The following is a 72,089-nucleotide window of genomic DNA, read 5'->3' as shown; positions in this document are numbered from 1 at the left end:
CAAGATTTGTGGATGATAGGCCACTTACTCTTTTATTAATTAAGCTTTATGATTTGTAAAAACTAGCAAAATAGATTGAAAAATATGTGTTGAATTTGGTCACTTACTTTTCCCCCTAATTAAGCTATGTGAGAATTTGCAAATAAAAATAAAAATAAAGATAATCTAATTTATAATACAAAAATTATAAAATCTTAGTGTGTGATGTGTAATTGTATGCAAGCCATCAAGTGAGTAGGAAAAGTGTGATAAGATGTGGATATTCGATGATCTGTTACAATAAATTCGTAATTACACAATATTTAAATTGTTCCTTGCATGAAAAAGAAATTATGTGTGGATAATGGGCTGCTTACTCTTTCTCCTACTACATTGTGTGACTAAAGGGAGGTGGAAAACACAAGTTTGCTAAGAATACTTTCATATGCTAGCCCAGGTTCCCCTACAAGATGCAAGGGAAGCAGAGATTACTTGCTTTCTGTAGTGACACTTGGCCCTAGTCCCAAATCTAATGAAATGAATAAATGTTTTGGTTAGTAACAATATTTGTGGATGATAGGCGACTTATTCTTTTACTAACTAAGCTATGTTATTTGTAAAAACTAGCAAAATATGTTGAAAAATATGTGTTGAATTTTGGCACTTACTTTTCCCCCTAATTAAGCTAGGTGAGAATTTGCAAATAAAAAAAAAAATAAAGATAATCTAATTTCTAATAAAAAAAATTATAAAATCTTAGTGTGTAACACCCTCGAGGGTAAATTTTCATATAAACAACATAATAGGAAGAGAAATATAGTAAACATATCAGCCATCAAAATCCATATATACATCAGTACATTTGCACATGAAAATTAAGGGAATGAATTTTTCATTAATAAATGCAATGAACCAACTGGTGATGGGACTACCATGTTCCACCTGAGCATAGATTGGATGAGCCAAGTCTCTCTTTAGCCAATCACCCCCGTGCCATATTCCAAGCATGAATGTGGGAATCATAGAACACATCAAAAACACCAATCAATGTGGATCCAGAGTTCTCCACCTACACCGTGAGGAATTTGAGTGCCACCTAGTCTCTCAGGCTTTACCGTGCATCCGCAGTCTGATCCATGGATCACTAGGCCCTACGCCGAGACATACTCTCCAGGCTTTATTGTGAATTCAATCCTCGAATCACTAGGCCCAACGAAGAGAAAATCCACCTCTTGTCTTTACCGTATATCACGCCATTCATCGGCAAGGATTCCTAGGCCCACCGAGGCACACAATCTGGCTTTACCGCAACCCACAGTCTGGTTCAGGGGTTACTAGGCCAGTGGCTTCATGCATCCTCAATATGGTTTAGGGAGCACTACCACCATGTGTTTGTCACTTCGGAGATCCACCCCACTCAGCATCGAATCAATCCGGCCATCCCCACAAAACACATGAGAGAACCCATCCCATCAAAGCTATCAGGAAATGGTAAGGCTAGGCTAAAAATACTGTCACACCTAGAAAAACCCATGCTATGGTAGAAAGGAAATGCATGCAATCCCATGCATGCCAAATCTAGCAAGGAAAATACACATGCAAGTTGATACCTTCGATGAAGCTTATTGTAGCTGCTTGATCTTGCCTTTCCCTGCTTGATCTTTGCTTCCTCTTGTCTTCTTTGCCTTTCTTGCTCCAATGCCAAAGTGCTCCAACAAAACTCTAAGTGTCCAAGAGTATGAGAGAGAGAGAGAATAATGAGAGAGCTCCAAAGCTAAATTGACAAAGTTTTGCCCATTGATCCTTAGAAGCCTTTTTATTAATGAGGCCTCTATTTTCTTCATTTTCCATTATTTTCCTTCAATTTCCTTCTCACATGTAACATGTGACCTTTCACCTTCCTTTTCTCCTAATTTCCATTATTTTCATAAATAAATGTGCCAAAATACATTTTTGCCTCTTTAATGCCTTAGCCATTTCCTTTGTCAATTTCCTTAGCCCTAAACAACCAAATGAACACACACTAGGATGTCTTGCCTACCATTTAGCTTGGAATATGTGTCCCACCATCTGTGGTATTTATATATTTTTACATGGAATTTTCATGAGGGCTATTACAGAAACCTCCCCTTTGTCATAACACCGTCCTTGGTGTTCAATGACACCTATAACCAACATGACTACTGAAAACAAAACATACTACCCATGGAGCTTTATAACACAACTCGTTGCAGTATTTACAATGAATGACCCGCTCAAAAGCAAAACATCATGACAACATGACCAGATAAAAACCATACCGCATATTGGAGCTTTATAACACAGCTCATTATGGTACAATGATATACACATATACATATTTACTTAACCAACAAAAAAATGATACGATGTCATATCAATCAACAAGGGAATCTAGAGGCTCACACCTCCACCCTCAAAGTAATACCATGATTCACCTCCTTCCCAGGAAGTCCAGAATCCACTACAAAGTCAAATCTGCATCCAATGTCCAACACTATAATCCTACACCACTTGTCGTCTCAGCAAATAGTTACCGACTCATTGTCCTGGGGAACACTCCCAATGTGCATCTGATTCCATATGGAAATGCTAATGACCAAAACAAATCGATCTGTGACCTTCCCTTCTTTGCTACAGAGTCCCTCAAGAATCTGGTCACCTCTTCCGTGCAATCACTCACCTTCCAAGTTCTGCTACCATCCCCATCCTGGGCAGTCAATCCCTTGGCAAGGCTTCCTTGCATCAGAAGATTCAAATACCAAGGCATATACCTACCTCAAAACTACCATACCAGTCATAGCATGCTCATGGCAATCAATGGACACAATTGGGTACCAGTGTCCCACAATGGCACTTCTCCTGAAGTGCTTTACCAACATACTGATGCTTGTTTCAATTCCTTTCTTGCTGCTGCTAATTCTTGCAGTTGATTTTGGCCACTTGACTGGGCATGTTCATGCATTCCTATACCAAGCACATAACTTCCATTAGATTTAAAATAAATTGAAATAAATTCACATCACACCTCATTGGTAGCTTGTCAATTAAGTACATTTGCAATCCTGTTCACTTCCTGTCACAACAAGTCAAACTAGCATACTTGATCAAATCAACATATATAAATATATCACATCAAGTTAGCTCAAAACATAACCCTCAAAATCATAAATCATATGTAACCATCATAAACCAAAATCATAATTCACATTTAATCTTCATATACTAGAATCATAAATCATATGCATAGTAAAACAAAAATAAAATGTTGATACTTATCATTTCATCAATCCTTAGCTTCTACTTTTGTCTTTATTCCATACGCACTTCGGATCGATTGCTACACCCAATAAACACCTAGTGCCTTCTCCTCAACAATGTGCATAGACACATAGTGTGCATCACACACATACAACCAGACCTGACACACAACACCATGAAATACATGGACCTACACCTGACGTACAACTCATACACCTACAACCAGTGTACAGCACAATGCATCCATCTATTCCCGATGTGCAATACCACCCAATACAGGTACCTACACAGAGTACCACACAACGAACACAAATGCCACAATATCATGACTACATGATGCACATACATAATACTACATGCCCTCAACAAAGCATGCATGACATGCACATAATACCACACGTGCACAAATACCATATGTACAACACATACACAGTAGCACCGGTACACCACACCACCAGCACAACGTGTGCACAACATGACATGTACATGGCACCACTATTGGAAATAATACTGAGAGGGGGCGTGAATCAATATTATCAGATCAATAATTTAATTTTGAAAACTGGTTTGTATACGCTACTTCAGCTTAGTGAACTAGTGTGTATACGCAACTGTACTAAATGCAACTAGCATCTATGTAGAGATCTTTTGATTTACCCAAATTATCATGCATTGAACTTTAACCAGTATACCAGGAATTCATTAAACAGTGCAGTAAAAACAGAATAAAGCATCACACATAAGTAACACACATAAACACCAAGATATAAGGTGGAAACCCAATGTGGGTGAAAACCACCTGCTGCAATTGTCTTTGTCTTCTTTTAGCAATAAGAGAATTCTGTTTACAATTTTTGTACTGGTGTTGTCTTATACCACTACGCAGGCTTCTACCTACAGAAGGCTACAACCTTCTCTCGTTATCCAGCTTCTACTAGAAGGGAGCTACAACCCCTAGCTCGTGTACTAGCTGATATGTTTACTAGTACATAGGTGCCGGCCTACGGAAGGCTACCACCTTCTCTTTTCTTCCAGGGACAACGTTTCATAAATTTTCAGGCTGAATCCATCAACAAAATCAATCTTCAAATATATCTGCATCAACCAATCTCCCTTTGAACCACAACCGAATCAATCATTCACTCCATCAATCTGATTATTCAGAATGCTGTCACCAAAATACAGTAACGAGAACCCAAGCCAGAACCCAGAACACTACAACAGCAAATAGAATCAACTAAAACATATTTTATAAGGTATACACTACGTGCATGTGTCGAACCTACATGCATACACACTTTCCTCAAGGTGAACCAGCCTATAGATCTACAAATCAAATTTATGATATATACACTGCTTTGATATGCAAAACCAGCATGTATATGCTCTTTTTCTAAAGTGAACCTATGTACAGATCTGTAAATGATGATTTAAACATTACAACTATTCCAGACTTCAGTCATACCTAGATCATCATATTTACAGACTACAACATGCGCCATTTATTTAGATAAATGATCAAACCACATAAAGATAATTCACTTCAAGCCTTGAGATCTCGATACATCATTAGATCTTATCCTTCATCAAACACTAAGGTTCATCCTTGTTTCAGATCAAGCACAACACCATAAGCCAATAACCTGCATATTAGATCTCAAACTTCATCAGATATTCGATACTTGCACACCTTGGCCTAATGATCTTCTCATCCTTTTATAGTCTTAGGCCTTTCTTAATACCATGGACCAAAACCACTTAGGACCAATACCTTGGACCAAATACCTGGGGTCAATACCTCGGACCTAATACCTTGGACCAATACCATGGATCAAAATACCATGGACCAAATATTTTGGACCAAAAATTTAGTTTTCCAAGGTATACGCGCTTTTCCTTCTGAGAAAGTGCATGTGTACGTATAGGCGGCTTGTATACAGTGAACTTGCGAGTATACGTAGCTTGGTCAATGGTGAACCTGCGTATACCTCTTTTTCTTCATTCTGTGAAGACTGATCTGTAATTATTTGTTGTTTACCTACTATACTTTCATTTGAGTGAGTTGCCTTCTGAACTGATTCCTTGAAGCTACCTTGCATTTCATCACATATGTAAACACTATTGTCATGCATTCTGTCACATATGATATCTCTTCTGTAGATTCATCTAGTTACAATATACAGGTGAGTTGTTTTGCTTCAAGTGGGTTGCCATCAAGTACAACACATACATAATAATGCCAACAATCTCCCCCTTTGGACTTGATGGCAACAACGACACCAAGTCACTCTCCCCCTTTGACATCAAGGGCAAAGGGCCATGCTCCCCCTGAGTGCATGCTGAATTCTCTGATATGCTGAAGTGTGCTGTTTGAGCTCCCATGATGAATTCCATGCTCCCCTTGAGCATAAACAAAGTATACAAAAAGATGTTATAAAAAAATAACATGACTCTATACATACATCACAATTGACCTTCCTATCACCAATGACTCATACATTCATCCATGTCCCAACCAAGTGGGGATATACCAAATTTGACTCATCCACCCAACCAAGTGGGGATATATCAATTGTTTATACATGTCAAAAACAAGAAACATCACATCATCCATCCCATGCAAAGTGGGGTTACAAATTAGGTCTTTTCATGACTGTTACATTAAAAGATATACATGACATATATAACAGAGACCAAATATCTTAAACAAGACCATGATAGTCATCAACAACTATCATATGATCTGCACCATCATTAGCATCTATCAACAGCATCCAGACCAGCAATCTGTATATGTCTATCATTAGTTCAAAACATCATCAACCATGTTCTCCCCCTGAACCTATTCCACCTATTCACTGTCAGATCTGATCATTGCATATCTCAATAAGATAAATCAAACCATCATCACCAATCAGATATTATCAACAACTTTATGAGGACCACCATCACCAAATAGAGTAAATAATTGACATAACCATAGCAGATCCAGTCTAGCCTACTGCTCTTCTTTAAACCAACATATACACGACTATGCCCACAGAAACTCACATATGTACGCGACTACGCTTCATGAAACTCACGTATAACCACCTTTCTCTGAAAAGTAGGATTTAACAGCAGGATGATGCAAAAACTACTCCTAGCTTTTGTCTGAGATATTCAAATGTCTCTCTGGGCAATGGTTTAGTGAATGTATCAACAACCTGTTCTTTTGAGGGAACATACTCCAATTTGACCTTCTGTTCAAGCACTTGTTCACCTAGGAAATGATATTTGATGGGTATGTTCTTGGTCTTGGAGTGCATGACTGGATTCTTTGAAATACTGATGGCACTTTTATTATCACATAGAATGGAGATGGGTGGAGTACATGTGATCTGAATGTCTTGCAAGGTTTTCATCATCCAAAGTAGTTGTGTGCAGCAAGATGCAACAGCCACGTATTTTGCCTCTGTCATAGATAATGCATTTGAACTTTGTTTCTTGTTGAACCAAGACACCAACCTGGAACCCATATAGAATGCACCACCACTAGTGCCTTTTCTTTCATCAACACTTCCTGCCCAATCTGCATCTGTATATGCATGAAGTGTAATATCTATATCTCTAGGATACCATAAGCCAAAGTTTCTGTGTTCCTTGAAAATATTTGAAAATTCTTTTGACTACCTGAAGGTGTGATTCCTTTGGATTTTCTTGGAATCTTCCAACTATTCCCACTGCATGCATGATGTCCGGTCAAGTACTTGTTAGATAAAGCAAACTGCTAATCATGGATCTATAAGTTGGTTGATGTACTGCTGCTGATTCATCATTTGAGCTAAGACTTCATCCTGTTACCATTGGAGTACACACCGGTTTAGAATCTTCCATGTCGTACTTTTTCAGGATCTGTTTGAGATATTTGGTTTGTGAGAGAAAAATACCATCTTTATTTTGTTGAACTTGTAGACCAAGAAAATAGGTAAGCTCACCAAGCAAGGACATTTCAAATTCTTGCTGCATTACTGAAGCAAAATTCTGACTCATGGATTCTTCATTGCTACCAAAAATGATATCATCAACATACACAACAATTATTAGTAATTTACCAGTGTCCATCTTTGTATATAGATTGTTATCTGCTAACCCCTTTGAAAAACCCTGTTGGTGGAGATATTTGTCAAGATGGTAATACCATGCCCTTGGAGCTTGTTTTAGCCCATAGAGAGATTTTATGAGTTTGCATACAAGTTTTGCATCATTTCCAAGAATGAATCCTTCTGGTTGTTCAATATAGACTTCTTCTTCTAAGTCTCCATTAAGAAAGACAGATTTTACATCCATTTGGTATACTTTGAATTTCTAAAAACTAGAAAGAGCAAGAAACATTCTTATGGCTTCAAGTCTACCAACAGGTGCAAAAGTTTCTTCAAAATCTATACCTTCTTGTTGAGCATATCCTTTACAAACAAGTCTGGCCTTGTTTCTAATAACTTCTCCATTTTTGTTTAGCTTGTTTTCGAATATCCATTTAGATCCTATGATATTCTTATCATGAGGTCTAGGAACTAATTCCCAAGTATTATTCTTTTCGATTTTCTCAATTTCGTCATTCATCGCCTTGACCCAACATTCATCTCTGCATGCTTCATTTACATTTTGAGGTTTAGTGGAAGATAGTAATGCTACATAGCTTGAAGCTTCAGTAATGGTTCTTCTAGTCTGCACACCTGCCCCTTTTTCCCCTAAAATTTTAGTTTCTGGATAATTTTTCTGAACATACCTGGACGAAGTCTTTTCTTCTATCGTTATCTCTTCTTCTAGTGCTTCATTGGTTTCTTCTTCAAAATTAGTGTGATTTGATGTGGGAAAATGATCTTCATCTTCTTCATTGTCATAATCTTCGGTTTTTATCTGTTTTGGATTTTCACATGCTTCATCAACCACAACATCAATACTTTCAATAATTTTCCCAAGTCTTTTATTGTAACATTTATATCCTTTACTTCAAGAAGAGTAGACAAGAAGAATACCTTCATCTGCTCTGGGTTCAAACTTACCAAGTTTTTCATCAGTCCTTTTTATGTAACATTTGCTTCCAAAAACTTTGAAGTATTTTATAGTAGGAGTCTTACCATACCAAAGTTCATGCGGAGTTTGAGTGCTTTTTACCCAAACATTTGCTTGGTTGAGAATAGTGACGGCGACGAATGCAGCTTCACGCCAGAAGGTTGCAGGACTTCCAGATTCATCTAGCATAGCACGAGCCATTTGTTGAATAGTTTTGTTCATCCTTTCTACCACTCCATTTTGTTGAGCAGTCCTTGTGGTGGAGAACTGCCTTTTTATTCCATGTTGTTCACAAAAGTCAAAGAATTCATCCGAGGTAAATTCCCCTCCTCGATTAGATTTGAGGCATTTGATTTTGCGATTTGATTCATTTTCAACCAAAGCTTTAAAGGCTTTGAAATTTTCAAATGCTTCATCTTTATGCTTTAGAAGACCTATCCAACACATTCAGGAAAAATCATCAATAAATAATATAAATTATTCTTCTCCACGAGGTGACATTTTCCTTGATGGTCCACATAAATCAGTATGAACAAGTTCAAGAGGCTTACTAGCTGACCCTTCCTTTTCGATGAAGTGAGATCTAGTTTGCTTGCCAAATTGACATGATTTGCATATAGTATTTTCAAGAATGTTGATATCTAGAAGATCATGAACAGCTTGGAATCTGCATGCTTTTCTTATTTGAGAAAAGCTTAGATGTCCAAATCTTCTGTGCCATAGCCAGTTTTAATCATTTTTGCTTAGATAGCACTATCGTTGTCCTCCCTTAAGTATGTATAGGTTGTTTGGAGTTCTTGTCCCTTTGATCACGGTTTCTCCTGTATCAAGCTCATGAACAACACATCCATTTGATCGAAATACTACTTCATTTCCTTGATCACACATTTGAATCACTCAATAGGTTATGCTTTAAGCCATCAACATACATAACATTCCCAGCTTTAACTTTTTCTTTCAAGAAAACAGAGCCTTTACCTTTTATGATAGTAGGAGTGTTGTTTCCAAATGAGACACTCTTTTCCTTTTCTAAGGCATGACATGTGTAGTTTTTCTTTGTCACCTGTCATGTGTTTTGAGCATCCACTGTCAATGTACCACTAGTTTTCTTGTCCTTCTGCATACAAAGCTATACCACATATTTTTGTTTGCAGTTATTTCTTTCTCCATATTTTGGGATTTAATGGAGTTTTCTCCTTTTGAGTTATTTGCTGAAATTTACTCCTGCATTCAGATTCTTCATGGCCAAAGTTGTTATAAATTGAGCATTCTATTTCATTTTCAAGAAGAGAAAAGTTATTATAGGAGCTTTTCTTTATCCCTGTGACATTCCTTTGATTTTGTGCTTCTCTAGTCATGATAGTTTTGTAAGAAACACATTGAGAAGCTTTGTGTCTAAAATTATGACATGAGAAACATTGACCATTAAAGAAGTTCCTCCGATTATCGAATCTATTGACCTGTTGATTGTGATTTCTATTGATATTTATCTTTGAAGCAAATTGAGTACGATTTACCTGAGGTTGATTTTGGCTTCTGTTCATCCTTGAAGTAAATTGAACCTGATTCACCTAGTGATCTGCTTTATGCCTTTGTTGATGGTTGCCAAACTGTTCACTACTCTTTTCTACATCAACATAGCTTTTAGTGGAGGTTGACGGCTTCTGTGATTGAGATGTTACTTCAATATATCCAAGACCTGTCTTTATCAGAGGAGAGCTCTGCACTTTGATAATTTCATTTAAGGTTTCTAATCCTTTAGAAAATCTAATATTGAGAGCTTTTGTTTTCTCGAGATCCTTTTTTAGACCCACAATTTCACATTCTAGCTTTTCATTGTGTTTTTCTCTTTCAACAAGTTGGTATGTCAAGGTATCTATAATCATATTCTTTTCTTCTAAATAGATTTTGAGTTTAGAGATTTCTTCATAAAGATCATCTTCATCTAAAGCATCCAAAAAATCATCATCTTCATAAGCCATCATAAGTCTATAGTCATTACTATTTTCATCTTCATCACTATTTGATAAACCATCACTATCTTCATGAGTATAGTAGCTCTTTTTACTTACACTTTGTTTTCTATTCCATTTTGCAGATTCCTTCCCTTTATCATATTTATCTTTATGAGGACATTTGGCAGCATAATGACCGACTCTACCACAAGAAAAGCATTTGAAAGGTAGTTTACCTCTGAATCTTTCGGAACCCCGTTGAAGCTTCTTGACAAAGTTTGCTTCCTCTTCTTCTTCTGAAATATGTCCTGATTCATTGAGTTCTTCTTTTTCTTTTGCTGAAGCTTTAAATGCGGCTTCTCTCATATCTAATGGACCTCCTTTTCTCATCTCAAAGGCAATTAAGATTTTGTGAAGCTGTGTCATAGTAATAGTCTGCAGATCCTGCTTTTCTTCTATGGCAGATACTTTTGATTCAAATTTAGCAGATAAGGATCTTAAAACTTTTTCAACTAAGGTAACTTTCTTTATCTCTTCACCCAGATTCTTCATGAAATTAACAATCTCATCTATACGTAAGAAGTAACTAGCTATACTTTCATCATTGTGCATCTTGATAGTTTCATATTGAATTCTGAGAGTTTGTAGTTTAGCACGTTTTACCTGAGAATCTCTTTCGTAGCTTAGAACGCTTTTGTCCCATATTTATTTGGTTGATTTGAGCTGCATAACTTTGACAAACTCTGATTGTGACAGACTTCCCAATAATGTATTGACAACCTTGGCATTGGTTTCATATTGCTTTTTACTTGCTGTCTCTGTAGGAATTGCTGATGGAAATGTATATCCTCCTTCCACGATTTCCTAGACATCTATTCCAAGAGACTGAAGACAGTTTGTGGTTCTTACCTGCCAATAAACAAAGTTTCTCCCATCAAAGATTGGTGGTCTGATGGATCCCCTGCTTTCTTGATTACTCATGAAGATGGATCTTCCTTCAAGCGATCAAGCTTCTTTTGAAGGACCGGCTCTGATACCAATTGTTGGAAATAATACTGAGAGGGGGGGTGAATTAGTGTTATCAGATCAATAATTTAATTTTCAAAACTGATTTGTATACGCTACTTCAGCTTAGTGAACTAGTGTGTATACGCAACTGTACTTAATGCAACCAATGTATATGCAGAGATCTTTTGATTTACCCAAATTATCATGCATTGAACTTTAACTAGTATATTAGGAATTCATTAGACAGTGCAGTAAAAGTAGAATAAATCATCACACATAAGTAACACACATGAACACCAAGATATAAGGTGGAAACCCAATGTGGGTGAAAACCACCTGCTGCAATCGTCTCTGTCTTCTTTTAATAATAAGAGAATTCTGTTTACAATTTTTTTACTGGTGCAGTCTTATACCAGTACGCAGGCTTCTACCTACAGAAGGCTACAACCTTCTCTAGTTCTCCAGCTTCTACTAGAAGGGAGCTACAACCCCCTAGCTCTTGTACTAGCTAATATGTTTACTAGTACGTAGGTGCTGACCTACAGAAGGCTACAACCTTCTCTTTTCTTCCAGGGACCACGTTTCATAAATTTTCAGACTGGATCCATCAACAACATCAATCTTCAAATATATCTGCATCAACCAATCTCCCTTTGAAGCACAACCAAATCAATCAATCACTCCATTAATCTAATTATTCAGAATGTTGTCACCAGAATACAGTAACCAGAACTCAAGCCAGAACCCAGAACACTACAACAGCAAACATAAGAAACTAAAACATATTTTATAAGGTATACGCTAATTGCATGTGTCGAAGCTGCGTGCATACGCACTTTCCTCAAGGCGAACCTGCGTACAGATCTACAAATCAAATTTATGATATATACATTGCTTTGATATGCAGAAACAACGTGTATATGCTCTTTTTCAAAAGTGAACCTGCGTACAAATCTGTAAATGATTATTTAAACATTACAACTATTTCAGACTTCAGTCATACCTAGATCATCATATTTATAGACTACAACATGCACTAGTTATTCAGATAAATGATTAAACCACATAAAGATAATTCACTTCAAGCCTTGAGATCTTGATACATCATTAGATCTTATCCTTCATTAAATGCTAAGGTTCATCCTTGGTTTAGATCAAGCACAACACCATAAGCCAATAACTTGCATATTAGATCTCACACTTCATCAGATATTCGATACTTGAACACCTTGGCCTAATGATCTTCTTCTCCTTTTATAGTCTTAGGCCTTTCTCAATACCATGGACGAAAACCACTTAGGACCAAATACTTGGGGTCAATACCTTGGACCTTGGACCAATACCATGGATCAAAATACCATGGACCAAAAAATTATTTTTCCAAGGTATACACGCTTTTCCTTCTGTGAAAGTGTGTGTGCACATATATGCGGCTTGTATACAGTGAACCTGCGTGTATACGCAGCTTGGTCAATGGTGAACCTGCATATGCCTCTTTTTCTTCATTTTGTGAAGACTAATCTGTAATTCTTTGCTGTTTACCTGCTATATTTTCCTCTGAGTGAGTTGCCTTCTAAACTGATTCCTTGAAGATGCCCTGCATTTCATCACATCTGTAAACACTACTGTCATGCATTTTGTCACATCTGATATCTCTTCTGTAGATTCATCTAGTTACCATATACAGGTTAGTTGTTCTACTACAAGTGGGTTGCCATCAAGTACAACACATATATCATAATGCCAACAACCACCTGCACAACGTGTACGCAACGCCACATGTACACTACACCATTATACAATGTGCACACAATGCCACATGTACATAGTACCACACACACGACATGTATGTGATGCCACATGTACACATCGCCATATGCAAGACATGTAAATAGAACCACATGCAGACAATGCCACTTGTACAATATGTACACATCACCACACACACACGCCACCACTTGTACAATCATGCACGCCACGTCATATGTACATCGTACCAATGTACCACATGCACGCAACACTGCTTGTACGTAGCACTGCATATCAAACACATACATAGCATCATCTGTACACAACGCTGCATATCCAACTTGTACATATCACCCATATGTACACACGCCGCATATATGTCATGAAGACAATACAATATGTATACAACACCCTATATGAAATATTCACACAACCTTATTTGTAACATTATGTACATAACATTGCATAAATAACATGTACACATGCTATGTATACACAACATTGCATGTACACACATCATATAGGAAACATGTACAAGATATACAGTATATGCACAACAGTAGTGAAACAAAAAACTTCTGATACACAGAAATAGATATATAAATATTTTATTATTAAGATGAATTACAGATGATGTTGATTACAAATGGGGTTCCTGGCTTATATACTGCCATGGACACCCTTTGGGGAAAGGGCATGATCTTATGATGGTGCCCTTTCGTCTAATTTAACTGAAAATTAAATAATAAACCTAATCTAACTAATTTTTACATAACATTGCCTTCCTGTCAAAAGAATGTTTTGTCCTCAAAGCATACGTAACGATGGATGTTGTTGACAAAATGCTTCATTCTCCCAAGAAGCTTCTTCTTCGGGTAAGTCCTTCAACTTGATCAGATATTCCTTGATAGTACGATATCGAAGCTTTCTTTCTCTAGTAGACAAAATACCTTCTGGTTCTAAAATGAGTCTTCCCTCATCATCTATGGATGGAAGTGTTGTTTGCACTGTTTGATTGTTACCTAGTGCCCTTTAAGGCAAGATACGTGGAAGACGTTGTGAACACGACTTTTCTTTAGAAGGCTTAAACCATACACAACTTGGCTAATCTTTTTGTTGATCTGATAAGGTCCATAAAACTTTGGTGCCAATTTGTTTTTTCCTTTTTGTTTTAAGGATACTTGTTTGTATGGTTGGAGCTTAACAAACACCCATTCTCCAACTTCAAACTCTCTTTCGGTTCTGTTATGGTCTGCTTGTTGCTTCATACGATTCCTTGCATTATTCAGGTTTTCTTTTAATATTTGGACGATTTTGGCTTTCTTCTTGTTGATCTTTAACAGAGGGTAGGTTTGTCTGGACAATAGCTAGATCCTTCCATTTCAGGGGTTCATAACCATATAGAGCTTGAAATGGCGTCATTTTTGTTGATGTATGATAAGTGGAATTATACCACCACTCAGCAAGATGTAGCCATTGAGCCCATCTATTTTGTTTTTCTATAGCGTAGAAACGTAGGTAGGCCTCCAAACATTTATTGACAGCCTCTGTTTGGCCATCTATTTGAGGGTAATAAGTGGAACTCATATTTAGGTAGGTTTTTATATGGCTGAATAATTCCTTCCAGAAATTACCTTTGAACTTGGCATCTCTATCACTCACAATGACTTTCAGAAAACCATGTAACTTATATATATTTTTTCAAAATATTTCAATGATTTCTTTTGCTGAGTATGACTTCTTTATTGCCATAAAGTGAGCATATTTCGTGAGTCTGTCGACTACTACGAAAACCTTGTCCTTTCCTTCAAACGCTGGTAATCCTTCAATAAAGTCCATCGATATTTCTTCCCATTTCTGATTTGGAATGTTTAAGGGGTGAAGTAATCCTAGTGTCATAATATTTTCACTTTTATTCCTTTGACATGTGTCACACTCTGCTACATACTTCTGAATATCACGATTCATTCCCTTCCAAAAGAAAGCTTGACGTGCATTGTAGTAAGTCTTAAAGAATCCTACATGTCCAGCTGACGGTGAGTCATGTAATTCCTTGAGTATCTTAAACTTAAACTTGGAATTTGTATTTATATATATTCTTCCCTTATACTATAGGATATCATTCTTCCACTCAGATTTTGAGTTATTGGGAAGGTTATTGATTATTGCTGTTATTTCTGGATCCTTGGCATACTCACTTCGAATTTCATTAACCCACTCAAGGACAACAGCCGAAATTGCAAGTAGTGTTGGTTCTTCATCTTTCCTGGATAAGGCATTTGCTACTCATTGTCTTTACCTCTTTTATGTAGTATTTCCAAGTCAAAAGCGGCAAATTTTTCAATCCATTTTTGTTGTTCTTCTGAAAGTGTTTTTTGTTGAAGGAGATGCTGGAGACTGTTATGATATTGCCTCCACTAAGCTAGTGCGTGCAAGCTAGCATTTATTTGTTGTACGTGGATTTGAGGCATTCTCTTTTGTTGAGCTTCCTACTTCAAAAGCTATTGGATGTCCTTGTTGCATTAATACTGCACCTATACCAAATCCAGAAGCATCACACTCAATGATAAATGGTTTAGAGAAATCTGGTGTTGCTAATACGGGAGCATTAGACATAATTTCCTTTAATTTTTCAAAACACCTTCCTGCTTCCTCATCCCATAGAAAGGAATTCTTCTTTAAAATATTTGTTAGAGGTGCAGTTATATGTGCATAGTTTTTAATAAATCTTCGGTAATATCCAGTCAAACCTAAGAACCCTCTTAGCTTGGATATATTAGCAGGTTTGATCCATTCTTTTATAGCTTTGATTTTGTTAGGGTCCACCTTTACACCTTCATGGGATATAATGTGTCCAAGGTATTCTACTTCTTCCTTTCCGAAGGTGCATTTGGATTTTTTTTGCGTAAAATTGGTGTTCTTTAAGTAGTGTAAGAACTTTGTCCAAATGTTGCAAGTGCTCCTTCCAAGTTTTACTGTAAATTAGAATATCATCAAAAAATACTAATACAAACTTTCTGAGATGTGGGCAAAACAATTCGTTCATAGTTGCTTGAAACGTTGTTGGTGCATTGGTTAATCCAAATGGCATTACTTTAAATTCATAGTGACCTTCGTGTGTTCGGAATGCCGTTTTTGGTATGTCCTCTAATCTTATTCTAATTTGATAGTAGCCTAATCTTAAGTCCAATTTTGAGAAATACCTTGCGCCATGTAGCTCATCCAACATTTCATCGATAAAGGGGAATGGGAACTTGTTTTTGATTATTATTTTGTTTAATCCTTTATAATCAATACATAGCCTAAATGAACCATCTTTCTTCCTTACCAACACCACTGGAGCAGTGTAAGGACTTTTAATTTTCAAGATAATCCCACACTTTAAGAGATCCTGGATTAACCTTTCGATTTCTGTTTTTTGGTGATGCGGATATCGGTATGGCTTGATGTTGACAGGGTCTGATCCTGCCTTGACTTCTATTGTGTGCTCAATTTCCCTATTAGGTGGCATCTTCATAGGTAGGTCTTGAAATACTTTTTCATGCTTCCGAATTAGATCTTGTATCTCTGGTGACTCTTCACTGGTCATATTTGCAGATAACATTTCTAACTAATGACATTGTACTACATAAGCGGGTGCTCCCTTTCGAATCATCTTCATCATCTGTGATGATGATACAATTTGATTTTCTGGTGCTTGGAATCCATGTAATTTGTACTTCTAACCTCCCCATTTGAATTTTATAAATTGTACTTGGTGGTTGGTAGCATAAGTACCTAAAGTTCATAACCACTGGATACCTAAGACTACATCTACTCCTCCTAATGGTACTGTGAAAAACGGAGACTCTAAACTGAAGTCTTGAATCTAAAATTTAACCTTATGGCATTTCCCCACCTTTTCAATCTTCTTATCGTTAGCTACCATCACCTTCATGTTTGGTAAGGGAAATGAAAAAATATTGAGTCTCTTTGCCACAGTTACATCCAAAAAATTGTGTGTGCTACCAGAGTCAATGAGAACCACCACATTGTTCTTCTTTATGTGTCCTTTTAACTTTAAAGTCTGAGGTTGTGATATACCTGTCATAGCTGATAATGACACTTGCAGAATACTTTCGTCATCTAATTCTGGTGAGAATTCTGGGGCATCTTTTGTTTCTTCAATGTCAGAATCTTCACTGTTTGAATCATTGGTTGCTTCATAATTATATAGGTTCTTTGGTTCTTTTCCTTTAGCACACCTATGTTTGGGGTCCCACTTTTCACCACAGCGTTTTCATTTACCCTCCTTTATCCTTTGCGTTTCCACATTAGATTTTTCATCTTCACGACGATGTGGTGGAACATATCTTGTATTTTGTGTTCGCATACTGAGGTGTTCTTCGTCTTGAATATGTTTTTTCGGATTTTGACCAAAATATTTGTTCGAATTTCTTTTCGGTTGTTTTTGCTTTGTGTCTCGCTACTTCTATTGATGAAATGTCATGCATCTCAAGTTCTACTTGTAAATGGGTTTTCAGTCCCGAGATGTATGACTGAATTAGATGAGATTCTGATAACCCAGGTACTCGTGTTACTAAGGTCTCCCATTCTTGAGTGTATTCGTCCACACTTCCTTTTTGTCGTAATTTGATGAGTTTTGAAAAGAACTCTTCTTCCTTTACACCTTGGAATCTTTTAAAGAATGAATCTTTAAATTTACTCCAGATAATGACGTGTGTTGTCTTTTTCCACCACATATACCAGTTATATGCTTCTCCCTCCATTTTCATGGATGCATGCTTGAGCTTTTCGTCATCGTCATTGATGTCATATATCTCAAAGTATTCTTCTGCTTTATTTATCCATGCAACATTTTTTTTTTCGATTCCATCGAATTTAGGCATTTCGACTTTTGCCCTTCGCTAGTATGTTGCTAATGGTTGAGTGACAAAAGGTTGTTGATTGGTAAAGTTATCCCAGAGTTGCTTGTTTTTAAAAGCTGTGTTACTCACTTCTTGGTGGGGTGTTGCTGATTTCCTTGGGGATTCAACTTTTTCATGAGAGTTAGTGGACTTTGTTGAATCTGATGAGATGTGTTCTTGATTCTCTTCATTTTCTTTTAGTAGTTGTTCAGGTGTACAATTCATCTTTTTACACAGAAGTTTCAGCATTGTTACGGCATCTCTGATGTGTACTTCTGTTTGGACATGTTGATTTTCCATCTTTGTTTCTATTCGATTTGTTGTATCGTGAATATTTTTTATTTCGTTAGCTTGCTCCTGAAGCTTGATCTGGAATTCACTTAATCCTTTATTGACCTCTTCATGGTTGTTATTTATCTTATGCTCCGCATCAAACAATTTTTTTGAAAATCTGCCATTGTCATTGTCGACATCGAGCGGGTTTGCGGGGGCGTGTATTTATCTGCCAGCGTTAATTTTATTTTTTTTAATAATCAAAAAATATTATTAAATTATTTATATTTAAATTATAAAATATATATTATATATAACTTATACATATAATTATATTATATATATTATATATATTTTATGGACAGTTACGTTCACCCCAAAACGTCACGACCAATGCTTCCAGTAGATATTACCGCAGAACTCAGGCAAATTTCAGCGTACCAATTAAAGAACGATAGCTTACCCACTGGAAAAAACGCAGATTTGGATCAGATACTCTGCAGATGCGACGGATAGCGGATGGCAGAACAGGGAGCGGGATTGTGACAACGCGTATTATGGTTTGCAGTGGTAGCGGATCACGAAAAAAAAAACGACTGCGTTGGAAGGGTATGCCAAATGTAAAGGATAAAAGACAGTCGGAAGAATGGTGAGCGTGGAGGAATGAAGATAATGGTGGTTGAACAGTGTTGCAGGCGGCAGGATCGATGCTCTGATACCAGATGAAACAAAAACTTCTGATACGCAGAAATAGATATATAAATATTTTATTAAAAAGATGAATTACAGATGATGTTGATTACAAATGGGGTTCCTGGCTTATATACTGCCATGGACACCCTTTGGGGAAAGGGCATGATCTTATGATCGTGCCCTTTCGTCTAATTTAACTGAAAATTAAATAGTAAACCTAATCTAACTAATTTTTACATAACAAGTAGTACCACATATCCAAAACCATATTGTCCTTACCAAGAAACCTTGCTTCCCATGTCTTATCCATGCTTACCCTAGCATGTCGCAAACCACACTGCTTTCACTTTGTTGATGTGTCATTCAACATTACCAGTCATAACATAAACATAGGCATAATACAAGTATACAATACCAAATCATATCCACATGATACTGACCTTGTATATTTGTCGTCACTACTCTTCCCAATTGATTCCTTGTAAGACCAGGAACCTCTTCATGTCGTTCTCTAGCATAAGCAATCATTCCTCCACAAGAATGATCCCTGAAAACCCTGTCAAACAGTAACATAGATGCATGGATACATACATACATATATAAACGTTAGCATAAAACAATCATGATCATGTTAGATAATGACATACATACATACATGTATACATATATAAACTTCAACATAATCATGATCATAAAATAATTCCGAGATAACATAAGGTCTAGGTTAAGAGAACTTCCTTATTTATGCACAGGAATTGAGAGCAATAATTCCCAACATAGCCAAAGAATATGACACCTCTGATCCATTTACTTTACCTTTTCTGGTTACAATTCTTGTGTCTGCACTGCTACCGTCCATTTACCATAATGGACCCAACCAGTCCAACCAACTGTCATAGTCTTACCTTCTGCTACACTTACTCATGCATCGAGCTTCATCTGAATCTTACATTACCTTTCAGGTACCACACAGCTCTCCTCGAGCTCCATCAACTTTTCTCTTTCCCAACCAATTCCCAAGACTCAAAACATAAAAGGCAAGACAATAAACAACAAGAAGAAGATTATAAAAACCAATAAGAACATGACTCTACAAACAAAGTGGTACGGCCATACACTAGACATAAACAAAGCCGCAAATCAAGCTCAAAAAATCATAAAATACCAAAATCACACGACTAACAACAAATAACATGACTCAATCCCCATGGTTCCCGGGGAAAGCTTAACCCAAACCTTCTTCAAGATTTCATGGCAACCTCTCTTGCCATGCAACTCCCTGCATCATGCTCTCATTAACACATAATTGTTAGTGCATAAATAAACATAGAAATACATGAGTTACCTCATCTTCTTGTACCAAGCACGTTGCTTGCAACTAAACAAATCCATGCCATCTCTCAAAGGACTCCAATCCTATGACAAATCCTCCGATGACTAAAGACTAGCTAATATACCTGTCAATTGCATGTTGATGAATATAACATGTATCCACATAATGTGAGACTAGATTAAGGTTAAGAAGAATCCCTGTCTGCAAAGAACTCATTCGTTTGGAATTAGGGTTTCCAAACATGGGCAAAGGAATTCTTGCCCAATTCCTTTCTTTGACCTTTTCCTTGTTGCAATCGAGGCTTACTATGCATTGTCACATCACCCAACTGTTAGTGATATAAACACATCAACTACTACCTTGTCAGGCTAATACTAACATGTTTCCTGCAACTTCTCACACATGTCAACCACATGTTCCAAATATCAAGACAATCATATCTATCAATTTGAAATCAACCATTACCAAGACTAACAATCATGTCATAATCCATAGTCAACTCATAGTCATCAATCATAATACTACAACTATCACCTACTATACTCAAGTACATATCAATTGTCTCAACACATATATTTTAGTACAATCATCTTAAAACAAGATCATTGGAACACATACTCATATTATGCAATTCATCAAACACTCATACCATGTTAAATAAATCAACTAGATGACATAATCGACGGTCAAGCACCAAATATATGATATAAGAAATTGATACCTTAATGTATCTCAGGGGAGGTGATCTTGTCTGCAAAATCAATCTAGTTAGCACAAAATAACTTTACAACACATCAGCTCAAGTACTCATAAGATCATGGTATCCATAACAATATATAACTAACACGTTCACATCGTAAACTTATACACATATGCAAATTCAATCTAGATTATTATGACACCATCTCACAAATATGTCGGTTCATACCTGAACATATCAACCATAACTATCTGCATAGGTCAAACCAGGTTAATACAATACATATAACATCAATATCTTCAAGGCAATGAACATAACCATAACGTATATGACCAATCCAAATTATAACATCAATATCTCAATGAAATGACCCTAATCATCAAGTTAATAGCATATAACAACAATAAGCTATATATCATACTCATCAACAACATACAACATAATCATCAGGTTATCTAATATAAAACAACAATAGCAATGCATACAACTATAGGTTACTATCATTCTTGACTATCTGACACATTTGCATATAACCACACTAATCATCTAACGTCTATCATGAATGTAACCATAACATCAAATACATGTTCATAAACCTAATGTATAACCCTAATGAATATAATAATCCTTAAATAACATACCTGCATGCCAAACATACACTACCTGTATGATGATCTTCTCTTATCCCAAAGTCTAATGCTGCAACCTCATTATGATGATCTGCATCTGTTGCTCTATCTCAACTAGCACATTAGCATCATAGCAACCAATAGCATCATGATGACCTAAATCGCATACAATGACTTCAGAAGGTATGTTTGACCAACTATACATGCATAATCATGGCCACGACCATACATGCACAACAACACCATTACTCCATTGTACACATTGCCACATGCAACCAACAATATGCATAAGCAATGCCAAATCAACTACACCTACGCATAAATACATGTAGTTGAACATAAGCAACCAATTCTTATAATCAATCTACAAGAATTATACATGTAATCAAAATATTCAAAAATGTAACCTAACATATAGGGATGTAAGTAGGCATCATGAAATCAACATGTAAGCGACATATAATTCATACACAGTGAGTCACATGTTCCAAAAATCAAGATATCGTGTCTATTAATTCAAATAAGCATTCACCAATACTAACAACCTATAAGCATACCCCCTTACTATCCATGGTCCACACTAAGGTAGAAGGAGGAAGCTACTATAATGGCCCAATCTCCAATGTCTAATTATGGAAATGGGATTTTAAAAGATCCACTAAATTTACCCACACTTGAAAATAAATTGATTTTCATTTGTCATATATTTGTATGAGATTATTTCAAAACATTGTACTTATTCCACTTGTAACATAATAACTAAAAACATGCCACTTTTCCATTTCCTTACATGCAACTTTTCAAATTCCTTGCATGCAACCTTTCAAAATCCCTACATGCAACTCTTCAAATTATTTGCATGAAAATAGGCATAGATCAACTACATTCATATTATCATACTACAATACTATCCCATCCAAAAATATAACATTTTCTTCAAATAATTACCATATGTTGAGATTGCAACAAGGTGATGGAGCTTAGTGAAAAGAGTCACCTTCACTAAGTGGGCCCGCAGGCTATTTTTGGCGCAAGTCTATTTTTAGACTATCTCTATTTTTAGACATATGGATCATGTCTATGGATTGCAGGTTGCTGTTTATGGATGATTGATCAAGTTGGAAAAAATAGATGGACTTCTATTTTTGATGAAAGTGTGAGTGATCACAGTGTGAGTGATCAAAGTCTATTTTTAGACTGGCTGTCAAAAATAGAAAAGTCAAATATTATTATCTCACAATAATATTTGGACTATAAACTTAATCTTATTCTCTTGGAGCACTTCAGTTTGAGCTACAGAGGTGGCACATGCAACTGTCAGAAGGAAATATGCTTTTCTTATGAGTCAGTTGAGTTGTTGCATGCATGACTTCGGTTAGAACTCAATCAGTTGAGTTTGGTGGAGTTGATTGTGGAGTTGATGGAGTTGTGTTCAATTTAGCTTTGTTAAACTGGTTGTATTTAGTCTAACTGGAAAATAGACTAGAGATGAGTTGGGTGAATTAGTTATTAATTAATTCACAAGTTATTAACTCATAATACAACTAATGAATACATCAGTTAACTCAGTTGCATGTAAGTGCATGTTCAGTTCAACAGGGACAGGTGGTAGAGAATCAGATTGCTATCAGTTGTGACTATAGTTGTGCACCAGATCTTGCACAATCAAGGGATTGAGTATGCCAATGAGTTTGCTCACGTATTTGCCCACATTATAGCTTGTGCTCACGTCCAACAAAGTGTGAGTGACTATTTTGCAGGTGAAAAACGAGTTTGGTGAGCTATTCTCATCAGTTCTTGAGCAGGTATTGAGCAGTGGAGGCAGGGAAGCAGTGGAAGAGATTTGGAGATCAGATCTGAGCTGTATTGTGTGCAACAGAGGTGGAGATACTTGTGAGAAGTATTATGCTGTGTAATGTTACATGACTCAATCATTAATATACAGATAGTTGGGGTTTTTAACGATATGCTTTCCCCGGGATACATACTGTGTTAATGTGTGAATGTTCTTGATGTTTTATTGTTACTGATGCTGCTATATTGATGATCAACGTAGAGGAGCTTATGTATTGTGTATGTATTCCGCAATAGTACATGATCAGGATAATCTCTATTGAATATGTGTTAAATTATTCAAAATTTCTACATGGTATCGGAGCAAGCTAGATAATTGTAGAAAACGTTTCTACATGGTATCAAAGCTGTTGATTATCAGATCTACTATTCAGGAAGTGTTTACATTCTATTTCTTCAAGCAGAGTCTGTAATCGGGCCAGGTAGCCTCTGGATTCATCCTTCTTTTGGAAGGTGAGATATCCGGTGAATGCCCATACAATTGATCTCTGTACGAGAAATATTGTGTTCTCACAAATTCTAGATCGGAAGCAGTTGAGTTGGTTCCTGGTGGAATTCGAATTTGCAGCAGTGTTGTTGAAATGTCTTTCAACAGATTGTGAATGTTATTCCAAAGCAAGAGTGACCTAGCACTCAAGGATAAACTCAGAAACAATAAAGGTGAGAATGGATCTTCATTAAAGGTATCTGATGAAGAGAATTGCACTTTGGCTGCCAAAGCAAAGAAGGGGAAGAACAAGAAAGCTTCTCATTCCGGTGTGAAAGGCAAGAAGCAGGACATGTCCAAGGTGAAGTGTTTTCACTGTCACCAGCACGGACACTATGCCACAAATTGTCCGCAGAAGAAGAAGAACAAGCAAGTTGCTGGATCTGCAGGGGGAGAGGCCTTAGCTTCTCAGTTTGAGCTTGATTTTTCATTGATCGCATGCTTGGTTTCAAGTGTGATGGGATCAGTGTGGTTCTTGGACAGTGGTGCGTCTTTTCACATGACGGGAGATAGAGATTTGTTCTCTGATCTGGAGGACAAAGATCTTGGAGTGCACATCGAGATGGGCGATGATGGTAGATACAGTGCGACCGGTATCGGTACCATTTCCTTTGAGAGGGAGTCTGGTAAAGCCTTTGTATTGAAGGAAGTCATGCATGTTCCAGGATTGAAGAAGAATCTCATCTCAGTGGCGATGTTAGAAGACAAGGGGTATGATGTTGTTTTCAACGAGGGAAAGGCCTTCTTGCACAGCAAGACAACTGGTGAGACTCGGAAGATAGGGGTTCGAGTGAGAAACCTTTATCAGTTGCATGTAGATGGATGCGCAACAATGGCAGGCAAGGCAGAAGGATTGGTGAGCCGGGATGATGGCGAGTTGTGGCACAGGAGATTGGGTCACCTTCACCATGGAGCCTTGAAGATACTGCAGCAAATCACTACAGGGCTTCCTAAAGGCACACTTGCGCAGTCAGATCAGTGTAAGTGGTGTACTTTGGGGAAGTTTGTGAAAGCCACCTTTCACGAGAAGGATAGTCACGCCACGACGATCCTTGAGAGAATTCACACAGACGTGTGTGGACCTTTCTCAGTTGCTTCGACAGCAAAACACAGGTATTATGTGATTTTTGTTGATGATTTCTCTCGTAAGTGCTGGATCTTCTTCATGCAGAAGAAGAGCGAGACATATTCAAAGTTCTGTGAATTCAAAGCATTGGTCGAGAAGGAGTCGGGGAAGAAGGTGAAGGCTCTTAGGAGCGATAATGGTGGTGAATACATCTCGGACGAGTTCAAGGATTTCTGCAAGATAGAAGGGATTCGTAGAGAGCTCATAGCTCCCCATAACCCACAGCAGAACGGGGTAGCTGAGCGGAAGAACAGAATGATTGTGGGTGCTGCACGGGTAATGTTGCATGATCAGGGCCTACCCCTTCACTTGTGGGCGGAAGCATGCAATACAGCAGTTTATGTGCAGAACCGTTGTCCTCATAGGATACTTGGCATGAGTACACCTGAGGAGACTTATTCTGGTAAGAAGCCTGATCTTTCTCATTTGAGGATTTTTCGTGCTAACGTTTACATGCATGGGATGAAGGATGCCAGGAAGAAGTTGGAGCCGACCGTAGAGGTTGGGATATTTGTGGGGTACACTGATACGCCCCACAACTATCGTGTGTATTTGCCAGACAGTGGTAAAACTGTTGTGCGACGGGATATAAAATTTCAGGAGGAGAAAGCCATGAAGTGTTCGCTTGAGAGGGAGCTACACTTGCATGCAGATGAGGAGCTATTAGTTCCTAAGGATGAGCTTCAGGATGTGGATCAGCCATAGGACGAGGTTCATGGAGTGGAAGAAACCACTCATGCAACGCCAACCATCAGAGGGCGAAAGCGCTTGACAGAAGCTGAGCGACTGGCTCAAGATGCAGAGAAAGTTGTAGGACCACCTACAGCCCAATGTAGCCAGAGACAGTCACCTGATCGGTACACTGGATACATGGCTCTTATGAGCAAGTGTGTTGTGACTGAGCCATCCTCTTTCGAGGAAGCTGTGGAGGATCCCGCATGGGTAGATGCCATGGTGGAAGAGTATGATTCTATTGTCAGAAACAGTGCATGGGAGATTGTTCCTAGACCGGAAGGGAAATCAGTGGTGGGTTCGAGATGGATCTATAAAGTTAAGCAGGCAGCTGACGGGAGTGTGGAGAAGTACAAGGCAAGATTTGTTGCCCGAGGCTTTTCACAGATTGAGGGGATCGATTATGAGGAGACCTTTGCACCTGTCGCAAGGTATTCTTCCATACGGACGATTCTTGCTCTCTCAGCGCAGATGGGATGGCACATTCATCAGATGGATGTGAAGACTATGTTCCTCAACGGAGTCATTGAGGAGGAGGTGTACATTGAGCAACCCGAAGTCTTTGAAGTCTTGAGCAGCGAGTCGCATGTGTGCAGGCTCAAGAGAGCGCTGTATGGGTTGAAGCAAGCACCACGTGCTTGGTACACACGGATAGACATCTATTTCACAGGACTTGGATTCTCCAAGAGCGAGGCGAATCCAAACCTATACCAGATTGTGGTGGAGGGTAAGTTGTTTATCATTGTACTGTATGTTGATGATTTGATTCTAACGGGTGATGAGCTGTTGATACTGTCATGCAAGAAGGATCTTGCTACAGAGTTTTAGATGAAGGATTTGGGCCTCCTTCACTATTTCCTAGGATTGGAAATATGGCAGCGCAGTGGTGGACTGTTTGTTTCTCAAGGCAAGTATGCTCGGGAGATACTGGAGAAGTTCAACATGCATGGCTGCAAGCCTGTTGATACTCCTCTTCCTGGAGGTTGGAGGAAGGAGGATGCCACTTCGGGAGAAGAAGTGGATGCCACTGTTTATCGACAGTTGGTGGGGTCGCTGATGTATTTGGTCAATACACGACTTGATATATGCTATGCAGTTGACCAGCTTTCACAAGCTATGGTTAAGCCTACTAAGCTCTTCTAGAAGGCGGGCAAGCATGTATTGCGCTACTTGAGAGGCACATCGGGATATGGTTTGTGGTACAGACAGGAGGATGAGGTGAAGCTATGTGGCTTCACGGATGCAGATTGGGAAGGGAGCCAAACAGACAGAAAGAGCACATCAGGAGGGGTCTTCAGTATTGGATCGACAGTAGTTTCTTGGTACAGCAGGAAACAGAGATCCGTGGCACTCAGTTCAGCGGAGGCTGAGTATATGGCAGCAAGTTTGGCTGCATGTGAGGCTATATGGATGAGGAAGATCCTAGTTGGTTTGTTGGGTTCTCATTTGGATCCTACTGTGATTTACTGTGATAACCAGAGTTGCATTAAACTCTCGGCTAATCTTGTATTTCATGATAGATCTAAACATATTGACATCAGGTACCATCATATCAGAGATTGTGTGCAGCGGAGGATCATATTACTTTCGTACATTCCAACGGAGGATCAGGATGCTGATATTCTGACGAAGGCTCTCACCAGGAGCAAATTCGAGTACCACCGAGGCAGGATAGGGGTTGCTGATAATCCATATCTTGTCGAGAGGGAGTGTTGAGATTGCAACAAGATGATGGAGCTTAGTGAAAAGAGTCGCCTTCACTAAGTGGGCGCGCAGGCTATTTTTGGCGCAAGTCTATTTTTAGACTATGTCTATTTTTAGACATATGGATCATGTCTATGGATTGCAGGTTGCTGTTTACGGATGATTGATCAAGTTGGAAAAAATAGATGGACTTCTATTTTTGATGAAAGTGTGAGTGATCAAAGTGTGAGTGATCAAAGTCTATTTTTAGACTGGCTGTCAAAAATAGAAAAGTCAAATATTATTATCTCACAATAATATTTGGACTATAAACTTAATCTTATTCTCTTGGAGCACTTCAGTTTGAGCTACAGAGGTGGCACATGCAGCTGTCAGAAGGAAATACGCTTTCCTTATGAGTCAGTTGAGTTGTTGCATGCATGACTTCAGTTAGAACTCAATCAGTTGAGTTTGGTGGAGTTGATTATGGAGTGGATGGAGTTGTGTTCAGTTTAGCTTTGTTAAACTGGTTGTATTTAGTCTAACTGGCAAATAGACTAGAGATGAGTTGGGTGAATTAGTTATTAATTAATTCACAAGTTATTAACTCATAATACAACTAATGAATACATTAGTTAACTCAGTTGCATGTCAGTGCATGTTTAGTTCAACAGCGACAGGTGGTAGAGAATTAGATTGCTATCAGTTGTGACTATAGTTGTGCACCAGATCTTGCAAAATCAAGGGATTGAGTATGCCAATGAGTTTTCTCACGTATTTGCCCACATTATAGCTTGTGCTCACATCCAACAAAGTGTGAGTGACTATTTTGCAGGTGAAAAACGAGTTTGGTGAGCCATTCTCATTAGTTCTTGAGCAGGTATTGAGCAGTGGAGGCAGGCAAGCAGTGGAAGAGATTTGGAGATCAGATCTGAGCTGTATTGTGTGTAACAGAGGTGGAGATACTTGTGAGAAGTATTATGCTGTGTAATGTTACATGACTCAATCATTAATATACAGATAGTTGGGGTTTTTAGCGAGATGCTTTCCCCGGGATACATACTGTGTTAATGTGTGAATGCTCTTGATGTTTTATTGTTACTGATGTTGCTATATTGATGATCAACGTAGAGGACCTTATGTATTGTGTATGTATTCCGCAATAGTACATGATCAAGATAATCTCTGTTGAATATGTGTTAAATTATTCAAAATTTCTACACCATATTTTTACATTTTTCTTCAAACAACTACTATACTATTACATTTGCATGTAAACATTTCTTCAAACACTTTACATGCAAACTAATATAGCAAACTATTTGCATACAAGTAAGCATATATCAACTACAAGAATACTATTACACATCAATATTATTCCCAACCACAAACAACATACTCAATGGGGCATTTTATCAAAAAATTTGTATGCAATTAATCATTGAACCATTTAAGCATTTCATCAAACACTTTGCATGCAAACTAATATACCGAATGACTCAATGCATATATCATAAACTGTAGTAATAAAAGTTATGGAAACTGAACCATATGATCAGTGTTATTTTCCCACACTATGGTTCAATTTCAACGTCTAAGATTTCATAGATAAAAAGTTATGACAAAAATACCAACACAATCATGTTTGGTGCACAATTATAGGAGTATCCTGAAATCTCAACTTTCACTGGTCATATCTCCTAAAATATAGTGAGTAAATGTCTGAATTTTTTATCAGAATATCAGTGGATGTCCCCTCAATGTGGAAAAAATTTCATCTCCTAAGAGTGCCTAAAATAAAAGTTATAACAAAAATGTCAGCGTGACCTGTTTGAGGCCTAATTTTAGAAGCATTCAAAAGTCTTGACTCCCTCTACTCATATCTGCGAAAATATTGTGACCCAATATCTGAAATTTCTACCACATAATCAGTGGTATCTCCCCTCAATGTGGACAATTTTTCAGCTTCTGAAAGCCCACAAAAGATTATTTATTTCAAAAATTCCAACATGACATGTTTAAAGGTACATTCAAGAAGGTCATCTTCCTTAGATCATAATTCCTAAAGTTTTGTGAACCAATATCTAAATTTTTTTACCACATTATCAGTGGGATTTATCTTCTATATGGACAAATTTTCAACTTCTAATATACCACAAAAGAAAATTTATAACATATATGATAAAAATGTCTAAAATTTAACCTTTGTTCTTCATTTCACCTATGATAGAGTCCATCTAGTCCAAGTGTTTGAACCCTGCTTTGGTACCACTCCGTAACACCCTCCAGGGTAATTTTTCCTATAAGAAACATAATAGGAACATAAATACAGTAAACATATCAGCCATCAAAATCCATATATACATCAGTACATTTGCACATGAAATTCAAGGGAATAAATTTTTCATTAATTAATGCAATGAACCAACCGGTGATGGGACTACCACGTTCCACCTGATCATAGATTGGTTGAGCCAAGTCTCTCTTCAACCAATCACCCCCATTCCATATTCCAAGCATGAATGTGGGACTCATAGAACACATCAAAACCACCAATCAATGTGGATGCCACCGGAGTTCTCTGCCTACACCGTGAGGAATTTGAGTGCCTCCTAGTCTCTTAGGCTTTACCATGCATCCATTGTCTGATCCAGGGGTAACTAGGCCCTACACCGAGACATACTCTCTAGGCTTTACTATGTATTCCATCCCAAAATCACTAGGCCCAACAAAGAGAAAATCGACCTCTTGGCTTTACCGTATATCCCAACATTCACCAGCAAGGATTCTTAGGCCCATCGAGGCACACAATCTACTTTACCACAACCCACAATCCAGTTTAGGGGTTACTAGGCTAGTGGCTTCATGCATCCGCAGTATTTTTCAGGGACCACTACCACCATGTGTTTGTCAATTCATATATCCACCCCACTCAGCTTCGAATCTAATCGGCCATCCCCCACAAAGCACATGAGAGAACCCATCTCATTAAAGCTATTAGGAAATGGCAAGGCTAGGCTGAAAATATTGTCACACCTGGAAAAACCCATAGCATGGTAGAAAAGAAACACATACAATTCCATTCATGCCAAATCTAGCAAGGAAAATACACATGCAAGTTGATACCTTCAATGAACCCTATTGTAGCTGCTTGATCCTTCCTTTCCCTACTTGATCTTTGCTTCCTCTTTCCTTCTTTTCCTTTCTTGCTCTAATACCAAAGTGATCCAAGAAAAATCTAAGTGTCTAAGAGTATGAGAGAGAGAGAGAGAATAATGAGAGAGCTCTAAAGCTAAACTGACCAAGTCTTTCCCATTGATCCTCAGAAGACTTTTTATTAATGAGGCCTCTATTTTCTTCATTTTCCATTATTTTCCTTCAATTTATTCCTCACATGCAACATGTGACCTTTCACCTTTCTTTTCTCCTAATTTCCATTATTTTCATAAATAAATGTGCCAAAATACATTTTTTCCTCTGTAATGCCTGAGCCATTGCCTTTTCCAATTTCCTTAGCCATAAACGACCAAATGAACACACACTAGGATGTCTTGCCCACCATTCAGCTTGGAATATGTGTCCCATCATCTGTGGTATTTATATATTTTTACATGGAATTTTCACCACAGCTGTTACATAGTGTGTGATGTGTAACTGTGTGAAAGCCATCAAGTGAGCATGAAAAGTGTGATAAGATGTGGATATTCGGTGATCCATTAAAATATCTTCCTAATTACACTAGATTTCAATTGTTGCTTGCATGAAAAAAATGATGTGCAGATAATGGGCCGCTTACTCTTTCTCCTACTACACTATGTGTGACTAAAGGGAGCTGGAAAACACAAGTATGCTAAGAATACTTTCATATTCTAGCCCAAGTTCGCCTACAAGGCGCAAGGGAAGCAGAGATTACTTGCAATCTGTAGTAACATTCATTAAAGGCTGCCAATGTCTTTAGCTGGAAAATATTTACTTGTGCATTTTGCTGGATGACATTGGGCATCTTTTGGACTGTACAAATATGTTTATGATTATGCACAACTTCCATATATGCGCATCTCTTCCGTATATGCACAACTTTTGTATATGCACATCTCTTCCGTATACACATGTCTACTGTATATGTGCATCTATTATAAATGTGAAACTTTCATATATGAACATATGCGGAAGAAATGAACATATAATGAATAAGTGCATATACAGAAGATATACACATATACAGAAGTTATGCATATACGAAAGATGTGTATATATTGTATCACATATCTTCCGTATATGTACAACTTCCATATATGTGCATATATTTTATATATGCACAAATTTCATATATGTGCATCTACAAAAGTTGTCCATATATAGAAGATAGGTGCATATACAGAAGTTGCGCATATATAGAAGATTTGTATATACAGAGGTTGTGCCTATATAGAAGCTGAATTTTTGCGCATATAGGGAAATTGTTCATATACGGAAGATATACGCATTTCTTCTGTATATGCGTAACTTTCTTATATGTCCATATATTCCATATATGAACGTCTTTTATTTATGTGCATCTATTGTATATGTGCAACTTCCATATATGGAAATTTCACATATACGAAAATTGTGCATATATGGAAGATATGTGCATATCTTCCGTATATGCGAAACTTTTTTATATGCGCATATCTTCTAGGTATATATACAACTTCCGTATATACGCATAACCTCCATGTGTGTGTAACTTTAGTAAATGTGCATCTTTTGTATATGTGCATCTACTATATATGTGAAACTTCCGTATATGTGTAACTTTCTTATATGTGCATATCTTTCGTATATGCATGTCTTTTATATGTGTGCATCTACGATATATGCGCAACTTCCATATACAAAAATTGTGCATATACAAAATATATGCACATATCTTCCGTATATGTGTAACTTTCTTATATGTGCATATCTTCTATATATGCACGTCTTTTATGTATGTGCATCTACCGTATATGTGGAACTTCCATACATGGAAATTTAGCATATACATAAATTGTGCATACACGGAAGATATGTGCATATCTTCCATATATGCGAAACTTTTCTATATGCACTTATCTTCCAAGTATATGTGCAACTTTAGTATATATAACTTCCGTATATGTACATATTTTGTATATATACATATACTGTATATGCGCATATCTTCCGTATATGCATGTCTTTTATATATGTACATCCACTCTATATGCGAAACTTCCATATACAAAAATTGCACATATATGGAATTGTGCATACACGAAAAATATGCGCATATCTTCCGTATATACGTAACTTTCTTATATATGCATATCTTCCATATATGCACATCTTTTTTATGTATGTGCATCTACCATATATTCGGAACTTCCGTATATCGAAATCTCGTATATACAGAAAATGTGCATATATGTAAGATATGTGTGTATCTTCCGTATATGTACATCTAGCATATATGAACAACTTCTCTATTTGTGAATATCTTTTGTATATGCATAACATTCTTATATGTGCATATCTTCTATATATGTGCGTCGACCGTATATGCGCAACTTCCATATACAAAAATTGCGTATATATGGAAATTGTGCATATACGGAAGATATGCACATATCTTCCGTATATGCATAACTTTCTTATATGTGCATATCTTTCGTATATTCACATCTTTTATGTATGTGCATATACTGTATATGTGTAATTTCCATATATGAAAATTTCGCATATACGGAAATTGTGCATATATGAAAGATATGCGCATATCTTCCATATATGTGAAACTTTTCTATATGCACATATCTTCCAGGTATATGTGCAACTTCTGTATATACACATAAGCTCCATGCATGTGCAAATTTAGTATAAATAACTTCATATATATGTGCATATTTTGTATATGTGCATCTACAGTATATGCACAACTTCCATATATGTGTAACTTTCTTATATGTGCATATCTTCTGTATATGCACGTCTTTTATATATGTGCATCTAATGTATATGTGCAACTTTCATATATGGAAATTATGCTTATACAAAAGATATGCACATATTTTCCGTATATGCGAAACTTTTCTATATACACACATCTTCCAGGTATATGTGCAACTTTCGTATATACACATAACCTCCATGTATGTACAACTTTAGTATATGTAACTTTTGTATATGTGCATCAACCGTATATTTGCAACTTCCGTATATTCACATATATTTTGTATATGCATAACTCTCTTATACGTGTATATCTTCCATATATGCATGTATTTTATATATGTGCATCTACCGTATATGCACAACTTCCACATATGGAAATGTGCATATATGGAAGATATGCACATATCTTTTGTATATGCACATATATGGATGTTGTGTATATAGAGAAAATTTACTTGATCGTATATGAAATTAGTTGAATCACATATCCTTTTGTACTCTTTGAGCACTAAGTCGCTTTCAGTGCTACTTTGAGCATTAAGTCGCTTTCAATGCTAGGGGCATTACTAAGAACATATGATAAGAGAGGCCTATTCAAACTTATTATATTTAAAATTATTATATAAAAATAATGATTATTTTTCAATGAATTATTGATTTTTTTATAGTTTAAATTATGGTTATGACCAAAATAATGGCACTACATCCTTATTCAAATATTAAAATACACATCAATCTAAATTATCGTTTTAAAAAATTAGCATTTTGATTGTTACACACACACATATATATATTACTAATAAGAGAATATTAAGAAAATTTAATATTATTTTTTAAATTATTTAATATAAATTTATTTCTTTATAAATTATTTATTATAATTATTACATAATGTTTTTTTTAATATTTGTTTTTCAACATTTTAAAATTTAATTAACATTTTTTAATGGGAATTTAAAAATATAATCATTTTTTTAATCATTCAAAACACCATTTTAGATATTTTTTAATTCTAAAAATTATTTGAATATAAATTTATTATTATTTTTTTTTGTGTAAGCTTGGTAGTACCTTTCTATTAAACACATGTAAAGTAGGTTATAGAATATATGTTTGGTGGCCTCAACCTGCTCGAAGGAAACCAGGTTTGTTGGCCACTGATTAGCATCACAAGCCATCAAAAACATAAACAGTTTGAGTATGTTCATTCAAGATTATAGGCTACCATATCTATCACCCATCTATATGTACTACTGACAATGTAAATGTTATCCGAGTAGATCATAAAAGAAAAAAGAAAAAACATCAGAAACTTTTAGAAATATCATGACTTCCCCGTAGTCAATCATCAGATGATTCTACCGGGGAAGGGTCCTTTGCACTCGATCTTGGCATTTCATTTTATTGCAGACTTTGCAGTCATTTTTCCATGCAGCCAAGGCAAACATTTTGATGGCACTTCTCTACATGTATTATCTTTATTTCCCGTTGAATGTCCTTGAAGCTCATCTCAGATTGTTGGGTTTGCTGGGGGCCATCCAAGTTTTGGGTTTTCAACATGGCTCTCACTAGTAAGCTCTTCACTACCCAATATAGTTGCACTAACTTTTTGAATAGAGTCAACCTTCCGCGGGTGTGTCAGGGTCCATTACCAAAGGTTCCCAATCCTTTGTTGGAATTGGTTATGTTGTCACCTTAGCGTTCAATTCTGCCTCCCATGACAAGATTACGAACTTCACTTATGTCGGGGATCCAGCAATGTAAGAATGCACGAGATTTTGCATGTTTTCCTCCCCTGTTTTCCTTCCTATTTTATGTTGGGGATTTCTAGACGAAGCCTGCGACGCTTTCCCTTTCCCGTTGTTCTTATTTATGTCGTGATGACACCTGCATATGCCTTCACCATGCTATTGTAGATTGGGTCTCCCAACGACTGCGGTACCTCTCATGCCCTCACGTAGCAAAACTAGCAGTGTTGCAGCCGGAGGAGTTTTCAGTTTAGGAAGACCTCAAAGGGTAGTGCACATAGATGGTTTAATAAAATCTTTATTGTCCAAATGACAAATGCAAGCTTTACCATTTGTCTCTTTCTTGTGGGAGACAATTTTGGTTCACCATTTCCTATTCTAAGGAATGAAAACACAAAGAAACCAACACCCTCAGCCTTTTCCTTTGGGCTGGCAGAAGACCTGACTTTCACCATATATTTCAAATGGCTTAGGTGCATTACTTCTCCAAGACTCTCTAACTGACTCCAGGCCCAACCAAACCTCTTACGCTAGGAATTAAATGAAACCTTTACATAATTTACAAACCAGACGCTGGGTGATGACCTCGACTCCCCATACATGCCCCTCTGGGCCGAAAGATTTCCAGAAGACGTCAGACTCTCTAACCGACCCGAGACCCATCTAGGCATCAGTCACTTAGAATTAAAGGACTCATTAATAGAATTTGTAGAGAGAGTACTAAATGCAAGCCCCAACTCCCCATTCATGCCCATCTAAGCTAGTGTATTTTCATAAAAGATTGAAATCGACATTCCAGATGCTAACAAAGATAGACTTAACCCAATCCTAATTAACCCATGCACTACCATCACCAAACCCTACCATTCCGACTTCATTCCTTGCAGCAAAACCGCCATTTCATGAACTAAGAAGGCCTAAGAGACATACCAGTAACCCACCTTCTCACTGTTGATGTCACCCTGGGTGCTCAGCTTATGCCGTAGGTCTCCAGTCCCGCAAAAAACCTTCACCACCTCACAACAGATCTTGAGGTGAAACCAAAATGTTTGCATGCAAAAATGCCAAAGCCTACCACTTGTAAAACCCAAATTACAGTGCCCAATGTCTGCTTTGCCACTTGGTTATGGGATGTCAGATCCTTAATTTCCTTGAGCAAGTGGTTGCGTTGGGTGGGCCGCCCACTTGCCCTGCTCCACACTTATTTAATCATAATGACGATCCTTATGAGGGTCTCACATCCCTTCACACCTCGATCGGGGGTAATATAAATTTATTATTATATAAACTATTATATAATAAAAAATATTGAGAAAAATATAATATTGTTTTTAAACTTACTTAATATAAACTTATGTTAAATTAATAGGTTAATATGAAATAATATTAACATATTATTTTCTCTCTTCTTTTAAATTATAAAAATAATATGTTAAAAAATCTTAATTAACATCTTTTTTCTTTTTGTAATGTTCAATAGAATATGTTTATTTTTCAATGAATTATTGATTTTTTTTTTTATAATTTAATTTATGGTTATAGACTAAAATAATGACACTATAAAATATTAAAATACACATCAATTTAAAATTAGCATTTAGAGTGTTTCATAATGTTTTTTTTTAAATATTTATTTTTTCAACATTTTAAAATTTAATTAACATTTTTTAATTGGAATTTAAAAATATAATATATTCTTTTAAATCATTCAAAAGCATTTCTTTAGATATTTTTAAATTCTAAAATTATCTTAATATACATTTATTATTATATAAACTATTATATAACAAAAAAACATGGAGAAAAATATAATATTATTTTTAAACTTACTTAATATAAATTTATGCTAAATTAGGTTAATATGAAATAATATTAATATATTATTTTTTCTCTTCTTTTAAATTATAAAAATAATATGTTAAAAAACCTTAATTAACATTTTGTTTAAATGTTCAATAGACTATTTTTATTTTTCACTGATTCTTGATATTTTTTATAATTTAAATTATGATTATGGATCAAAATAATGATACTATCAAATATTAAATTACACATCAATTTAAATAATTGTCTTAAAAAATTAGCATTTTGATTGTTATATATATATATATATATATTTTAAGAAAAATTAATATTATTTTTTAAATTATTTAAAATAAATTTATTTCTTTATAAATAATTTATTATACCTATTACATAATGTTATTTTTTTTATATTTATTTTTTCAACATTTTAAAATTTCATTAACATTTTTTAATTGCAATTTAAAAATATAATATTTTTTTTTTAAATCATTCAAAAACACCATTTTAAGTATTTTTAAATTCTAAAAATTATTTTAATAAATAATTTTTATTATATAAACTATTATATAATAAAAAATATTAAGAAAAATATAATATTGTTTTTAAACTTAATATAAATTTATGTTTAATTAATAGGTTAATATGAAATTATATTAACATATTATTTTCTCTCTTTTTTCAAATTATAATATGTTAAAAAATTTTAATTAACAATTTTTTTTAATGTTCAAGAGACTATGTTTATTTTTCAATGAAATATTGATTTTTTATAATTTAAATTATGATTATGGACCAAAATAATGGCACTATCAAATATTAAAATACACATCAATTTAAATAATCGTTTAAAAAAAAGTTATATATATATATATATATATATATATATGAGAGAGAATGTTAAGAAAATTTAATATTATTTTTTAAATTATTTAACATTTTTGTGATCCATAATGAATTAAGCAAAGTCTTTTAGTAGAAATCACATAAGAGAATTTTTTGGCCAATGCGTTTCGAACCAACAAGTGTGGTTCATCATCAAACCAGATGAAGACCCAGACCATGGCAAAGGCTTAAATAAAGAACAATGTAGAGACATAATTTCAAGTAATGGTTATATTTGAACAATAATATTTAAATTATAATATTAATCTATTAATATATTAAAAACAAATATTATAACTAACGGCTATATTAAATGGCTATTTTTTGAAAAAATATTTAAATAATGATATTACGTATTAATTTATTAAAAATATTAATACATTAATGAAATAAATTAATGAAATAATATAATTATTTAAATATTTTTTCAAAACTAGCCGTTAATATAGTTGTTACTTAATAATATTTGTTTTTAATATATTAATAAATTAATATTATAATTTAAATATTATTTTTCAAATATAGTCGTTACTTGAAATTATGTCTCCACATTGCTCTCTATTTAAGCCTTTGCCATGGTCTACTCATTATGAACCACACTTGTTGGTTCGAAATGTCTCGGCAAAAAAAATTCTCTTATGTGATTTCTACCGAAAGACTTTGCTTAATAAATTTATTTCCTTATAAATAATTTACTATACCTATTACATAATGCTTTTTTTAATATTTATTTTTTCAACATTTTAAAATTTAATTAACATTTTTTAATTGGAATTTAAAAATATAATAATTTTTTTTAAATCATTCAAAAACATAGTTTTAGATATTTTTAAATTCTAAAAATTATTTTAATATAAATTTTTTATTATTACGCCGTAAGGCGTTTCCCTTTGGGATTAACTTCCCTGTATGCCACCGTGTAATGTTTTGAGCCGTTGATCCGTTGTGTTAGACGATTAGATGATTGTTAATCGTTCGATCAATGGAAGGTAGTTGGAACGGTTCACGATATTCACTTGATCAGCGTTCGAGCGCGGATGATGGAACATGGGAGTGGGATACAATCCTGTTTGCAGAGGGTATAAGCCGAGTCGGCTCTGGCTGAGCAGTCCATGTTCGTGGTGTTCATCATGGCGGACGCAATTCTGAGATCAGTGCGGATGGAAATAACAAAGGAACAACAGCGTGGGCTGTAGCCAGACCTGCTGGCTCTAATGTGGCTGTGGATGCTCAATGATGAAGCCTAGAGTTGAGGAGAGGGATGAGGAGTTCAGGGCTGAATTGAGCTATTCCTGTTTTGTCAATAAATGATCTGCGGGTGATCTTGATTCTACTGGCTGCCATCGGAGCGAACCCACTAAACGCGTCACTGGACCATGAATTGTACTCGAAACACTGCCAGGAATTCGTTCCTGCGCCAAAAGCCGTCAACAAAGAGGGGGGCTTATTCAACGAAGAAGCCCACGGATCGACCTTTTACCACGCTTCATACGAGGGAGGAGATCCGATCTTTAACCAGAGTGACCTCACACGGTCGAATTCCGTCTCGTTTTCCGTCTCTGATCTGTGGCAAACCGAGCGGGAAGACGTCTTCCAATTCAAGGGGCGTTTAATGGTTCAAAGCAAGAGGTATGGAGCAGCTGCTATCAATCGTCACTTTCAGAGGCCACCGTCCCATTTCAAGTTCGCTCGCCCGCCGCGGTGGATGTCGAGAGGTCGAGTGTTGGTGATCTTTGCAGAGGGTTTCTACTCAAATTCATCGCAAAGGATATGTATGCTTGGATTGGGTGAGAGGTATTTTCTGAACGGTTCTTCTAGGACTTTCTTGGCTTCTGTTAAGTTTTCTTATTCCAAAACGAGCACCCTTGTGAGTGGTTTGATCAATGGGACTGTAGAGAGCTTAGATAAAGAGAATTCCTTCGAGCCCATATCAATTTATGCAATGTATGATGGGTTTTATGAGTACACTAGGGTTGAGGATGCCAAAAGGGTTTGTTCAGTCAGGAAGCCTGATGTTTTGGATGCCAATAAAGATATCTTGAAAAGTGGCACTCTCTGTAATTTGCGCTGGTTGAGAAGGCCTCTAGATTTGGTGTGGAACCATGAGTGCAGTGGAAGGGATTGTAGTCCATTCAATGTGAGTGATCGAGGATCGCTTCCGAACAGTATGTTGATTGAGAATTTGAAATGTACTCCACAAGGGCAAGTGCATGGGTTTTTTCGATTCTCCAATCTATGGAATTCAGGCTTGAGGTTTACCTTGCCAGATATCATGTTGACTGGGGAGGGTGTATTTGATGCTGAAAAGGGTCAATTGTGTATGGTAGCCTGCCTTATTGAAAATGGCGGAAGAGTATTGAAGAACCTTTCTGAGGAGGATTGTGGTATCAGCAGTTCAATGCAGTTTCTGACGACTTTAACCGTTGTGGATAGGTATATGGTTGTGGGTCATGTTCAGAGCCAGAAGGGTAATATTGATTCTATGTATTTTAAGAATTTTACATTCAAAGGTCCTGCTGGAATCGATCGAGTAATGGGAACTATCATGAATTTGCCCAATTTGCAGTACAAGTATACGAAACTTGACCAGGTGAGGAAGGTTTGTAATAAGACATTCGCGGAAGGGGAGATGTCTTTGGCAAAGAATCAGTTAAGAAGGTACCCAGATGGGTCCTCCTTTGGGGATCTGGGTTTTGATGTTTCCGTTGAGAATTCTGGGAAGTGGAGAATGCAGGGTTATGCGTATCCATTTACCGTTGGAAATAGATACGAGAGAGATTTGCAGCTTCGCCCCTTAGACAGAGTTGTTGCGACACATGGATTTAATCATGGGGGTGGCCCGTTGAATGTCAGCTACAATTTAAAATTTAGGATGCCCTTTCGACAGAAGTGGGACGAAACCTCTCAAGCCACTGAATCGTTTGTATATTTCTCTTCTATATCAGCAGAGGGCATATATAATCCTCTAACAGGATTGTTGTGCATGATTGGATGTCGCCATGTTGGCTCATCGGGGAGGGACATTGAAGGTGATATGGATTGTCAAATTCATATAAAGGTCAAGTATGCTTCCTTAAATCCAGAGCAACATTCTAAAGAGCATATTAGTGGGACTTGTCTCTCTTTCACTAACGGCTGCTGTCATCTATATCCAACTCGTGCATGTTAGGAGACATCCAAATGTACTGCCATTTGTCTCTCTGTTGATGCTCACTGTGCTCACCTTAGGGCATATGATTCCTTTGTTGCTCGACTTTGAAGCATTTTTCATGAACCAGAAAGGTAAGAATGTCTTGCAATTGGGGGGAGGGTGGCTAGAAGTGAATGAAGTTGTAGTTCGAATAATGACAATGGTAGTATTTCTTTTGCAACTTCGACTTCTTCAATTAGTTTGGACTGCCAGGCTTGCTGTGGCAGGTGAGAAGACTGCATGGTTCTGGGAAAGAAAGGTTCTCTATATTTGTCTGCCTCTATATGTGTTTGGAGGTCTAATAGCTTGTATTGTTCATTTGTCTGGGGCATCACATTCTAACAGCAGACATTTCTTTCAGAAGAATACTAAGCATGCTCTCTGGCAAGATTTTAGAGCTTATGCAGGCCTCATCCTCGATGGTTTTTTGCTACCACAAGTTCTGGGAAACTTTTTCTTTGACATAAAAGATATAATATTGGTACCATACTTTTATATTGGAATCACATTGGTACGTTCCATTCCACATGCATATGATGCATACCGGGTTATTTGGTATATACCACTGTATAGCAGTTCTTACTTCTATGCCAATCCGGACTTGGATTTCTACTCGATTGCCTGGGATATTGTGATTCCTTGTAGAGCACTCCTCCTTACTTTGCTTGTTTTTCTGCAACAAAGGTTTGGAGGTAGGTGTGTTGTTCCTCGGAAATTCAGAGACAGAGTTGAGTACCAGAAAATTCCTATAGTTGATGGGTGATGTGTAGTGCAATGCTATTCACAGGATTAAGATAATACAAAGACCCAAGGCTTTTGTTGTATGTTAACTATTAGGACAAAGTGCAAGGGATCGCTAATATTGAATGTTTATTTTCAAATTTCTATTGCACTGTGGTATGTAACATCTCTTGTAAATCTGTTTAAATAGCTTCTCTTAGTCGATATGCAAAAGCCTTGTTGGAAACATAGGACTGGCTCCTTTTATGAATCAAAATAAATGCAGTGCAGAAGTAATTTATTTTTTTCTGAGTACTGTGTACAAACCATGTTGTATTAAGCATCTGCTTGACTGACGATTCTTGTCAATTGGTGTATAAAATCCACGAAATTCTGATCTGCTAATATGAACAATCTGAAATAAAATTACTTCTCACATAAACACAAAAATTCTCTACTAGATGCAGTGGAATAGAAACAGAAAAGATAACAGTCACACAATTCAAAAACACAGAATTTTCTAGGAAACCTGTTATCCCCTGGATTGAACCTCAGGCTGAAGGAAGACAATGCTAGGGTAACCACAAACCATGCTTAGCCAAGTGGCTAGCCCTACTAGGCCGGGAGAGGGCTCTCTCCATAAGGATCTCAGCCAAGATGACTGGATTGGGAAAGGATTTTAGGCTAGGTATAGTAGCACGAAGTTTTGATTTGGATTTTGAAGGGATTTTGTTGGATGAGGAGGAGTTGGACAGTTTAGGTCTAGGGAATTAGGTCAAAATTGCAGGGTGTTTAATGGGGCAAGGTAGGCATAAGTTTTAGCACTCTAGGGCTTGATGGGTGAGGTGTTTAAGACTGGTGAGAGGCTAGGAAGAGCATGTGATTATCATGGATCCTTCCCAAACTGTAAAAAACATGAAATGGTGAATATTTTCCCAAAATAGAGCACTGATGTAATGAATTTTGCCTATCAACTTGAAAGCATTGACTTAGAAGCAATGGAATGATTAATGGAATAAAAAAAACATACTAGCATATGATCACAAGAGGAAAAATTGTATTAAACTCCATACCACATGGCTCCCATAAAAATAGTTGCAATTCTTATTAATCTCCTGCTAAACAGCTACAAAATGATGTACAATCAAGGTCTAAGCATCCAGCTGAGTCCAACCCTTTACAATGAGAAAGAAGAAGAATATATAGACATTGTTTCAACCTCCTCCCATCCTCAGGGGTCGAATTCCTAAGATGAGGAGGTAATCTAACCAACACTGAACAAGAAACTGGAATCTAGGCATCCTAACAACTTGCTTCTAAAAGTGAGGAAACAACTTAGGAGTCCTTGGAGCGACATGTCCCAGCAGTGCAGTTTCCTCAACTCCGACCCCAATCTGACCTGATGCCACTACAACAGAGCAACTCCCAGCGCCAATCTAACCTGATGCCCTTGCAATAGAGCAACATGTCCTGGCCCCTATCCGACCTGATGCCCCTGCGACAGAGCAACATGTCCCAAGGTGCAGTTCCATTAACTCTAGGCCCAATCCAACTTAATGCCAGAGCAACATGCCCTAGGAATGCAGTTCCATTAACTCGAAACCCAATCCGATTAACATGTCCCAAAAGTGCGGCTCCATTAACTCCAACCCGATCCCAAAGCAACATTATTCTGTATTAAAGATCCTCTGCATACATGCCAATGAAGTCTTTGTTGCTATTTTGTTGAACACATATCTAACCTGTCCTTTGGTAGCAATTCTGCATGCACCATTGAAAGAAGCTTTTGGATGTAGGGAATTGGTGATGCAACATATATTCATTATGTGAGTAATAAGGAGCAGAACATAGAGTTTCCCCAAAGAAGTTGAGGAAGATGAAGCCCTAGAAGAAATGCTTATCAAGGCATTCATGGATTGGAGAAGCCTGTCAAAGATGGAAGCTTCTAGCTACTTAGGGTGTTTAAACTCCCATGAATGATTTATTGGATTGGGGATGTCGTAACATTTTCTTGGAAAAATAATACAGTCAAAATTTTTGAGCTTTTCCAGAAATCCACCAGCTTTATTGGCTGTTCTTATTCTCATAACAATTGGTATATGGCCAGAAGATTTTTTCACTATATTCTTTGCATCATAGTCGAGCTGTATTCAAGATATTATAGGGTTGTATTACTAAATGATTATCAATGGCATACCTTAGTGTTAGTACTATGATGGGCATTATCACCTTTTGTGATCCAGAAAACAGGTATGCTTATATAATTACTACTATTTCAGCTAGTGTTTTGGATTTCAGCTCCATTGATATTCTCCTAACACACCTTGAAAGGAGCCATTTGTGGTTATGGATAGCTGATAACTACCCACCTGCTATTAGTTGGCTTTTAGGAGCTGGTTTGAATACAATCAACTGGGAAGGTGTTAAAGATGAGGTTCTTTCCTCTCATTGATGGCAGGCAAAAAATTCCCCGAATGCCCTTTTCTAATATCTTCATATTGTAGACATAAAGTGGAAGCAAAAGCACATGATCCATGACAGGCACTACACTTGGTCCAACAAGTAAAACATGTTAAATTTCTCAAATGAATGAAATTAAAATTCTACAAGGGTTTCTGAGACAGTCCAACAAGTAAATCAAAATGGCCTTTTGACAGGAGATAACACTATCTGAAAAGCACAAACAGATTATGATTCAGCCATCAGTGAAGGTTTGCCTCCAGCTGTCCTCAGTCAAATTTTGAAAACAATTTTTTACACTTGTTCTTTCTCTCCAGTGTAGCAGCAAAAGAGTGATAAAAATTGGCCTTTGCAGGGCGATGACTGAGCTAATTCCGGTGAAGTGTTAGCTGTTGGTTTCTTCAATTTAAATTTTAGTTGGTCTTGTGCGTTGAGATTTGCTTCCACTTGGTATTAGGTTTGTTTATCTCCTTATTTTTCCTAAAATTTGTAATAAGATGCAGTGTTTTGATTGAGTAGTGCATATAACAGAGCATGTGGGAAGAGAAGTTAAAAATTATTGGCATACTATACATCTATACTACGAAAGTATTAAGTAATATTACAATATTCATAAGGACTATTAAAAGGACCACTTAATATAATTGTTTTTTACAAGAAATGCTAAGGTAACAGAGGCTAAGGAATATAAAAAAGACCATTTAAAGGTAATTGTTTTTTTGCAAGATATGCTAGTGTGATAGAGGACAATCAGTTGAGAGACGGAAGAGATGCTGTAACCTGGGTTGGTTCCATTCTGAATTCTTTCCAAGAGTTATGGGTTCTTCTGCTAGACTGAAATTGTACTTACCTATTTGGTCTTCTAGAGGGTTCTCAACCTTCTTCTTGATTCGTGAGGTGATGATGGGAAAGCTCCCTTGTATTTTGTAATAGTTCTTATGCTACTTGCCCACAACCTCGTATATCTGTTGTTTTTTTTTTCAAAAAGAAAAAACAGTACCATCACTATTCCTTTAGGAAATAAAATGGTACATATAGGAAAACAAGACAGAAATTGCTTTAAAAAAACTTCACAGAGAAATCTTAATGGAAACTGCCAAGACCATATGGAACCAACAGTAGTATTTCATTCGTAATTCAGGATTACTTCAACACTGTTCATCTTCAGTGCCCAAACAGTGAGGATGAATGTGTTTCAATTGGCACAAGTCTCTCCAATAGAGAGTAGGGTAATTTTTTATGAATCGGAGCAAAAATGGAACGAATAACTTATTCTGGAGTCAAAATGGCTTGAAGCTTACAAGAACATAGTAGATCCTATTTGGAAGGGCTCAAGCACCTGTCCTTTATTCAAAAATTTTGTAGTTAGTATAGCATTAGTCCCCAGCTGGGTGTTTTGTACATTTCATTTGGAAAAACGTGCAGTGACTATAGGATTTCTGTATTTATTAAATTCTCTGCCTATCTGATGTTTTCTCTAAGTTGGTGACGGTCATTAATTTCTTTTTGAAGTTGAATCTCAGTTATCATATTTTAGGTTTTCGGTGTTCAATTACATCGGCTGTAATATACACTATATTATTTATGAACAGTGGATGAAAGATGGCCAAGTGGTTGACAGAAAACCATGCCTCTTCTAATCAAGAAATTAAGAGACAAATTATAGAAGCTCTCAATTTAGTGTCTACTCATTCATGGAAGCTCTCAATTTAGTGTCTACTCATTCATGGCTATATCATCAATCCCTGGTATGCATGGAGGTCTTTAGTCAGTTTTTCAGTTCTTCTGTCACAGTCAATATTTTTGTAAGGTTGAGAGTTGTAGCCACAAGCCATTGGAGTGCAGGAAAAATTACTTAGAAAATGTGTAACTTACTTCCCTGTTCTATTGGCTGTGTTGAGTGGAATTTGTGTTGGGAATGTGCACATCATCCAAGGAATGATGGTCTCCCCTTAAAATTCTATAAGGGTTTCTGAGACACCATTGGGAAACCTTTTAAATGTGTGCTTGGAAGCTCTTCATCTAGAACCACTTGCAGAACAAACTAATGCAGGCATCATCAATATAAACCACAACTCGGCCAACAGGAACTCAATTAATGATCCCAGGCTAATCATTCTACTTTACGTGGCTTACAAGACTCCTGCAGAAGCATTAACCACAAAAAAATTAATCTTGAAAACTATCTAGTGGGCTGGAGAAATTCATCAAGAAGATCTACTCCTCAAGATTGATTTTGATAAAGTCATACACAGATTAAAATGGTATATTACTTCAGATATGATGACATGGATTGGTATCCTAAGGTCAAAAAAGCAATGAGGTACAACGTTGAGAAGCTAACCAATCAAGTTATTCTGCAATGGTTCATCAGAAAGGGTTTTCTTTGTCCAATAAAACATTTCATCACAGCTAATGCTCTAGGTTAGCTAGAGTCAAGTGCAAATCGAAGGAATGATCATTATCAGGTGCCTACAAGATGTTTTAAAATCCACTTTGTAGATGACTCTGTGCTCTCTCTAGAATTAGCCCAATCTTTGAATATGATGATGTGTTGGATTTCGCCCAAGTTCGAGAAAGCAGTGAGCATTATGTTCACCAAAGCATCTGTTAAGTTTCAAGCTGGGCATCTAGTATTAAGAAACAAGTTACAACTAAATCATAATTAACAATTACATCTGAATCAAGTGATTTTTTATTCAAACATGGATGGCATAACAATGTTGACAATGTGAACATGGAAGAACTTCTACAAGCTGGTGTTGAGACAACGGCCAGTCAACCCAATGGCAAACTGATTAGGTTCTGATGGATGTGCAACAATCACAAGCGGATAGACATTGCCACTGCACATATAAATCAACACAAATCCATTGTATAATTTTGCTTATTTATATAATTTTGCTTATGTATATTAGAGTTTTTCACAACATCCATTCAGCAAGATTGGGCTACCAACATCCTAGGCATTTAACACACATTGCATCTATTTAGTATTTACATTGAGAAAAACAAAGGCTTTTCATGAAAGGACAAAAACGTGAAACCAAAATATTAAACAAAAGGGATGGGATGGAAAAGGCACTGGAAACTAACAACCTCATAATGAAAAACTGGGAGATATAAGTAAAACTAAAAGCCAAGTTGCATAGCACCATCTAAGCAATACAACAAACAACTGTGACCGCATTGCAAGATGATCCTTGGCCAAGTTTGATTGATAAAACAGATTCCCCCCCGCCTCTGTGAGCTGCTAACTTCCTTAGTTTATTGATATAATACCTTAATATGGTTGCTCCTAGATCAAACTTACATTTGTATAGAAGCATTTGGAGGAATACAAATTGCAACTACTGACAAAAAGTTATGCCCTATCAAGTTGCAAAAAATTGATTATTAAATTTCAAGATGCTCTTGAAAGATGGACAGCAGAGTGGATGAGGTTCCATCCTCTTTCTTTCTGATGCTCACGATTTTCAAGTTAAAATGGGCTTTGGCCAAGGGACCAACAATCAGGAAGAGCTTCTGTCCTGTAAAAACTTGATGCTTTTCACTCTTGAAAAGGGATGCACTCAGATTCATGTTTTCAGGGACTCTATGTTCACAATCAATTGTCTCAACAAAACACAAGTATGCAGGAACATATTATTCATGCCTATTCTAGAGGAAACCAATCACCTCCCAAAAGAGGGCCTTGATATGGACCAAGGACTGTGGGTATAATGGAGCAAAATAATGGACAGGCCTATGAATTCTTTCACAGGCCTTACAGGGACATTCCTTTTGGGGTAGCAAGAGCATAAATTCCCACAATTTTCATATCATTGTTCTCTTTCTGTTTTTTTTCTCTTATCAGCCATACAGAAAGTAATTTTCTTGCTGGGTGAAGCAGCTTACTCACCTCACCTCGTATGTATTTAACAGTACTTATGTTTTTTGTTTTCAAGTTTCTTGTAAATGGTTGGATACTCCAATCAAAAGAGATCCTTTTATGAACTCAAACAACAGTCTTTTTTTTACTCAAATGAATACACACAGGGTTTGTATATGCAGAATGTAATTTTGAATCATTTCTCAAATGAATGAAATTAAAATTCTACAAGGGTTTCTGAGACAGTCCAACAAGTAAAACAAAATGGCCTTTTGACAGAAGAGAGAACACTATCTGAAAAGCACAAACAGATTACGATTCAGCCATCAGTGAAGGTTTTCCTCCAGGTGTCCTCAGCCAAATTTTGAAAACAAATATTTACACTTGTTCTTTCTCTCCAGTGTAGCAGCAAAAGAGTGATGAAAATTGGCCTTTGCAGGTTGATGACTGAGCTAATTCTGGTGAAGTGTTAGCTGTTGGTTTCTTCAATTTAAATTGTAGTTGGGTATGTGCATTGAGATCTGCTTCCACTTGGTATTAGGTTTGTTTATCTCCTTATTTTTCCTAAAAGTTGTAATAAGATGCAGTGTTTGGTGGGGTAGTGCATATAGCAGAGCATGTGGGAAGAGAAGTTAAAAATTATTGGCATACTGTACATCTATACTATGAAAGTATTAAGTAATATTACAATATTCATAAGGACTATTAAAAGGACCACTTAATATATGTGAGTAATAAGGAGTGGAACATAGAGTTTCCCCAAATAAGTTGAGGAAGATGAAGCCCTAGAAGAAATGCTTATCAAGGCATTCATGGATTGGAGAAGCAGGTCAAAGATGGAAGCTTCTAGCTACTTAGGGTGTTTAAACTCCCATGAATGATTTATTGGATTAGGGATGTCGTAACATTTTCTTGGAAAAATAATACAGTTGAAATTTTTGAGCTTTTCCAGAAATCCACCAGCTTTATTGGCTGTTCTTATTCTCATAACAATTGGTATATGGCCCAAAGATTTTTTCACTATATTCTTTGCATCATAGTTGAGCTGTATTCAAGATATTATAGGGTTGTATTACTCAACGATTATCAATGGCATACCTTAATGTTAGTACTATGATGGGCATTATGACCTTTTGTTGCATCTATCACACAATGTTTTTAATTGCACCAACAAAAGTCATTGAATTGTAGTCATAACAATGCGAGGGTTCTGAAATGAATGTGAGGCATATATGTTCATAGAAATGAGATTGAACAGTGAATGGATGGGCAAGCAATATTCTCTTTGCACTTCGTTTTATGATTGTGATATTGTCAATGGAAACTAGATTAAACTTCCTCATTGGTCATATCAAAGATCTCCTAGGAATATGTTTTATTGCCAAATAGAAGTAGATATTCTATACTTTAATTAATTAGTCATTCAACAGTGGAGAGAACTCAAGGATGGATCTTCTTACAATCCTTAGTTTTGGTATTGAATTCACTGGTTGAAAGGGCATTTTCCAGAGGCCAATCATGATTTCGACTGCCATCTTAGTTACATTGCAAGGATTAAAGGATGACACATTTGTTATTTGTTTGTCTCAATTTGCTTAATTTTGAGAAGCTTGACAACAAGTTATAGAAAGGATCAAGAGATTTGCAGATCCACAAACCTTAGTAATTGTATATATGTTAATGTTGTATTGAGATATTGGGGTTCTGAAATTCAAGCTGGAGCTCACGTATATGGTACATTCTACCTAGCTTCCTTCTTATAGAATCTAGATCAATCAATATATCAAATGATGATACGATTTTCCTATAGTGACTGCAAGTGTCTCTTTTATGTAAATGGATTTTACAATAAACTAGGACATTGCCTTCAAATATTTGAATGCAGATGCAAAAAATTTGCTTACAATGAACAATGACAGTGGGAGAAACATATCACCAGTGATATTTGATCAAACCAATAATGAAAATATGGCTAAGTTGTGAGCAAAGACAGATGTCTGGACAACCAGGGTCTAGTAAGATGAAATTAGTGAAGGTTGAAAAAAATGTAATATGCAAAGTCAGAAAGATAATGTTAGAAATTTACAATTGCAGACACGGTTGACAGAGCCAAGAGGTTCGTTTTTGCTGGGTGTTTAGGTGACCAAAATGCAGTATAAAAAGAGGATGAAGTCACTAGGATTAGATCCATGATTTTGCTGAGAATTTACCAACCAAGTCGCAACAAAAGGGAGCACATTTTTAGTTGGCAAGGCACCCATCAAATCGTTGTATTTAAGGGCCACGAAATGCCGTGGACAGAGGCACGATTTCCCTGGGGAAGCAGCAACCAAAACACAGTAAATTTTAGCACAAATTAGCCGTGGAAATTGGTAGGATTTCGCTTGGTAAAAGGTTCATTGAATCTGCTGTTTGAGGGGCCATTAAATGGTAGTGGTTTGTGCAATTTTTCGCGAGAAAACTGGAAGAGACACAAATAAAAACTATGTTCGAAAATAGCCAAGAAAATGGTTAACCTAAGAGGATCACAAATGTGCCAGAAATATGAAATTTTGTTCAAGTCAATTTGGAGTATGGTTTATTTGGGTTTCAAGTCAACTAGGAGTAGATTGTGAATTGGTGAAGCTCACCACCAGGGAACCACCCCCACGCAATTCCACTTTTGGTTTTTGTCATCCCACTTTTCAAATCTCAGCAGCAGACTGAGAGTGCCAACAAGCAAATATCCATGTGTTGAAAAAACCAAGCATGTCACCAAGAATCAAACACAAGTGTGTGCCATAAGTGCGCCCAGGAAAAGAACTTATGAATATCAAATGCACAACGCATCCAATAAAGAGATGAACACATTTCCATATATATGTTTTAAAAAATATTTTAGTGTTGGAACTTGGCAGGTTCATGCTTCTTCGTGAGACTAATATAAATGTACTGTTTCAATGTCATTGGTGGCAAATTTATGCAACATATTTGATCATTTAAGTTTAACAGATTTGCCTTTTCTTTTCCTACAAAGAATTTGCTCTTTATATGTGGTAGAGTTATTGGGATATTCTTTAGGAACTAGCATGCATGCAAATCTATATTTTTAAATCCCTAATTCTCATCATTTGCAAATTGTTCGTCTGCATCTATGCCAGAAGACAACTTAGCTTCAGAACGTTTGTAAGACAGAAAATGCAAATCTTAGCAAATATGGAGCTAATAATAAATGCCTTGTGGTGTCAGAACATTGTTTTCTTGGTTTCCTTTGAGCAATATCATTAGAGAGCCATATATTCTTCAAATTGGTGAGGGACCTTCAGCCCAACGCATCATTGGCTTCATGGGAATAAATGTTCCTCTTCCAATGGTGGCAGATTTATTCAACATATTTGATCATTGAAATTTAACAGATTTGCCTTGCCACCACATTCATCTCCTCCAAATTCAACTGAATTTCTTAATGCTGTCTCATTTTCTTCTTGTAATCCTTCGGGAAAGCTTCCTATTTCCACCACAATCTAAGTGAAGATGGAATGGTAGCATTAAGAATTTCTGAAGTCAGTTTGCCCTTGTTTTCTTATTGCTTTGGGAAATAAATTGGGGTTTATTAACATATCCCTAATTATTCACTGCATACCTCTGTACACAAAGCAAGTTCATTTGGAGGGGCATCAGTCTGAATACAAAGAGTAGTTTGCCCTTATTTATTAACTGTTCGGTTAGGTTAGATAGAGAACCATCTCGAAGATGGAAGCAGAATATTGAAGAAACCAGTTCTGTTTGTAGATTTTGGGAAATCCTCTAAAGACCCAGGATTCGGCATCGACTAGAGAGACAATTTATTTGATATGGTTTATAAACAAAAAGGAATGAGCTCATATAGAGATATAGCAATTGCTTTTTAATTGAGTCACTCAAATTCATGTTTCTTTAGGTTGAAGGTAAAGCCACTAAAGTGGAAAAAATTGTGATGCCAATAATTAGAGGGATTGTGATAAGAAATTTAATATTCCAAGAAGAGGAGGTAGTAGTAGATTCTAAATAAATTAGCAATGCAACAACATAAATGTTTGCAAAAAATTTAGAGAGATCCACCTTGTTGAATAATGCATACACTACATGGATAATGGATTTGCACACTTTATGCCTTACGGCGTTTCCTTTGCAACATCTGGTGCAAATGCTAGTATAAACTATTATATAACAAAAAAATATGGAGAAAAATACAATATTGTTTTTAAACTTACTTAATATAAATTTATGTCAAATTAATAGGTTAATATGAAATAATATTAACATATTATTTTCTCTATTCTTTTAAATTATAAAATTAATATGTTAAAAAAATCTTAATTAACATTTTTTTTTAATGTTCAATAGACTATATTAATCTTAATGAGTGTCAATCATCATCATTATACACATTACGTAATATGTTATTTATTTATTTATTAATTATTAATAATAAAAGTTGAAAATTTAAATATTGAAAAATTTAACAATTTCAAATTGGAATTTGAAAATAATAATATTTCATTTAAAAAAAAAATTCAAAACTCCATTACCAAATGAGCTTTTTGTTGTACCAAATAATTACATTGCCATTTTTCTAGTCCAATTTATTTGAGGATCCCCTAATAAAACCTTTTATTTTCCAATGATGGTAGTTCAAGTCATTGGCTTAATAAATTTCAAAAAATGGCACGAGATTTTGCATTGTTTATGGTATTACTGCATGCTTGGAGAGGCCGAAAAGATTGATTGTTCAGTCCTATATTACTTGTATCCCTGCAATGGTGATAATTTATTCATTCCTACACTATAAATAGGATTTAAAAGGCATTTCAATACATATTAGTCGAAGCATATGACGGCTCATCGATCTTCTTGAGAGTTGAAAGAGAGCTTCTTGGTATTCCAGATAATAATGTGTCCGGTTTTAAGGTTAGTTAATAGAGGCTTTGTTTATCCTTCTTCTGATTGATAGCATTGGGCTTAATCAAATTTTTGCCATTCGAGTTCTTAAAAGTGTGAGTTTCATCTTCATTTCCGAGAAATGTTACTACTTTGGTGTTCTGTTAGCCGGGTATGGGCAAGAACTGCTTCTTAGCCGGGTATGGGCAAGAACTGCTTCTGTTTGAGGTCTTAGATTGGTTTACCTTGCTCATTTGGCCTTCTGCCAATTGGGTTTAGCAAGGGATTGCTGCTAGCAACTTCTATCAATTGGGTTTACCAAGGGATATACGCTCTGCTGGAGGTGCCAATCAGTCTGAAATCCCTGTATTTTGGTTAAATTTTGCAGTTGTGGGACAATGGAATTGACTATTAGGGGTTTTATGCTTTGTAGAAAATTTACTAACAAAAAGGACTACATAGGTTTGTACAAAATTCACTGGCAACAAGGAATACATAGCTATCAAAAAAATCTTTATCAACCCTTTTTTTTGTTTTATTTTTTATTTTTTATTTTTTTTCATGGCGCAATGATATCAATTCGTTGTAGAAACTATATAGTGAAGTTTGTATTCATCTTCAGTTATTTGAGATTATTTATATTATTGAATCTCACTCTATAACTTCATTTGTTTATGTAATCTGAATCAATGTAAACTTCATTTCTAATTTCGACACAACAATCTGCAATTTGGGGGCACTTGAGTGCATCTTGTAGCAGAATATACGCTCTAATGGAGGTGCCAATAAGTCCGAAATCCCTGTATTTTGGTTAAATTTTGCAGTTGTGGGACAATGGATTTTACTATTAGGGATTCTTTCAGTGCGCCCATTTGATTCTCTGGAGGAAGAAGGTGGGTGAGAAGAGCGACATATACAGCTTTGCGATGGTGTTGTTGGAGCTTGTAAGTGGAAAGAGAGCCACGGGAGAGACATAATATGGGGAAAGCCTCGACATCGTGGGATGGATGCTCAGCAAATTAAGTCAGAGAGAGGAGGAAGATCTGGTGTTGTTGGAAGTACTAGACCGACGAATTATAGAAGGTGAAGCCATTATATTTTCACAAATTATAACAAGTGTCACGATATCAGCGAGTAAAAAATTGAGAAACCAACCTGTTCTTCTCCTGCTCGTGCTCGGCAACCTATTCTGCTCATGCTCCTACTCCTGCTCCTGCTTGTGCTTGGAAACTACGTAGAATCGTATTCAGAGAATGCTCAAGTGATTTCTGGCGCACCAGGTAGGTTTTCAAATATTAAACAGCTAGATGTCTGGTAGTTGGCAAGCCATTTCACATTAATCAATAAAAGCATTAATAAAACCCAGTTGGACGTTGTTCATTTCCCATACAATAGTCACATTAATAAGTCATCAATCAACACCGCTTGCTGATCGACCGGAAAATTTTATCCACTCGCTAGGAGATATGTAATTTCCATCCATACCATGCATGCATGTTGGTCAGTCACTAAGCCAATGCTTGGCTTAGTGACTTGTTAATATTTGCGGGATACTGAAGACTAGTCTTGCATGTTTTAGTTACCATGTTTATCAAATATATAGTAATATTAAGCTACTTTTGGAAGTGGTATAAAGACACTCAATTTAGAATAGTAGATACTAAAATATGTAAACGGTGTAATTGGAATCAACTTACTTTGAATCTATTTGAATCTATTTGAAGGCTGTAGTAAAAGTTATAGATGATGATGTATAAGGTTCTAGTCTTCCAACTAAAAAATTTTAATACAAATTCACGATTTAAAAAAACTATATTATTTCTATACAAATTTTAAATATCAAATTTTAAATTCAAAATATTTAAACTAAAATCCTTTTGTAAATATTTAAGTGTTTTTGTACACTATAAACATACTTCTTAAATTGTGATTATTTAAACCTTTCCCTCTTTCAATTTAAAGCTCCTCTCACCCATCAATATCATCCAATACATTAAAGTACTTTTCCTACTTATAAAACCTCAATATAAATTCAACTCAGGTGAAATTACCAATAAAGCGCCTCTAGCATAACAGTAAATAAAAAAACTATAAAGAAATGAGTTACGAAAAATAAAACTATGGAAAGATTCGACTACTCAAAGCGTATCTTCAATCATCATAATATTGAAGATTACAGATAACGATCTGATGCAAATGAATCCATTTAAATGGTTTTTAATACATGTGTATTTAGGCCACCTAAAAAGTTGTGCTGTCTTAGGGCATGTGTTATACCTGCGGCAACTAAAACACAAACTTATCTTTACGCCGTAAGGCGTTTCCATTTGAAATGAACTCTCCTGTGATCCGCGCTGTCTTGGTTATTCACCATTAGATTTAGTGTTAGACGATTAAAAACTTTACTGCCGTTGATATCATAACTGACTCTTGCCGGTTGATCTCATAACAAGTTGGGTATACGAAGGGATGTATGACAGTGAGGTGGGGTATACGAAGGGGATGAGTTTCATAGCAGGCGTGCGTCTGCTGTACAAGTCCGAGGAGAATGCATTTTGGGTGATGGTTGTGTTGATTGAAGGCGGAGCGAATACTCCATTGCTCTAAATGTCTGAGGAGAATGCATTTTATGCCGTAAGGCGTTGTTCTTTGAAAACAGCGTTGTTCTTTGAAAACAACTTTCCCAGGTGACACCGTGTACTTTTGGGAGCCGTCCATACTGTGTGTTAGAGGATTAAAGTATTTTCCTCCATCGGATCGCTGAAGGTAGTTATAGATTGGTAGTTAGAGGTATAACTGGAAGGCCGGCTTGGGATCATTAAAGTCACTCCAAGGAGCTTCTCAGTGAAAATTCAGGGGAAACTAATGAAAAATGCACAGGGAAAAACTCATGAATGGAAAGCTTCAGAGCTGTTAAACTTTTAAAATTTGGTGGAGGAGCCTTTGCGCTGGTTGTGTAATAAGGTGTTGTTTCTTTTGCAGGGGCCATTACCATAGCGCTCACGCCCCCATTGCGAGATTCCTTGCGAGGCAGAGACTAATCAAGGATAACATCAGGTAAAATTTTGGGTTTTATTGTGATTGATGATGTCTGTGGGTTAAATCCTTTTGCTTTAACTCACATATTTGATAAATTTTCTTATGCGTCTCTAAGGATGGATCCTGAATGTTTAATATAAAAATGCTTTCAATGTTTGCGTTCCCCTGTTTTGAAACAGATCTCGTGCTTCGGAACTTTCACTACCCACGCCAAGACCTGGTCGAGCACCAAAGAATCAGGTTTCAGACTCAGAGAATACTACTGCTCCGCGTGTCGGTAGTAGAATGTTGATGGATAGTTACAAACCCAAAAATCTCGACCATAAATTGACTAAGAGCCCATTATCTGAAGTTTTATCTTCTTCCCATATCTAGCTGTTTTAAACAAAATCCATACTCGCATTATAGAACAGAGCAATAGAAAGTCTGGCTCTCTCTTCGTTTGTTACTGCCCGGTGCTCTTACGTTTTTTTATCTCCCGTTTCTCACTACCTGCATACAGCAATGCCGGTATAAGGCAATGATAGAAATGATAACTATAAGAAGATAAGGAAATGATAAAATTTATAGCAAAGATAAGGAAATGATAAAATTTATAGCAATGAGTACATGTAAATAAATTTTTTATTAATGGGTTAGATTTGAGTACTCACTGCCAACTGCCAAAGTAGAAAATATTTTACTTAGTTGGAACTTGGAATGAGGTGTACTGTTTTTTAAAACCCAATTTTCCACCAGAATGGAGTATTCCAAGAGGTGTGAGGAAATTAAAGATAAGTAAGTGATCGAAAGGACTCCAAATGGTGACAGAGGTGACATGAGACTCGTTCGGGGTATTGAATTATGAAGAGATCGTTGAATTTATTTTTGATAAATTCACAACTGGCTCGGCTATGGTTTCTAATGGCGTGAGCAAGAGAAGACTGAATATGAATAATGCGGCGGTTTCGAGAGAATTCGAGTTTGATATACCCCACCGAGGACTCAAACCTGTCTAGGCTGCCTCAATCGAGCTGGATTCCGTTGGTTCTCCTGCAGACGAGCTCTTTTATAAAGGCCAGCCGCTTTCCTTCCATGCCCCCCGCTTCGTATTCAGAAGGTAGAGAAACGAGCTCTTTTATAAAGGCCAGCTGCTTTCCTTCCATGCCCCCCTCGTATTCAGATGGTAGAGAAATTCGAAAAATCCGTATGCTTTGAATCTCAACAAAAGGTATTGGAGGCATACGCTGATTCAAACCGAAAATATTTGAAATAGAAACAAATTTTTTTTTTTTTTTGGGCTATTGTTGCTGTATTGAGCACATATTTTTTTGCAGTGAGAATATACAGGTGGGATTATTTACTTTAAATACCAAAACTTCTACAAGCTGGAGTTGCTGATGAGATTTCCTTTTATATTGTTTATATCCTCTTAGCTGGAGTTGGTGATGAGTTTTCCTTTTATATTGTTTGTATCTGGTTAGATTACTGGTGTGATGTCTCGTGAGATTACTAGCGAATCTATTCCAAACACCAAAATCCCATACTAGCAAATCCATTCCAAACACCAAAATCCCATACTAGCAAATCCATTCCAAACACCAAAACCCCATAGGCCCTAGTTGGTGATGGGACTTGCTTTCATATTGCATGTATCCTCCTACACTAGAGGCATATGGGGCATATGGGTGACACCTCCAAAACACGGGTGGGACTACTTGCAAATATATTCCAGACACCAAATTCAAAACTCCAGAATAATTGTCATAGCCAGAAATTAAGGTTTCTATTTGTCAATGGATTCCACACACCAAAACTCCAGAATGATTAAGATAACCAAAAATTAAAATTTCATGCCCTTAATATTACTCTTATCTTTTTTAACTAAAAAAAATAACTTGAGCCAGCTTTAGTAGACATAGTCTTATCCTGAATTGCACTACCCCACTTGAGAAGAGTAAACCTCCACACTTAACCTTATACCACAACCTCAAGGAGTCCCTGACATTGGTCCTTACAACGAGTTAATGAAACTTACAACAATCACACTCCCACCGGCATTCGTTCATAGCCAGTATAAGAAGCCACTGCATTTACTCACTCATAACTGACACTCCCCACACACAAGCTGAAAGCTTGTAAAGCATTTCTAAAATCTATTTTCTCAAAGGCGTCCAATACCAGAGGGACGAATGACCATCTTTCTTCGCGTGGAGGATAAAGTCAGTATTCAGAAGGAGAGTGATCATGAGGAGGCAGCAGCAATCCGTAAAGAAATAAAAATAAAAATCATATGTTCTTTTCTGGGACCTTCTACTCTATTGAAGGATCTCTATTGATACCTAACCGAACTCAAAGTCATTCAACTCTCCAAATAGCGAATCTCCTACCAACAACCATGCACCTCTGGAAAGAATAATGAGTTGTACGATTTCCTACAGGGAGGACTGCATCCAAAGAGCGATTGCTCACCGCAAGCAATCTCATTGAATCCAAGGAATGCAATGGACACTTCCAAATATCTACAATGTTTTAGAAGTATATGTGGGTCATTATGTTCGTTGGTTTTGGTTCTAGGATTGCAGTTTTTAATTAGTCTTAGAAATCTTGTTTTGGTGGAGTAATTAAAAAGTCAAACTGAAGTGTTTTAAGTGCTTTTGAGGGTGTTGAATTTATATATGCAATCAAAAGTCCAGTTTAAATAATATAAATCAAGATGAATTTATATATGCAATCAAAAATCCAGTTTGAACAATATAAATCAAGATTATTCCCGTCAGAAATCTGTTGAAAAGATCTCTATTGATACCTAACCGAACTCAAAGTCATTCAACTCTCCAAATAGCGAATCTCCTACCAACAGTCGTGCACCTATGGAAAGAATAATGAGTTGTACGATTTCCTACAGGGAGGATTGCATCCAAAGAGCGATTGCTCACCGCAAGCAATCTCATTGAATCCAAGGAATGCAATCGACACTTCCAAATATCTACAATGTTTTAGAAGTATATGTGGGTCATTATGTTCGTTGGTTTTGGTTCTAGGATTACAGTTTTTTATTAGTCTTAGAAATCTTGTTTTGGTGGAGTAATTAAAAAGTCAAACTGAAGTGTTTTAAGCGCTTTTGAGGGTGTTGAATTTATATATGCAATCAAAAATCCAGTTTAAACAATATAAATCAAGATGAATTTATATATGCAATCAAAAATCAAGTTTAAACAATATAAATCAAGATTATTCCCGTCAGAAATCTGTTGAAAACTCTAAAATGTCTCACTTATAGACAACTCCTTAACCATACCACCACGTTGTTTATAAGTGTGACTTTTCAAAAGGTTTTCAGGTTTATTTTTCAATCTGAATCCCTCAAGATTCATTGAAATCACAAGTTTGACAGGGGAACTCTTCACAATCTAAGTGCCCTAAGAGTTTTTGAGTTTGAGTCTGAGTTTGGGGAAACTCCAAAAAGTCTCACTTATAGAACTCCAAGTTTAAGGGGTGAACTATTCACAATCTAAATGCCCTAGGACTTTTAATTGCAATTTTTTTTTAATCGGAAAAAAATGGGGGAAACTCCAAAAGGTCTCACTTATAAAGCTCCCTAACCATATCGAGTTGTCTACAAGTGTGACTTTTTGAAAAGTTTTCCGGTTTATTTTCACAATGTAAATCTGTCAGGGAATCATTGAAATCACAATTTTGACTAGTAAACTCTTCACAATCAAAGTAGGCAAAAAACTAGTTTAAACCACATAAATCAAGATTGTTATTTGATACAAAGGCATAGGCCTCACCCCAAACCAAATTCTTTGAAGGTTTCCATCCCAAACCAAATTCTTATGTCGTAGTCTAACCAACCTTCAAAATTGCCCAAAAAATATGTGCAGGAATTATTGTAAATCCAAGTTTCCATTCTTATTATTTGAAGCTTCCAGAAGGAGCTCATTGCACTTAGTTGAGAGTTACTACATTAAGTTTGTAATATAAAGTTAATTTAAGTTTAAGAACATAGAGGGTTATTTAAAAGAAAATAATATTAATATAGTAGTTAAGTAAGGTTGTTATGTGCCTTGTATATTTTTTAACATATATATTGATAAGTTAGAGGATTGTTTGAAAAATGCAAGTTGTGCTAACCTAACACTCACTTGCATGGCCATCATTCTACTTCTTATTGAAATGATAAAACATTCAATAAAATAGTTTATTCATTCTACAAATGGTAATTTTAGTGATGAATTCATCTTGCAATTATAGCCCATGATATTACGGCGTTCCTGCCAGAGTTAAGGAAACATTTTGAGGAGCAAACGATCATGCCATCTATGTTTGCAACTAGCTGGTTCTTGACGGTTTTTTCTGTAGATGTGCCATTTCCCCTAATTGTTTGTATATGGGATGTTTTTCTTTTCAATAACCGACTTATCTCATAACTGACTCTTGCGGCTCAACTGACTGGCTTATTAATTTTTCAGTTTGCGCAGAGGTCTCTCCACAATGTGTTGAAAGCATATGCGGTGTATGACAGCGAGGTGGGGTATACGCAGGGGATGAGTTTCATAGCATGCGTGCTTCTGCTGTACATGTCTGAGGAAAATGTGTTTTGGGTGATGGAGGAGAATCTGTTTTGGGTGATGGTTGTGTTGGTCAAAGGCAGAGCGAATACTCCATGCAGAGGGCTATACCTGGACGGTCTACCTCTACTCAACAAATGCTTATTTGTCTTTTGCCTTCTATGCTCGCAAGCCACTGGTTCTTGACAATTTTCTCTGCAGGTTTTCCATTTCCACATATGGGATGTTTTTCTTTTCGAGGGTGTGAAGATTGTTTTCCAAGTGGGTATGGTGCTGAAGATCTTTCAAGACGATTTGGTGAAATTATCGTTTGAGGATTTCATAATGGCTCTCCGAGAGTTTTCGTGCATGGTTTGAATCCAGACAACCGATTGTGAATGGCTTGGTCATTTTTATTGTCAGCGTGAACGAAGAGGGTCGGCTTTGCAAGGTATGCTATGAAAAAGGGAATTTCACTCAAGGTAAGCTATGAAAAAGGGAATTTCACTCGATTATGGATGTAATAACTTAAAAAGTTGACAAAAGCTAATATCACTCAATTTATAGATGTAAAAAATTTATAGATGTGAAAAGTTAAAAGGATGATGAAAACTAATACCCCATCATATTGATTCAATGATATTTGGTATAATGTAACTCTTACTTTCCACGTTGAAGGCAAAATATTTTGTATTTGTTATCGACATATATGTTTTTAGGATAATGTACCTATAGTTTCAAAATTGAATATAGTATAATTTTAATTATTATATATTTTTAATATAAAAAAATAATAATTTTATTAATACTTATAAAATTATTAAAAATATATTAATAATAAATATAAATATTATAATAATAATAATAGAATTAAATTAGATGACAAATTTATATATAAGAGATATTTTTTTGTGTGTGAGAACGAAGAGGGTCGGCTTTGCAAGGTATGCTATGACAAGATTGTAACTCAAGGTATGCTATGACAAGGATAATGTACCTATAGTTTCAAAATTGAATATAGTATAATTTTAATTATTATATATTTTTAATATAAAAAATAATAATTTTATTAATACTTATAAAATTATTAAAAATATATTAATAATAAATATAAATATTATAATAATAATAATAGAATTAAATTAAATGTCAAATTTATATATAAGAGATATTTTTTTGTGTGTGAGAACGAAGAGGGTCGGCTTTGCAAAGTATGCTATGACAAGATTGTAACTCAAGGTATGCTATGACAAGGATAATGTACCTATAGTTTCAAAATTGAATATAGTATAATTTTAATTATTATATATTTTTAATATAAAAAAATAATAATTTTATTAATACTTATAAAATTATTAAAAATATATTAATAATAAATATAAATATTATAATAATAATAATAGAATTAAATTAGATGACAAATTTATATATAAGAGATATTTTTTTGTGTGTGAGAACGAAGAGGGTCAGCTTTGCAAGGTATGCTATGACAAGATTGTAACTCAAGGTATGCCCTATAGTTTCAAAATTGAATATAGTATAATTTTAATTATTATATATTTTTAATATAAAAAATAATAATTTTATTAATACTTATAAAATTATTAAAAATATATTAATAATAAATATAAATATTATAATAATAATAATAGAATTAAATTAAATGTCAAATTTATATATAAGAGATATTTTTTTGTGTGTGAGAACGAAGAGGGTCGGCTTTGCAAAGTATGCTATGACAAGATTGTAACTCAAGGTATGCTATGACAAGGATAATGTACCTATAGTTTCAAAATTGAATATAGTATAATTTTAATTATTATATATTTTTAATATAAAAAAATAATAATTTTATTAATACTTATAAAATTATTAAAAATATATTAATAATAAATATAAATATTATAATAATAATAATAGAATTAAATTAAATGTCAAATTTATATATAAGAGATATTTTTTTGTGTGTGAGAACGAAGAGGGTCGGCTTTGCAAGGTATGCTATGACAAGATTGTAACTCAAGGTATGCTATGACAAGATTGTAACTCAAGCTCCTGGTGGAGGACGTGTGCCTCACACATGGCGTTCCCTCTGCACTGCTCAGCTAGGGACACTGTAGAGACTTATGAGAACAATTGCTGGTTGTGTGGTGTCATTATCAGACTGGTTCCCTGGAAGGACACGCTTTGGGCGGTCGTCTACTTACTAGACAGATGCATTATCAAGGCGTGTGGGCGTCCAGATTTACTCCCCGCTCTACAATGGCAAGGTGGAACATGGACGGTGATCTGTCAGGTTACTGCCTATTAAACAGATAGCACAGATAAAGGATTTTTCATCAGCTGTTACAACTTTTGGTTTGGCATTAAACACTTTTCTCAGGTAGAAGGGATGAATATTGCTTTCTAATATTGCTTTCTAGGTTAACTAGGGTCCAATGAATATTGGTTTGAAGTTCTTATTGTATAAGAAGATGGAGATGATAATCTTGGAACAGTATATTTAAAGTAGGTAAAAGAAGTGGAAGTTTTCTTTTTATCTTTTTTGTAAGAGAAAAAATTTTGGAACTCAAGTAATTGCTATTAATAATAATATTGTAAGAATATGGAGATGATAATCTTGGAACAATATATTTAAAGTAGGTAAAAGAAGTGGAAGTTTTCTTTTTATCTTTTTTGTAAGAGAAAAAAATTTGGATCTCAAGTAATTGCTATTAATAATAATATTGTAAAATTGGAAGAATAAATATGTTTTGGATCATTATTAAAATGATTGAGTAGGTAAAAGAAGTGGAAATTTTTATTATCTTTTTTTGTAAGAGACAAACTTTTGGATCTCAAATAATTGCTATTAATAATAATATTGTAAAATTGGAAAAATAAATATGTTTTGGATCATTATTAAAATGAAATAATTGCTATTAATAATAATATTGTAAAATTGGAAAAATAAATATGTTTTGGATCATTATTAAAATGATTGAGTCCGAGTTTTTCACTCTGAAATAAAATTTTAGTTAAGAAAAATGTGGAGTAAATTTTTCTAATATAAATTTAACAGTGGGTATATATAGCCCAATCGGGCATGGTAAATAAGCTTGACCTTTCTGAATGTGTTTGACGGAGGGAATTGTCATGGTCAATGTGTCTGACGGAGGGAATTGTCATGGTCATTGTCATGGTCAGCCTGGTAAAATTAATCGCAGATATTTGTATTTTTGAACATGTATATTGGTGTGTTATAGTTTGAATAATATATGAAAATTTTGTTTGACGTATTGGTAAACCTGAGGATGGGTATGTCACCTTGTGTATGTCACCTTGTATGTCACCTTTACCATTGACGATTAATTCATTACGCCGTAAGGCATTTCCCTCTGAAATAAACTCCTTTCTCTACCTACCTGTCATCTTTATATGCCATAGGATTATATGTAAGATGATTGCAAAGATTTCAGCCATTAGATTAGAATGGTTACAAAAAACTAGTTCTCTCTGCCTACCTGTCATCTTTATATGCCATAGGATTATATGTAAGACGATTGCAAATATTTCAGCCATTAGATTAGAATGGTTGCAAAAAATTAGTTGTTGAAACAGTTTGCACACTGGTCTAATGGTTACAAATACCGTCGTCTCTTGCAAGTATTTCTCGACAAGCCTGAACTGCAGGCTGGACAAAGTATTACATCACAGATAGAAGCTGTTGTTTGAGTAGCCTCTGTCCATATAGCCATTTTATCTGCAACCTATGCCGAATCCAGGTGGTGCCTGGATGCGCTGGTCGTCATGGTGCAGTCCAAAGCTATTATTCTTCCGGTCTTCTATAAAGTGAAGCCCTCGGAGGTCAGGTGGATGGGAAGAGATAAAGATGGATCATATGCTAAAGCCCTACGTATCCACGAAGAGAAGCAGGAGTACAACTTGCAGACTATCCAGACTTGGTGAAACTCCCTTCATCATGTCACGAATATAAGTGACTTTGAACTGCAAGAGGGTAATGGGTAAGGATATCCACTATCTTGATCCATATTAGGTCTAAATCTGTTGCATTGAAGCTACATCACATCTCAAGTATGCTTTTGTCATTACTTACTTTACTGTCTTAATTAATATTCAGGGACGAGGGCGAAGAGAGACTCTTGGAGGAGCACGAAGAGGAGCTATTGGAGAAGGTTGTGCAAGCCGTGTTGAAAAATGTTGCAATGCCATTTTATGTGGCAAAATATCCAATTGGTTTGGCGGAAAAGTTACAAGATTTTTAAGGGACACTGCGACTGCATCACGGTGAGCATGTGGAGGTCAAGGTTGTGGGGATTGTGGGCATCGGTGGATTTGGAAAGACAATGTTGGCCAAAAAAACTTTTTAATCGTAAGAGGTCAGATTATGATAGATCCTGCTTTCTATTTGATGTGAGGAAAAATGCAAATAAAATGTCTCTAAACAATGTATAAAGCAAACTCATTAAGGACTTGAAGGATAGAGATATCAAAATTGAGAGGTGGGAAGAAGGCGTGGAGATACTTAAAAAGAATCTTTCAGCTTGTGAGGCACTCATAATATTAAATGATGTAGGTCGTGTGGATCAACTAGATCCTTTCTTGCCAATTAAGCATGTCCTTCACCCCAAGAGCTTGATTTTGGTTACGTTTAGGGTCAAGCATATCCTTAGAAGTGCACGAATTGCAGAGTCGTAAATTTATCAGTTACCAGGCCTCAATATAGCACACTCCCAAGAGTTTTTTTGCTTGCATGCCTTTTTCCAGCCATATCCACTACCAAGATTTGAAAATCTTGTAGATGGGTTTTTAAAGGCATGCCATGGTTTCCCTCTATCATTGAAAGTTTTTGGGTCGCTTGTTTGTGGACATGACAAACTTTACTGGGAAGAGAAACTGAATGGACTTCACCAAACATTACCTACATAGATAGAAAGTAGCCTTAAAATTAGTTACGACTCTCTCAGTCATGAGTAGCGGCAAATATTTTTAGATATCGCCTGTTTTTCGATAGGAAATGACAAGGATACATGGGTAAGAATATGGAGGGGTTCGGGATGGAATGGTTTGGTATGGTTTCAAAATCTGCTCGACAAGTGTCTTGTCGAGTTGGACGATGAAAATAGAATAAGAATGCGTGATCACCTCATAGATTTGGGAAGATGCGTGATCTTCATGAGTTGTTGAAACAATCATCCTCTATAAGTGTTTGAGCCATCCTAATTGTTGAATGTCTAAAGAACTTTCGGTATTTTTTATTCAAAACAGTCTGCCACACATTATGTTAATAATAGTTTATTGTTTTCAAACCACAAACAAGTGATAACAGAAGTGCGCGGATTTGCGATGGCTCCTTGGTACACCTTTATTGGGGAGGCTGAAGATTAGGAAGTGTTCCATTCAGAATTAGAATTTCCCTTGAATACAAGTTACAGTCAAGAGGTCTGCGGAATCACGAAATTGCAACTTCTTGAAGTTGAAGGCAACTTTAAAAGCATATTGACTTCGGTGTTGTCACCAAAACTCATATGGCTTCATTGAAATGTGTTGATCTACTCATCACTGCCTTCTTGGATTCCATTGTGCGATTTAAGAGTTTTATAAGTGTTCAGTTGGGAATTGAAAAGATTGTGGCAATCTCAATTTGAGGTACGTACATATAGATGCAGCAATTTGCAGAGCAATAATTCTCCTATCTTTTCAATTTCTTATATAATCGAAATGTACTTAACATTGCAGGCACCTCTCCACTTATGGGAATTAAATATTGAAGCTCCATTTTCCGAGTTTCCAAAGTCATTAAGGTCGTTGAAGCACCTAGAAAAGATTGTACTGAATTGTCCGCGATTGTTGACATACGCAGATGTAGCAATGCTATCAGAAGAATTTTGTTATTTGAGCTCCTTGAGATATCTAACCCTCATAGGGTGCCCGAAATTGCAGCTTCTTCCAATTTTATTTGGGAATCTAAAAAAGCTCGAATACTTCCATCTGTCCAAGTGCAGTAGTTTCGAAATGCTTCCTAATTCTTTTAGTAATCTAACAAATCCTCAACACATCAATCTGACAGACTGTGGAAGTTTGAAAATGCTCCCAAATTCCTTTAGGAATTTGGTAAATCTCCAACATGCCAATATTTCTAAGTGCAGCAATTTGGAGATGATTCCAAATTCCTTTGGGAATCTAACAACTCTCCAACATATCAATCTCACACTGTGCGTAAGTTTGAAGATGCTTCCAGATTTGTTTCAAAATCTGAGAAATCTCCAAACCATGAATCTGACATTGTGCAAAATTTTGAAGATGCTTCCAAGTTCCTTCGAAAATTTAAAAAATATTCAATACATCAATCTTTCTAGGTGTAAATGTCTGGAAATGCTTCCAAGATTTCAGGGAAATCTATTGCAACTTAGACATCTACATTTGAGTGATTGTTTGAATTTTGCTCTTTCCACACTTGGAGATATCACCACTCTTGAATGTTTAGATCTATCAGGTTGCCTCCAAATGGAGTTATTGCCTTCCCAGGTTGGAAGTCAACCGTCTTTGAAAAAGTTAAATTTTTTTCGTACAAACATCAAAGATTTACCTAGTACTATTGTGTGCCTGAGCAATTTGGAACTTCTGATGTTAGGTAGCCCTTTTTTTTGGGAGCGTTGCCATCTTTGTTCGAACTGACTAAGTGTTTATTACAAACATTGCAATTTTTCAACAAAATGTCAAGAATGTTACTGTAGTAAAGGTGTTTTCACATCCACTACTTCAGAAGCAGGAGGTGGGTGCTGATTTTCTTCTCCTTCTGCTGTGATGGTTATACCTGCTTCTTCGTCAGAAGATATTTTGATCTGGGTAGCATCGTCTTGGCTTTTGCCCCACAGAAAAAGGTAGAGACCAATGAATATAAGAATCACACCCATCAAACTGTTCTAGTGTAGGAAAATCAAGCATTTCAGTTAATTAATTTTGTAAATTTTAATTTTGTAAATTTGTAGGCAAAATGAGAGAAGAAATAATAAATTTAATGAAAATTGTTAGGGTAGTTCTGGTAAACTTGATTTAGTCGAGTTATAAGTAGTTTTCTGGCTCCAACCTGTGGTTTGGCCCATGATATTCCTGTGGAATATAACCTATTGAAAAGCCAAAAGCCTCCATGTTAATTTCTTTCACTTATGGAGTCTTTCTGTTTTTAAACAGGGTATATTCCACATGAATACCATAGACAAAATTATGGGTTCTCATGAACCCCAAAATAGCTGTTGACTTTACCTAATCAAATTTACTTGAACCACTGTAGTAGAAATTGAAGACTTAAGAATATACTATATTCCATATGAATACCATGGACAAAACCATAGATTCTCATTAGCCCAAGAACAACTAATAACTTTATCCGATCAAGTTTAATTTTACCTGAACCACTCTAACACAAATTGAATATTGGAGTATATAAAAAACCACCGAATTGAATATTTGAGAATATAACAAACCACCCACCTTCCCAGACGCAACGTGTCTCCCAGAACTATAGATGATAAAATTACTGAGCACACGGTAGACACTAGGTTGAATACTGTAACGAATACTGGCCCTCGTTTCTGCAAACACCATAACTGTAATGGAAATGCCATTGCATTGAATATGATTCCCTGCCAAATTGAATTAATCTTCCACAAATCAGCTTAACCACCTAGCAAAAATTTAAGTTATTCATGGTTGGGAAAATTGAGGAAGAACATCATTCATGTATGTAGACTTACTGCAGTGAACACAGTCAAAATATTAGCCCTATCTAGTATCCATGATGTTGGAATGATGCCCATGTCAAGAATGGCTATTAGGAGAGCAGTTTGGATGGAGCCTAGAATGGCAGTAATTGATGTAAGGGATAGTTTGGCTGGAAACTTCTTCAATGTCTCAACCTGCACATGAAATTATAATCATACATTTGATTGGGTGGGGAGCTTTGAAACTTCTAAATACAAAAAAGGGTTATAATTGGGTATCAATTTAATATGCAAGGTGGTAGCGAGACCTGCAATATCATGGTAGTGGATAACATTATCAATGCTGAGATAAGGTAAATACACCCTCTAATCTGGTTGCCTGAATCTCCCTCGTGTAGAATGGTTTCCACTAGGTGTACTGTATTAGTGTTGGAAACTGATGTTGATTTTCCCCACAGAGGCCAGAGTTGGGCTAGAGTAGGACCTTGAAGGAAACTCATAGCTATTGCTCCACCCACACAAATTACAGTTCCCAGAATTTTGGCTCTGTTGCGAATACACATAACATCTACTTTCTCCATCCTACATATTTGACACTCACATTAGATTTTGGTCACAATAAATCTAAATGGTATAATTAAATCCAAATGAATGCATCATATAGGTGAGCAATTATAAGCTCAAAATAATTTTTGACCATTAGTAACCTAAATCAAAATAAATTGTTCAGAGTTTCATTTCATTAACCTAAATGAAAGAATCTCCTCCAAATTTCAACTATGTGAACAGTTACTTCTAGTTTAAACAGTTATAAGATAAACAATAGAAAATCTTTTCGCTTTTTAATAACTTCAACTACATGTAACTTCAATCATTAACATTCACTACCAAAATACAAACAATTTATATTTCATTAATCACACATTCAAATGATTAACCACACATTCAAAGTGAGTGTTGAGTTCTTGATTAACCACACATTCATGTAAACGATTCATATTTGATTAACCACACATTCAAAGCACATTCATGCATCCACACATTCAAATGATTAATAACACATTCAAAGTGAGTGTTGAGTACCTGATTATCCACACATTCATGCAAACGATTCATATCTAATTAACCACACATTCAAAGCACATTCATGCAAACGATTCATATTTGATTAACCACACATTCAAAGAACATTCATGCTAATTAGCCACACATTCAAAGCACATTCATGCAAATGATTCATCACTCAATGCAGAGTTAAGGTTTATAGCCACTCACTTATGGATCAAAAGCATGATGAATTAGTAAACTCTTAGCTGTTGGATGTAAAAAACAGGATTCAAGTCTATTCTACATGTTAATGGGTATTTCTATCAATCCAATACATAGATGAAGTTTATAAACACCACTAATGGATAAAAATCAGTTACACATGCCAAGGGGAATCAAGTGCCATATATTTCAACTCAAAATCTCTGATCAACAAACTTTGTATTTCAGAGCTTTTCAACTGCAACTAGGAAAAGCTGCTATAGTAGAAAATATTTCCCCTCTTTATATTTGGTGACTCACTACAGCATAAAGAGCAAACTCCATTGGTGTTGCAGGGCTTCAAATCTGGGGAAAAGAGTTAGACAAATGAGCAAATTATTTGGAAAACAGATCTATGGATCCCATGCTTTCATCCATAATGATTTAATTTCTGCATCACTGAATTTGTAATGAAAGAAACTCAAGCCCATTTGATCTGCAAGTCATTCATTGTGCTCTCAAACGATTTGCAGTCGCGAGAGAAGAGGAAGAGGAAAAAACAGAGTGGTTGAAGGATTTAGGGGATCCTAACACTGATCTGATGGATTGGGCGAGGGAAGAGGCAATGGCTGCCTTCACCTGCCCTCTTTTGGGGATGTTCCTCCTCGAATCAGTAGCAATAGTTGTAGGCATCTTGGTATTTATGTTTTGGACTGAATTCAATGGATTAAGCGATTAAGGAAGATAACAGGCAGTGAATACTTGAAATATTGAATGAACGGAGTGCAGAAGCAAGGGAGAGAGGGTTTAGAGAAATGAGATGATAACGAGTATTTAAGCCTTTTTTAGAGTTTACCCTACTCTGCTAACTAGCACACCCTTCACATGCTAGGCTACATTACAAATAAGTCAGAGTGTAGAGGATAAATTGAGGAAGTAGTCTGCAAGCCCTTGGTGACTGTTTTTAGCTCTGATTATTCCGTTCATGAAATAAACTAGCATATATTTAGATTTATTAACACTGAGAATATTATTCAATGACATTGAATATTGACCTCATTTTATTTAATAATCATGGACATCTTTCCCAGGCTTGTTATAGAGAAGCTACCTTTTTTGTGTACAATGTTAAAGAAAATGCAAATTACTTTGCAAAAACACTCAAATTGCATGAATTTTAAATTCATAAAAGACCAAACCTTTTTTATGTACAATGTTAAAGAAAATGCAGATTACGTTGCAAAAACACTCAAATTGCATGAATTTTAATTCACAAAATACCAAAACCTCTGTTATTTTAGTAGTAAGTTCAATCCAAGTAAAACCTAGATTTATTACCAATCCAACCTGGGCTATAATTAGCACAAACTCATCTGAGGGTTTAGGGAATCTGAAGTTGATGTCACACTTGGGTTTGAATGGCTTGTAATAATGTCTATATATTCAATGCACCTTTATGTACAATCTAGATTCCATACATCATTACATAGGCACATTCCTATAAAAGATTTCATATCTCATTTCCCCTCCAAACTTTAGACCGCGCCTTGTTTCTCTCCCTTGTAACTTCATTTCCATTCATTCCAATTTCATTTTAACACAACTCACATGCAAAATATTACAAATAAATTTCCACACTTAATTTACATATTGCAAATCCTAACAAAATATACATTTTTCACGTTATGACAACCACAATGTTCTTCATAATATTATATTTCTTCTCTAACCTTTTCCGTTACAATTTACTACTTGTATTTTCCAACTGAAACTTGAAAAAAGATGTTTCAAGATGAAATACTATTTTGATAGTTTATGTCTTTACAACCAATTCATTATCAATGGGTTTTAACATATTAAAAAGAAAAAAATCAATTTATTTTAATGAATATAATACATGTTTTAAATATATCTTGATATTAATTAAAATTTTCATTTAAATAATGATTTCTTAAATAACCCTATCCAAATCGATATGGATACCCAGTTTTTGTTCACCTGTATTCATTTGTTTACCTTCACCTTCAACTACGCAATATTTATCCAGATAAAAAGGTGTTTAAACAACTTTAATGGCTATTTATGACTATTTTTATTCCATTTTATAGCCACTTTAACCCCCGAATAGGGTTTTAGGCATGGCTTCCTCAATTGAAACTCATTATCATCAACCTGTTCACCTAGATTCATTTGTTTACCTTCACCTTCAACTAGGCAATCTTTATCCAGATACAAAGGTGTTTAAACAACTTCAATGGCTATTTATGACGATTTTTATTCCATTTTATAGCCACTTTAACCCCCGAATAGGGTTTTAGGCATGACTTCCTCAATTGAAACTCATTATCATCGACCCTTGCTTTCAAAAATGCCCATTCACATTTCAATATTCCTACATAGTGTATGCCTTACGGCGTTTCCTTTGCAACATTAGGTGCAAATGCTAGTTAAACATATGTTCAACGCACCTGTCAACGTATCATCGATCTCCATTTCCTTGGGATATGTTTCATATTTGTCTAAACAAAATCTGATAATATTAATCAAACCAAACTAACTCTTTATAATTCCTC

General features: G+C 35.9%; 2 protein-coding genes across 2 annotated transcripts; one reads left to right on the top strand and one right to left on the bottom strand.

Annotated features, from left to right (window-relative positions):
- Nucleotides 1-38,815: 38,815 nt before the first annotated feature.
- On the top strand, nt 38,816-41,786 carry LOC149186387 (uncharacterized). Its single transcript, XM_089409324.1, has 4 exons — nt 38,816-38,912; nt 39,183-40,896; nt 41,003-41,115; nt 41,251-41,786. Exons 1-4 carry the CDS (start codon nt 38,816-38,818, stop codon nt 41,784-41,786), a joined length of 2,460 nt encoding a protein of 819 aa, XP_089265450.1.
- A 25,486-nt stretch (nt 41,787-67,272) lies between these two features.
- Nucleotides 67,273-68,849, bottom strand: LOC149186386 (auxin-induced protein 5NG4-like). Its single transcript, XM_089409322.1, has 4 exons — nt 68,796-68,849; nt 68,302-68,463; nt 68,039-68,190; nt 67,273-67,408 (listed from the first exon to the last, which is right to left on the bottom strand). Exons 1-4 carry the CDS (start codon nt 68,847-68,849, stop codon nt 67,273-67,275), a joined length of 504 nt encoding a protein of 167 aa, XP_089265448.1.
- Nucleotides 68,850-72,089: the final 3,240 nt, after the last annotated feature.

Source organism: Pinus tabuliformis, chromosome 3_1, assembly GCF_031772625.1.
Source record: "Pinus tabuliformis cultivar Carrire ecotype Pingquan chromosome 3_1, CPIR1, whole genome shotgun sequence".
NCBI classification, from domain to species: Eukaryota; Viridiplantae; Streptophyta; class Pinopsida; order Pinales; family Pinaceae; genus Pinus; species Pinus tabuliformis.
The sequence above is the reverse complement of the archived record's forward strand: the minus strand, read 5'-3'. Positions and strand labels throughout refer to the sequence as shown.

What these genes read in the sequence shown, in the direction of transcription:
- LOC149186387 (XM_089409324.1), top strand. Translation starts at nt 38,816, where the DNA reads ATGGAAGGTAGTTGGAACGGTTCACGATATTCACTTGATCAGCGTTCG. An exon ending in TACAATCCTGTTTGCAGAGG is followed by an intron (nt 38,913 to 39,182) that starts GTATAAGCCGAG and finishes CTGCCATCGGAG; the next exon opens with CGAACCCACTAAACGCGTCA. An exon ending in CAAATTCATATAAAGGTCAA is followed by an intron (nt 40,897 to 41,002) that starts GTATGCTTCCTT and finishes CGTGCATGTTAG; the next exon opens with GAGACATCCAAATGTACTGC.
- LOC149186386 (XM_089409322.1), bottom strand. Translation starts at nt 68,849, where the DNA reads ATGGAGAAAGTAGATGTTATGTGTATTCGCAACAGAGCCAAAATTCTG. An exon ending in GAGCCAAAATTCTGGGAACT is followed by an intron (nt 68,464 to 68,795) that starts GTAATTTGTGTG and finishes TTTCATGTGCAG; the next exon opens with GTTGAGACATTGAAGAAGTT. An exon ending in GACACGTTGCGTCTGGGAAG is followed by an intron (nt 67,409 to 68,038) that starts GTGGGTGGTTTG and finishes GTGGGGCAAAAG; the next exon opens with CCAAGACGATGCTACCCAGA.